Genomic DNA, 72089 nt, shown 5'->3' with positions numbered 1-72089 from the left:
TCAGACAAAAAATAATTATAGCAAAAAAACTGCATTCAGCATTATTGGTAAAAAAAAATAATACACACAAACAAGACAAAACTCGCATTACAACTCCGACCTAAATTACGTGTCATATGTAGTTTATTACATTAAGATAAACGATGTAGGTTAAGAAAAATAAATAAAAAAATCTTTAATTCTATAATTTATTTAAAGTTGTACATTTATACACAGTAAAAACTGACACTATATATATATATATATATATATATATATATATATACACACATACATATATATACACATTTCTCAGTCCATGCGACATTCATTTTTATTAAATCAATTATTATAGTTCGTTTTAAGAGTGAAAAAAATACAACTAATTCATAGAGATCACGATACAAAAGTTCATGAGGGTAACACACTAGAGGACCAGAGATGTTGATGCTATAAACCTATCTTTACAAAATTTATAATGTTTTATCAAGTAAAATTTCGTGTAACCTGTACACCCCACTTCTCACACAGAAATTTTACACGGTCAAGATTTCTTCTGCAGCCATGATTTTCATGGATGCGTGTACTTCGTAGTCGTTCAAAACGTTTACCACAGTAGCGATACTGATACAGATATTCATCACAATTACCATCGCTTCCCCGCTGTAAAACTTGCAAATGAACTTTGCTTTTAAAGTGTCTCATCAAATTACTTTTTTTTTGTGAAATTTACACCACATGGGTAACACGGAAATGTCACACGAATGGTTTTTCTTCTACAGACATGATTTTCATGTCTTCTTGCGTGTTGACGGTATTTAAAACTTTTGTCACAGTACGTACACAGATGTCTCGTCGTTAGACCTTGAGTCACCGAAGGCTCGGAAAGTATATTACTTTCATAGGTATATTAAAATCCTTAAATTATATTTTATTATTATATAATAAATAATAGTATAGATTAATATAGTTAAATATACTAATTAAATTCTAATTATATATCATCAAAACTGGATATGTATTATGAATTAATAATTATTATAAATAAATCATACCGTCACTTTTTCATAAATGAAAAAAAATATGAAAAAGTGAGGGTATAGTTATGGGATCCTATCACATTATATTCATATATTAGATTGCATTATAATATCTATAATCTAATTAACCCTTATTATATTAGAAGTTATTACTAAGGGCGATTTTTTTAAAAAGATAGTGGAAAAACAATGTATTTTTGGACACTGCTGTTGTAGGCGACGAAGTCCCGTATGTTGCATGAGCTGGAGACTTCCCAGTCGACATTGAGAGATCATCTGTACTGGATGTCAAAGTTTCTGAAGTATAGATGCCTGATGCATAAGGTGGGAATTGCTCACAAAATGTTTTATTTACCAAATACTGCGTAGTTGCAGGTATCGGAGTCTCCTCTGCTGTCGATAATGCACACATTGAAGTCTCTTGGAGTGAAGAGACAGTAGATACAGCCATCATCGGGATCTCTGGAGATGGTAGCCTCGTTACCATCGGAATCTCTGAAGCTGGCCTCATCGTTGTCATAGGGATCTGCTTCGTCATCATCGCCTCCGTCGTCAGGGACCCCGGTGAATACGCGAGACCCTCCGCCAAGATTTCTGCAGCCGTTGAGCCCGCCACCATTGGGATTTGTTGCAAAGTCGACGTTGCTACCATTAGCTACACATACTCAGTGCTGGATGCAAGTAATTCTAAGGTCATTTTCCATCACTGACACACATATTACATCATAGACACGTGATTCCACACTCATGTTCCATCATTAATATGCAATCTAATGCAAATTAACCATCATTGATAATCAATTCGGCACTAATTATCCATCATTGACACTCAATTCGGCTTTCATTTTCCATCGTCGACACTCATTTTCCATCATCGTCACTAAATTCGACACTCATTTTCCATCATCGACACTCATTTTCCATCATCGACACTCATTTCCCATCATCGAATCTCAATTCAACACACATTTTCCATCATCGACACTCAATTCGACACTCATTTTCCGTCTTCGACATTCAATTCAACACTCATTTTCCGTCATCGACACTCATTTCTAAATATTATTACCAACTTCGACACTCATTTTACATCTTCTACATACAATAAAATGGAAACTTTCCATTATCCACACACACTCCTATATATTAAAATATTCACACTCAACTCAATTCTTTGAAGTAGCAAACGCATGAACTTTATTAGGGAATGAATAACGACACATTTATAACTTTAATTTTTAAAATTAAATTTGTATCAAAAATACAAAAGTACAAAAATTCATCAGTTCATACACATTACTAACTTATTCTATATACCCTGAAATTCTAAGTTCATCAAGAATAGTCCACGTTTCTTTGATAACTGATAAAATTTCGTCATCTTGCGAAACAAGTAAAAGTCGCAACCTGTTCGCCAACACGTTCGGGTCTTTCCACGATATATAATCAATTTCACTTGATGCCACCATCTTCTTCGAGTGTTTGCTGAACATATTCTGCAAATCGTTGTAATAATGATTATGATAATTTGCATCATCATCGGTGCTGTCCACATATTTATTAAACAAACTGACATCTTCATCTTGCTTATCCCAGGATTTCGAATTTTTTGACATTGGAGTACCATTATTGCCGTCAAGCTTACTTGCTAATTTTCCCATAAAATATTCCAAAGTCCGTAGAAGACTACTATAAGACGACTTGTCCCTTTTTCTGGAGATGTTACTTTCATTATCTTCTACCTTACTTATATCTTCAACACCATTTAAGCTATTTCCTTTCTCAAGACCTGGAGAGATTTTAACACAATCGCTTTTAAGGCTAGGTAGATCAATTCCATTGTAAGACATACTGCCCCCGAGCATAGTGTCTCCATCTATGTACTTTATCTCCTGCGCGAGCTTGGCTTTACAAGTTTTATCGTCTTTTTTAATTCTCTCGTCGTGTCAACCGCCTACCACACTTGCCACAACTTAGTATTTGGCGGAATGGGCTTTTAACACAATCTATCTTTTCATGTACACGAGCATTATAACTTTTATCAAAATATTTGCCACAGTATGTAGCCTACAATGTCCTTCAGTTCGAGATTGATATTTGAGTATCTTACCTTCACTAGACTGTACATACTCCATTTTGGTTGAATAGCGACCAAAGTATTTTTTAGGAACTTCGTATTTTTATGTATGAGCATTCGACAATTATTTTTTAGGAACTTCGTATTTTTATGAACGAGCATTCGACAATTATTTTCGACAAATTTTTTTTTTTTCATTTTGAAAAAAAAATCATGCCATAAGTAGTTGTACTACCCACCTTCATATTTCCTCATGCGATGTGTTGTAAAAGCAACCGATGTTGGTCGTAGGTTGCAGAATACTCACTCACGAACTGTTCAAAAGGTGTGCTTCCCTAGATCTCAAGAGGAAGAACATTGACCTTATTTAAAAATTAGTGAATAATATCATGGCCTAGCGAGAATCACAAGATAATCTATTCGTATACTAGCAACCGTCATGTATCAGTTGTCTGTATAAGCAGTTTCTGTTGTCTGTATAAACAGTCAATGTTTTGTGTGGGATGCGGGATGCTCCTTAACGATCGCAACAGAAGGAGTGCTTCGATAGAATTCAAGGGGAAGGGAAAATCTTCGTGTGTGATAGTGTTTCTCAGTTGTTTTAAGACTTAGTGATCGTCTGATTAACGAGCTTTTGTTTTTGTCTAATTTACACCTGATGATTTTTTTTAAATTGTTTATTTGATAACATGAATTCGGAAATTTATAGGAAACTCTGAATAAAATTACCTGTCTCAGTCATCAAGAAGAAGGAAGTTTGTCTTGCATGTTAACCCCCCCCCCCCCCCCCCACTATGGTTACAAATATAGTCAATGCGGCAATAAATGTAGCCAATTTTCTCCATCCGACTACAAATGTAATCCCTATAGCCTATGTATTTCAATACTCAACTCACTTCGTTTCAGAGTATGATGGATGTATTCATGCTGTTTACAAAGCTATGTTATTATGTAGCATGCAGGATGTATACTTGTGTCCGCAAGAGAAGGAAGGATTCGATAGGTCTGAAAGGGAAAGAAAACCAAATTTGTGTTATACAAGTAAGATGCTAGCATTTCTTAAATGTAACAAATTCGAATTGCAGAGCGAAAGGTTAAAATATATAATGAAACTGCTCCGATAAAAGAGAAAAAATACTTCTTAATATATTAAACCCCGGGTTTGGACCTGATTTTCGGGAAGGAATTTTATTGAAATACTTTTCATCTTGTTAAATTTTATTAAAGAGTTAATACTATTAAGTTTTCCATTGTCTTTTTGATCATTGGTTTGCACTATCTGCCACAGATGGCAGCACCGTGGTTATACATTTCCGTTCCATGTGACTTCCACTCCTTTCACGAAATTACTCCCACCAAAAGCCATACACCGAGAGCTTAGATGTTTACACTTCAAAAATATTTTTAACTCAACCGGGCTGCGATGATTCCTCCCATCCCCTTTTTTTCTTTCCTTGTTTAGACGGCACTGTGTCTTCACACGTAGTAAGTTATATATAATGGTGTTTTGGATGTATATATTTATGTATACACACAAAACCACCATTTTTTCAAGCCATTAGAAAAATTATGTCTCGTCTCCATTCAAATAACTTGTTATGGTTTTTTTTTTCTATTTCTTGTAAATTAAATTTATTTAATGTCTCCTTTACCAAGTCTGAAAACGGTTAATATCTTTCAAGGCTTCGAAGAGAATTTGATTTGCTCGGTTTATATACGAGTTACCGAAATTGCACGAACGAGTGGCGATTTTTAGAGAGCGTCCGTATTGTTCGGGCGTGACTCCGATCCTTGTGAACTGTAGCTTCCCAACCTGAAGCACAAACTGATTATTCACATGTACCCCCAAAGTTCTTAAGTACGCCGGTCCAAGTAATATCACACTACCAACATTGACTGTTCAAATGTACCTCAATAAATGATGGAGGTCCCCTCTTTACACTCGACTTTTGACTTGGTTTGGCGATCATGACAGAAGGACGACATGAGAACCTTTATTTACACTGAAATGTGTATTATCCTTGAGTTGATGAGAATATGTACAGTGGCGTAGCGTGCCATCTCGGCGCCTGGGGCGGGAGACCCATTTTGCCGCCCCCATTCTATAGGTGCTTAGTTAAAATTAAATTTCACATGCAATGAGGTACCTTTTATTGAAGTTAAAATAGGATGAGTGGTTTTACAAGCGGATTCTACGGGCCTTATGAGCAGCGAAGTCAGAAATAACTTTGTCAAAATCAATATTAGCAGCCAATTCTTGTTCAATCGACAATATAGCCAAGTTTATAGTCTAGCGGAGCTCATAGTAGATCTGAGGTAATTGTGCCACTGCCCCATTGACCCTTTAGACCCCTGGTGCGAAACTATAATTTGTGGATTTTTGGGATTTAAATTAACGGACTAATAAAACTGAAACTGGGATTTTACGTTCAGCGTGTTTCACCCAATCCCTGCCAGACCTAGAAGAAAAAAGGCGTCGACCGTTAGAAAATGATTTAACTGAGAAGGGCTTGTAAACCCATAATTTGTAATTTGCTAAATTTTTGGTATATTTATTTGCATGTTAAGGTGTGTCAATTTTTTGCTAGATTTCGCCTATGTTAATTAGTATTTACAGCGGTGATACGCCCGGTGCGTATCTATATTTGTATTTGTATTTGTATTAATATGTTCTTATATATTTTTAATGCCTTTTTGGTAATTATATTTAATTTTTGGAGCTCCGAAGTATATGATCAAATTATAATTTTTTCGGGGAATTGTTAAAGTATTTTTTTAGTATTATTATATAGCTATTTTTTATAAGTAGTAATAGGGTAGGTATTTTATGATGGATGCGCCGATTTGTGATGAAACGATTTTATGATATATATATATATTTATTAAATGTTGTCATATAAATTTTGCGTCTTTTTAACTTGCTGCCTCCTCTCACTGTTCGCAACCTTATTAGTATTTTTTAAGCCTGCTATTAGTTTGGGTTTTAATATTTTTTTGGGTTTACCTGCGCTCGCGGTACGGGGCAATATAGGAGTTTTACTGTGTCCCGGTTCGCGGAAGTTGTTTGGTTTGCCCTGGGTTAAGGTCAAACTTTACAGTACAATGCGTAGTACTAAATTCAATGAGTGCGAAAGAGAGGCATCGACACGGGCCGACGCGTGAAACAAAAGATTTTGTATGAGTAATTAACATAATAAGGAGTGCCGCTCAACTCGGCTCGCGCGCGCCGGGCGGCGCGGCGTGATGCGATGTTGCCGTTCGTATGTAAACAAACAAACGTTATAAAGAGCTCTGTCAGTGATTTCGCAGTTTTTCTTTTAAATAAATATTAAAAAATAGTTGGTACGCAAAATTTTAGATAAAAATGTAACATTATAGTGTGTCTGACACATGTAATGAATGAATCATAGATCAGATCTCAACCCGCTTCACCGGCGACCCGCCTCCGCGGGCTGCCGCCCGGGGCGGGCCGCCCCCTCCGCCCCACCCACGCTACGCCACTGAATATGTATTAAATTTAAAACCACTTTTTTTTTGTGACTTGAGTACCATTTAAAAATCACCCATCAGTCGGTAACAACACACGTCTACGAGGTCAGTTAAGATAACGAACAACCACTTCACATTGTTTTTATCAGTACAGTATATAGTTTAGAGATGATAATAATAAGAACTTTTATCAATTTACATTGGTTCCATGGTGTAATGGTTAGCACTCTGGACTTTGAATCCAGCGATCCGAGTTCAAATCTCGGTGGAACCTGTAATTTTTTCTATTTCGGTATTATTATAATTATTATTATTATCATCATTTGTTTAAACTAACCGAAATTCTCAGCAAATAACCAGTCACATGTAGAAATAATCTGACTATGGTGGATTATTACCTCAGAATTCTCTGATAACTACTATGTGAAAATCAATTTGAATTCTAAATAAGGTCACAGAGCCACTAGTTCTAAGAGTGTAACTTATGTAGGGGCTCCAATCTATGAACTAAAAAAATTCAGATTGACAGAAAAGGCAATAAAAATATTTTTTTGTAAAGCATTAATACTTAAAGGAAAATACAAATTACACAAAGAATTATAAAATAAAAAAATATAACAAACAATTTGATAAAATTATTACTTGTGTTTGAACTCTAACATTGCTTCAAAAAAGTTAAGTTCACAAGTTATTAATTTTATCAAATTGTTTGTTGTAATATTTTACTTTAATAAAAAAAAATAACAATAATTTCTAACTACATGTGCTAGAACTCTATCCTTGCTTCAGCAAGGAGAAGTTCACAAGCTTTCAGAAATTATTGTTATTAATTGTGATTGAATTGAGTATCGAAATACAAGGGCTATAGGGATTACATTTGTAGTCGGATGGAGAAAATTGGCTACATTTGTATCCGAATTGATTATATTTGTAACCATATGGGGGAATTTAACATGCAAGACAAACTACCTTCTTCTTGATGACTAAGACAGGTAATTTTATTCAGAGTTTCGTATAAATTTACGAATTCATGTTATCAAATCATCACTTTAAAAAAATGTTATCAGGTGTAAATTAGACAAAACCAAATTTCGTTAATCAGACGATCACTAAGTCTAGAAACAACTGAGAAACTATCACACACGAAGATATACCCTTCCCTTTGAATTCTAGCGAAGCGCTCTTTCTGTTGCGATCGTTAGGGAGCATCCCGCATCCCACACAAAACATTGACTGCTTATACAGACAACAGAGACTACTTATACAGACAACTGATACATGATGTTTGCTAATATGCAAATAGATTATCTTGTGATTCTCGCTAGGCCATGATATTATTCACTAATTTTTAAATAAGGTCAATGTTCTTCCTCTTGAGATCTAGGGAAGCACACCTTTTCAACAGTTCGTGAGTGAGTATTCTGCAACCTACGACCAACATCGGTTGCTTTTACAACACATCGCACGAGGAAATATGAAGGTGGGTAGTAAAACTACTTGGCGCATGATTTTTTCAAAATAAATAAAAAATCTTTTCTCGAAAATAATTGTTAAATGCTCATACATAAAAAACGAAGAACCTAAAAAATATTTTAGTCGCTATTCAACCATTATGGAGTACGTACAGTCTAGTGAAGGTAAGATACTCAAATATCAATCTCGATCTGAATTACATTGTACATACTGTAGCAAACACTTTGATAAAAAGCTATAATGCTCGTAGATATGAAAATAACGATTGTGTTAAAGGCCCATTCCGCCAAATACTAAGTTGTGGCAAGTGTGGTAGGCGGTTGACACGACGAGAGAATTAAAAAAGACGATAAAACTTGTAAAGCCAAGCTCGCGCAGGAGATAAAGTACATAGATGGAGACACTATGCTCGGGGGCAGTCTGTCTTACAATGGAATTGATCTACCTAGCCTTAAAAGCGATTGTGTTAAAATCTCTCCAGGTCTTGAGAAAGGAAATAGCTTAAATGGTGTTGAAGATATAAGTAAGGTAGAAGATAATGAAAGTAACATCTCCAGAAAAAGGGACAAGTCGTCTTATAGTAGTCTTCTACGGACTTTGGAATATTTTATGGGAAAATTAGCAAGTAAGCTTGACGGCAATGATGGTACTCCAATGTCAAAAAATTCGAAATCCTGGGATAAGCAAGATGAAGATGTCAGTTTGTTTAATAAATATGTGGACAGCACCGATGATGATGCAAATTATCATAATCATTATTACAACGATTTGCAGAATATGTTCAGCAAACACTCGAAGAAGATGGTGGCATCAAGTGAAATTGATTATATATCGTGGAAAGACCCGAACGTGTTGGCGAACAGGTTGCGACTTTTACTTGTTTCGCAAGATGACGAAATTTTATCAGTTATCAAAGAAACGTGGACTATTCTTGATGAACTTAGAATTTCAGGGTATATAGAATAAGTTAGTAATGTGTATGAACTGGTGAATTTTTATACTTTTGTATTTTTGATATAAATTTAATTTTAAAAATTGATATTAAAAAGTGTCGTTATTCATTCCCTAATAAAGTTCATGTGTTTTTGTTATTTTAAAGAATTGATTTGAGTATGAATATTTTAATATACATCTGTGTTTGTGTGTGGATGATGGAAAGTTTCCATTTTATTGTATGTCGATTATGGAAAATGAGTGTTGAATTGAGTGTCAATGATGGAAAATGAGTGTCGAATTGAGTGACGATGATGATGAATTTGCATTTGATTGAATGTCGATGATGAAAAATGAGTAATGAATTGAGTGCCAATGTTGGAAAATGAGTGCCGAATTGAGTGTCGATGATGGTTAATTTGCATTAGATTGTATGTTAATGATGGAACATGAGTGTGGAATCACGTATCTATGATGTAATATGAGTGTCAGTGATGCAAAATGAGCTTGTAATTACTTGCATCCAGCACTGTGTATATGTAGCTAGGTTCTTAAGGTTCAATGGACTCCTGGTCCTATATAAATGTAAACTTTGCTAATATGTTTACTGTCGGGCTTATTTAACTAGCCGTCGGTATGCAGTTGAATATTCGAATGTAAAGAAATAATAGGTTGTTAATTGACTTATTTTAGTATTTGTGTGCTGAGTGAAGCCAAGTAGACTGATGAAAGTAAGTTCGGAGCTTAATGTAGAATAAACTTGTGTTGATGGATATGTTGGTGGCCTACTGTATGAGCATAAATCGAATGCTATTGGTCTGATAATATTTTTGGTTATTTACGAAGATATTTAACAATGTGTGCTATGACAAGCATACAAATTTCTAGTAAACTCATTGAGTGGGTCTCTTGTTTCGGAGTCTTTGGTCATAAGGCTTAACAAGGATCGGCTCTGAAGGCTTAGGATTTTGTAGATGCGTGGTACTGAGCATGTCTTGGCTGTAGCTATATGAACACTGAAGGTCCCCTGAACTGTAGATGAGAGTTACAAAAAATAATTGACTTTGGACCTAGCCTGGTATCGGATAAAATATTGTAGTCATGTGTTGTAGTCATTTGGAGTCAGTTGGAGGTTATGTGTAGCTGTGCATTATAAAAATTTATATTTGAGTAGTTTAAATTATGTTTGGATTCTGAAACTTCCATTGTTCAAAGACTCTTGGTCCTCTAGTAAGTTTAAATGAACCGTGTATGTTCGATGTGCGATTAGTTTTTTGAATATATAATTTAAAATTGTATTCCCTGAAATTCCTATTTTTTTTAAAGTAATAACAATTGATGGTGTGTTGACTTGCGTATTATTCAAGCAGACGCTGTTATTTAAGCGAATCTCAGACAACAGGACCCTCAGTACACCTCATGCAGTGGTACAGTGCAGATCTGATGGATTGACTTGTCTGCATATAAGTCTGATATATGAATATTCACGTGTATCCGAACTCAATGGTAGCAACGTCGACATCGGTACAAATCCCAATGGTGGCGGGTTCAACGACTGCAGAGATCTTGACGGAGGGTCTCGCGTCTTCACCGGGGTCCCTGACGACGGAAGCGACGATGACGAAGCAGATCCCGGTGACAACGATGAGGGCAGCTCCATAGATTCCGATGGTAACGAGGCTACCATCTCTAGAGATCCCGATGATGGCTGTATCTACTGTCTCTTCACTCCAAGAGACTTCAATGTGTGCATTATCGACAGCAGAGGAGACTCCGATACCTGCAACTACACCGCATTTGGTAAATAAAACATTTTGTGAGCAATTCCCAGCTTCTGTATCAGGCATGTATACTTCAGATTCTTTGACATCCAGTACAGATGATCTCTCAATGTCGACTGGGAAGTCTCCAGCTCATGCAACATACGGGACTTCGTCGCCTACAACAGCAGTGTCCAAAAATACATTGTTATTCCACTATCTTTTTAAAAAAAATTACTCTTAGTAATAACTTCTAATATAATAAGGGTTTATTAGATTATAGATATTATAATGCAATCTAATATATGAATATAATGTGATAGGATCCCATAACTATACCCTCACTTTTTCATATTTTTTTCATTTATGAAAAAGTGACGGTATATTTTATTTATAATAATTATTAATTCATAATACATATCCAGTTTTGATGATATATAATTAGAATGTAATTAGTATATTTAACTATATTAATCTATACTATTATTTATTATATAATAATAAAATATAATTTAAGGATTTTAATTTACCTATGAAAGTAGTATACTTTCCGAGCCTTCGGTGACTCAAGGTCTAACGACGAGACATCTGTGTACGTACTGTGACAAAAGTTTTAAATACCGTCAACACGCAAGAAGACATGAAAATCATGTCTGTAGAAAAAAAACGCTATCGTGTGACATTTCCGTGTGACCCATGTGGTACTATCAGACATTAAGTTGAAACATAAAATGTTATGTGTCGGATGTGGTCTCTCTCGTGAAGATAAGGGAACATCTAATACTGTACAAATGTGAATCTTTATTTTTGTTTGTAGCATAATATTCTCGTGAACTTTTAAAGCTGCCTTTTGTTTTTTCATTAAAAATTTTAGGGGGGTTGTGGATATATACACAAACATTTAAAATATCTGCTTCCGTGCAGCTCTTTAAAAGCGTGTACGCAAACGTGTTCCTACTTAGAAGAGATACTTATTTACTTGTGGGTTCGGACTCTGAAAAATTTCTGGTTCCTGTGATGACTATGAAGTAGTAAGTAATTAAATTTTATGGGAAAAAAGTTATTAAGTAGCCAATTATAACTATAACCATTGCATCCGCAACGCTGAAACTTTGTTGTATATAGTTTCCGTTTTTTTGATGTATAGTGTCGGTTTTTTGTATATATTTTCCGTTTTTGTATATAGTTTCCGTTTAGTTTATATAGTTTCATTTCTTTTCTTGAGGATTTTATGTCGTGAAAAGCCTGGTTTTATTTCAATAAATATGATTTTACCTACAAATTGTTTATTATTTTAACATAATACCTGCATTCTATTTCAATTTTTCTCTGAGAAATGAAAATATATACGCGAACATTAAAATATCTGCTTCCATGCAGCTTTTTAAACACATGTACGCAAACATGGGCTTGTTTTGAAAAGTAAAATGAAATTATATGCAAACATTTAAGAATATCTGCTTCCATGCAGCTTTTTAAACACTAGTAGGTACACAAACATGTTACTGCTTAGAAGATACATCAATAAAAATATTACTTACGTATGAGAACTCTGAATAATCTGGTCCTGAATGGTGTAGGATTGGGTAAATAAATTAATATAACTAAATATATTTAAAAAAAAAATATCATTACTATAACCATCGCATCCGCAATGATGAGACGATTCTTTTGATATATAATAACATATATCACAGACTATACATATAAACATCATAAATGACTAGGTATGTCTTTAACAAAATATGGCGGTCTTAAAAGAAATGACTGTGTTTTTTTTTAAATTTGTTTGTCAATAAGGCTCATAACAACTCTGTTGGGAAATATAAACACACCCCTACATACATTGTATGTCTTTAAGAATAAATGGTGGTCACAACAACAAAAATGACTGTGGATTTTGTGATTTATTTTAACAAAATTTGTGAATTTTTTGGTATATTAGGGTCATTAAAACACTGGTAGGAAATATAAACTCGACCTTACATACACTAACATACTTTAGAAACCTACACCCGATGACGACATCCATCAGATGAAATCAAGATGTCAGTCTCCACTAAATAAGATGGCTGCCTCCAGCAGACTATAATGCATGGGTAGGAGTGGGGAGCTTGATGATGATGGCATCGTAACGAAAAGTGAAACGCACAGGAGTGAGGAGCTCGATAACGAAGTCATTAGTTTTTAAATTAAAATTTTATGAATATGTTTTATAAATTTTTTCCCGACTTTCTAAGTTAATAATTATGATTTCAAAGATGGTGGTTGTGTTGTAATAATTCGGTGGAATGTTCTAGAAAACAAAATGGCTGAATGTTCTAGAAAAACAAAATGGTCACTGGGGTCAACGGTCAAGGTCAAATCCAATATGGCCGCAGGAAGTGACGTAATTCAAGATGGCCGCCGGAAGTGACATTATCCAAGATGGCCGCTGGAAGTGACAAAATCCAAGATCGCCACCGGAAGTGACGTAATCAAAGATGGCCGCCGGAAATGACGTCATTCAAGATGGCCTCCTCGAAACCATTGATCCCCCTCCAACCTCCGGTGCCACAGGACCTTCCAAATTTACCTACTTTCGTGCTCAGGACAAATGCCTTTCCGCAGTATTTACAGTGGTGTCCTTTTGATATAGCTGCAGGCAACGAACCAGGGTTCATTTTAGTTTCTGATGCGTACTGAGAGTTTTAAATTAGAAAAATTACAAAAATAATTTTTTTTTAAATATTTTATCAGTGTGAGTTTATCTCTCTCATACAAGAATTTTGTCGCAAGTAGTTACTATACCTGGAAACAGATGTCGCCACAAGTTGTGTTGAGGTAAATATTATTTATTTTTAATAATGTTAGCAGGCTTTCGCGGCCGTTGTCTGAAGTAGCTTGGCTTCTGGGTTGTAGCCGCGTCCTTGGCGAATAATTCATCGTCGTTTCGGTCGACATTGCAGTCCCATCATCAGTAGGTAACTGCTCCCTGATGATGGCGACTGCAATGTCGACCTAAACGTCGGTGAATTATTCGCCAAGGACGCGGCTACAACCCAGAAGCCAAGCTACTTCATTTTTTATTTTTAATATGGTAGGCGGGATGCTCACTTACGATCGCAAGAGGAGGAGGAGGGCTTCACTAGACATAGAGTTTCTATTTCTATTTTGTTGGTAGCTTTTTTTCGAGACTTAATGAGTGGTTTAGCGGGCAGCTTCAACCTATTAATTTTGTGTTACAGTGATGCGCGCGCATCTTAAAATTTCACTCTCATCATTTTTTCATAACACTCCTAAAGAAGTATAACTTCAAAATTACATGCAGGGATATTTTTCTCAGGAATAACCAGAAACACTCGGAAAACGTCAACAGAAGTCTCGTCACGAATAATCAGGAGCACACGGAGAAGAACCCATGCACGTTTTGCTAAATCAATATAAGTGTATCACAAAAAAATATATTTGAAAAATAAAATAAAAAATTACAAAAGAAAAGTTAGCTTGTGCTGTAACTCTATCTTTGCTGAAAAAAGAAGTTCACAAGGTGGCAGCAGACCAAAATTTTAAACAATATAATCTAACGGCTCCGATAAAATTCGAAAAAAAATAAAGACTTCAAAAAGTACTAAACGCCGGCTTTGGGCCTAGTTATTGACAAGTAATTTTATTAAAATACTGCCCGTCATATTAAAAAATTCATTTAATAGTTAACACTGCAAAGTTTACTTTTTTGTCTTTGTGAACTTTGGTTCGCGCCATTCACCACAGATGGCAGCACCGACCGTGGTTTGTTACACATTTCCGTTCCTTGTCTTCCTGTCGCATTCACGAAGTTACTCCTACGAAATGCCGTACACAGAGGGATAAGATGTCGCACATAAAGAAATGGACGCTGATATTATTCGGGCGTGTGACTGGGGTCAGGGTCGTAGCCAGGGAGGGTTTTTTTAGGGGTTCAACCCCCCCCCCCCCTTCCCCCCTTAGCTACAAATCTTTAATTTCTTATTCATCACTCAAACAAATTGCATATTAAAATTAATAAAAATTTTACCATTACAATATTTAAATTTAAGAACCGAAAACTGCTAAAATATCACTATTTTACACCTTAAAATCCAAATTTTACCGGGGGAGGACCCCCGGACCACCCGCTTTAAAACGGGGGGGGGGGGGGGGGGGGGGGTAGCATGCTTCTTATCACCCCTCATGCACAAATCCTGGCTACGCCACTGAGGAATGGAAGGCTCGACCTTATGTACGCGAGGGTCGGGCAGCTGGTGGCCCCGTCGTGACGGGATGAATCAGCGGCGGCGCTTATCTTATCAGGCGGCTGATAGGGCCAAGAACAGCTCGCAGAGCGCGCCACGTCAGCGGGAGATGGCGGCCGATAGCTGCTGGGCTACGCAGAACACACATCTCTCTGCATTCCTCAGCGAATGACAGCCACGATGTACGGGGCGCATTTCCAAAAGATGGGATGACATTCCGAACACCTTTACTGCCAGAACCACCTGTCGACAGTTGGTCGTACTAATGTGCGCTCAGCCATTTTTAGTAGTGACATCCACGAATGTTCAGCGAAACGGAAATAACGACCAAATTTTAAAATTCCAAGTTATGTATTTTGGATGTTATTAATGTTAGCGATCAGATAATGGGCGTTAAATACCACCTGCAAGTTTGAAGTTCGCCTATTAAAAATTGTACTATCGTTTTTATTCGTTCTTCATTTGAGTTATCTTTTGCTCTTATTACGATATAACAAATCTTCGACAGAAAAATCTGAAGTAAGATTATATGCAAATAAAATAGAGCACGAATCCGGAGCTAATGTACGCAGGGACACATCAGTGGATGCGAGTGTCGGATCGCTGGAAACCTCGAGCTCAGTGGACGCATGTAGGGATGCACAAGCATCTCTTGCGAGAATCGGGAAGCAACGCAAAAATGACCGCGTCCACTACGATGCACTTTTAGCAGATCCCTGGGTTTAAGGGATCCGTTAGGTTAGCATTCGGGTGCACCCGTAAAGTGCTGTAACAAAAGTTCGGTTTTCTCCGATCCTAATTATCACAGGTTGAGCACTAATTGCTGACAAATTTGGAGTTCTAAATTGCAATGGGTGGACGCCTACGTGATGTCAAGCTAGCAACAGACATGTAATATTCTCTAGTTGTTTTGTTTACGTAGCATGAATTTCGAAACTTTGTCTGCGAACAGCGCCAACTGAGCACTAATTCGTGACGCGTGGAAATGATTCTCGAAAATTGCAAGTGAAACTTCTTGCTTATTATATTATTCGGTATAGGGACCATAAATTCCCTTTTGCTGAGGTCTCAGATTAAAAAAAAATTACATGCAAATGCGAGCGCTAAATACTGCTATCGCGCAAGTATGCAAGTGTGAAAGCATGCAAATAAGCACGTTTACAAATATGTAAGTGTGCAAGTATTCTGCGTCATTTCTACGTCTTCATTGCCGTCTTCTCATCCATCGGTTCCCCCACCACGTACCTAACTATTCCCCTCATACGATCAAAATTTTCGTAAAGATCGACAATTGTATTCCCCTCAACAAAGAAGTTTCACTTCTAAATTATAAAACTTATTTCATGCAAAAAGGTTGAATTAACTTAAAATACTGGCAGTGTCATTAAGAACATAACATGTAGCCTACTGGGCAAATGAGCGTGCGAGTATTATAGCTGGAGTGCAGTTCCAAGGATGCAGTTCCAACAGTACCGCATCTGGAGACACTGTCAAACATTTATCTTTCACACCTTCCGATAATATTTTTGCAGGGTCATGAAGAGCAAGAGTGCAAGAACGTAAGACGCAAAATGTACAGCAACCACATTGTAGAGTACCGGTTTATAAAGTGCGCAAGACGCAAAAACGCAACGCAAGTATTCTTAGACTTTCAACTTTCTTGTTTTCCGAAGGTCATATTCGAAGCTAAATGTTCCCAAATCTTGAAAAGACGCAAACGTCACGTGCATAGAAGGCCACGGTGTTCTTTTTACTTTATGCATAATGTTTACAATTGTAAGTTTTTTCCACAGAGAAAGAAAATAACACTGTTAAATTAAAATATAGACAGGTTTTTTTTTTGTTTCCATGATAAAAATGAGGAGTATAATTATTATTTTTTTTTACTGATTTACAGTTTTAAGTTACAAGGTTGTTGACGTCTGACGACTTGCATGTTTTTGTGAACGACTGTGCGTTGTTACGTTCCTTGCGTAGTTTATAAAACCGGCCCAAGTCACCAGCGTGCGTTTTCATCCCAACGAATCTTTAAAACAGCGGAGAACATGGGAAATTGAGAAGGTTATAAAGGTAAAATAACTAAAATAATACTAATATGAACGTCATATGTAAACAGTGGTGAAAGTAAGGGGTGGACAGGAGGGATATCCCTCCCTCCGAAGTAATGAAAAAAATGAGCAAACTATCATTTAAGACAGGATGTTACTGCGTGAGAAGCCACGCTTCATACGGATATGCCAGTGCGTTATTATCAATAGTAACGTAAGACTTTTGACGTGACAACGTCTAATGAATCGATGAACGCCGGCTTCACGCACGAAAAAGTGTCCCGTAACGCACATTGTCCCACTACAATGTGTCCCGTTACGCTAATTGTACGCTTGCGCCGCATCTCTCTTCCACTCGTTTGGAACAACTATCGATTTGACTTTTCAATCATGTTTTCGTCGTTTGAATTATTAATATGATGTAATTTAACGATCGTCCATCGATTTTCAGCACAATCGGTACGGTTATTTAAAAGTAATGTTGAATTTTCATATACCTTTTTGTACGAACAATGGTGTTTTACAGTTACACATAATATTTCAAATTACACCCGGGATCTTTTGCACAATGTTTTAAAAAATATTGTAACACATTATAAATAAGTTTGGTGTATTTGGGATGCGTATTTGTTATAAAATCGTATTATAAAAACGAAATAATATTATTCCCCTATGGTGCTGTCATCTACGGTGACGGACGCGAACCGAACGAATCGCGCTATCTAATCGCTTCCGCGGCAACCAGGTACTCGTTAATACATATTTTCCTTTGTTTATCGCGAGGGGCGTTATTATTAACGAATTATAAATAAAATTTCGGGCCCGGGGCCACAATTGCACTGGAAGACATAACAACGTAAAATATTCTCGACGAATTTTAATCTCAGCCCCAGACCACCACGAGCGTCTGGGTCTGAGATTAAAGCCGAAATTCTTTCTTAAACTTACTAATACTTATTTTATTAACTGCAAGAGCATTTTTTATTCTACGTTTAGTTACACAACGAACAAACTTCGTCGTTAAATGTGTAATTGCGAAAAAGCGTAAAACATTCTCGACGATCTTGAAGTTAAATAGCAAACATGTATAAAAGTTATCGTTAAAATAATCTCTTCGTTAAAGTAATAAACATATTTGAATTAATGAGTGCAAATAAAAGTATATTTATCAATTAAATTGTAGATTTCATTTCACTCCTTCTTTGTATCTATAGAAAATAGTGATAATTCAATAAAAATGATTAAATTTTTTTTATTCATAAAAGTATGCAATCATTTCATCAATGTTTTGTTATGACGTTGTCACGTTAAACTATCGTCCGTAAACCGACTTTAAAGACAACCAATTTTTTTCGAAAACACGTTTTAACATTTAAAAAAAACTATATATATTTTACAATCGCAACTGTATATGAAGTAAATTATCTGTAAATAAAAATTATTTAAATATAATTCTTTTTAAAAATCGCAGAAAAATCATGTTTTCGTCGCTGTGTTTGTCCATAATACTTTTGTTTTGTTTCATCGTTGGTTCTGTTTAACTGACATATCAGCTGATTCAGTCTTGTTATCTGTGAATTTTTAATCTTCACATTATTTATTTTTTTATTTCCGGAATTTTTTCATGACCAACAGCGCAAAACTGCAATGGTGTATGTCCAAAAAAATGCATTCAATAAAAATTCCCCATTGCATGAATAATTTAAAAAAAACAAAACACAAATTTTATCATTTGTATGTACACTTTCGATAAAGAGGGATATACTTTAAAATTTCCAACGTTTGTGCTTTTATGAAGGAGATACCGCGTTTTTATTTTAATAAAGCGAGGACAAATTTGACATATTTTTTCACCCGTGCTGAATTCAATTTAACTTTCATAGCATTCTGTGTTTTCCTGAGCCTTTAACTCCATCTCTCTAACGTAATTTACTAACATTACTTACGTGAAAACTGTGATAACCGCCCAAGAGTAAACGCATAGCAAATAAGACACAGCCTTGTGTTTATTGAGAAAAAAAAGAATAAAAAAGACATAAAACGATGTTTTTGAACAGTCGTGTCGAGGACGAGTCGAGAAGGCGGTAGTGCAACCGCCAGACCGAGGGTATAGCTGGCCGAGGTTTTGGCGGACGGACGAATTGAAAAACAAGGGCCCTGTGATTGGGCGGAGGTCACGTGATTGACAGGCGGGACGTATCATTGCGAGGCCAGTTTCAGCGTGAACCTTAATACAAGCTGCGTTCTTTGAATGTTTCTTGCACTGTGGAAGATTGGTTTTAGATGGGTTCTTTTTTTTTTTTTTGAGCACATACGCCATTGCTCTTTACACCGTGTGTCATAAGAAACCTTAATAACGGACAAAAAAAGATGAATGTGCAAACACACAGAGCAAAACAAGAGCCAAAATCAACCGATTTCAAGAGTTAAAAAACATAGACAGCACATAAAAGGAACTAGTCAGAAAGATATTTACAACACAGACGGACGCAGTGGACTAACAACGAGGAGACGTTGTAACAAAAAAGTAAATAAAGACAAAAAACGACCTTGAACAACACAGCGACGAACAGACGAACCGAACGATGATTCTAAACCAGTGGCGCAACAACAGGGGAGGGGTGCAAGGGTATATTGCCCCCCCCCCCCCCCTCCCTCTGAAACCTTAAAGTGGGGACAAACGAGGGCAAAGAAAGTGCTGTGTAATCAATTTTTAGATAGTAAAACTGCTTAAATAGCACCATTATCCACCTTGAAATACAAATTTTCCCGGGGGAATCGATGATTCTTTATAAAAAAGTATATAGCCCCCTTCCCCCCCTTTGGAAATTTGTTGTTGCGCCCCTGTTCTAAACAGACAATCTGCACAAAACAACGACAACATACAGACGCACAGGTAAGCTCAGCGATGTGACAAAACGTATACTCTGGACGCCACAACGTCGAAAGCACAGGCCCGTTGTACATAAAAAAAAAAGGGGCCACTTCACTTTCTTAAGAAGAGGTAGATTATCAAGGTAATAAAATAGAAGCGGTACGTACACACTCACCATTTGTGTGGTACGTAGGGACTCGAGAACTTATCCGTAAGTGACGTTTGCTCTCGTCCGTCGTAAAACTTGGGCGGATAAAAGGACGCTGAGAGTAGCTTTCGGTCAGTGCTTTCCAATCAGCTTCGGGAATGATGAGCAACCACGATAGTTTCTGCTCATTAGACTGTCAGAGTGTCAAGTGTGAGGGGAGGAAACAGCAGGAAGAAAAGGAAAGAACTGACCTCAAAAAGACTTCTCTTAAGAAAACCAGCGGGTTGATTACGAACTCTCACGCAGACATGCGGTGTCCTCCACGCGCTATCGTAAACACGTACCTAACCGTATTTGGTGATTATGAACCAACATGCTGCGTGTGTTTCGTTGTAATCCGCGTGACATGCGAGCCACGGTAAAATTAAGTGACGTCGAAAGCAAGCGACCACTTAAAATTTCTATGTGTAAGTTTAATAAACTATTTTTGAAGTGAAAACTTATTTAGCCGCGTTGAGCGATTTTTGGTAGGGGCAAAACTTATGGGTTCGCGTCACTGACATGCTAGTGACGTGTTGCCCCAGACTGGCGAATTGCAGCGGCCTGTGTACATGTATACGCATATATACACTAATACATTGTATATATGTACTCGACTGTATCATGAGCGTGTTGTACTCTTTTTTGGATGGGTAAAATCTTGTGAGTTCGCATCACCGACATGCTGTAGTAACAGTAAGTGTAGTTAATTTGACCACGTGAATACATGACCTAGGTCTGACATCACTGGTAAGTCATAGCTAGGTAATGAATTTTTACGTATTTTTTTACGTACCACTGACATCTGTTGTGACTAAAAATGAGGTAAGGATAAATGATATCATGCTGACGTCGTACTGATATAATACAAAAATCATTTCCTTACGTACATTTGACGTAGAAATAATGTCATATTACACATTTAAAAACAAAGTTTTAAGTTATCACTTATCTTGACATTCCCCATGACTGGCTATTTTTTTTTGTTTCAGCAGTATATAAATATTTATTTTTGTTTCAAGCATTCAAAATCATCGGTGATTTGTTCAATAATTATTTCATTTAATCATGGATTTAAATAAATTTGTGTCGTCAATGTTGAAAATTTGACTGCTTTCTTGAGTTACGCCGATCAAACCATTGCTGGTATAACGATACAATTATGTTAGCTTTGTCACGTGGTACACCCATGTGTTCTAAATATTCTATGTTATATATGTATTTTGCAAGAGAACGTAATTTTCCGATTTTAATCCTGTGTTTCTGTAATTATCTTTGTCATCTTAACAACCAGCTTTAGTTGAATAAATTTGAATCTGAATTTCAGGGACGAAAATAAATTAGTTGGAACTTGACGTTAATTTAGGTATAAATTTTTTTTTCTATTTGTGATTCTTGAAAGAAAAGTTGCTCTGTTAAAAATCTTTTATCTACCAGCACAAAGCAGGGTGTCACAGCTGGTATTTTATCTCCGAACTCGGAACTGGCGTCCTGGTGCGCGAGATAAACTGGCTTCCCCATCGCATTCCTTTTGAGGTTTCGTGTGACCTTTGAATATATATACTGTATAGAAGTCGCCAGCCCAGGTTAAAATTTCTAATACGGTTTTGAGGTAGTTGGTTAATTCACCGCCGCAATCGCCACCATCTCTAGGGCATCGACTTGTGGTGGTCCCTAGCGGACAAGTGTCGAACTCTTCAAACACCCCTTCTCCCCCTCCTGTTGAAAGGACCGTGAGCTGCAGTGAATGATAGGTGGGGGGTACAAGGGGAATGACAGCGGGCGACAGCGCTGCGCTCTAACGTGTAAATAACAACTAAGACGATACAGGGCGTTACGGCAGCGCACTGCAGCGGTGAAGTTCCCAAGCTGCTCATCATACGCTTCTGAAAAACGTAGAGTAAATCCTATCCACTCGCGACTTCTATACAGTATATATATTCAAAGGTGTGACAGAGGAGAGGCCACGTGATTACGAATCCTTGCTGGCTCAGGAATCCCAGCCGAGTTGCGACATCTTCGCCAGCAGGCCATTTCGAGCCATTACACGAGGGGGTTGTCTCGTGAGACCGTGACGTATACCTTACCTCACCCTTGCAGTCTCACGAAGTACGGAGCCAGTTGCAGCGGTAACCGACACCCCCCCCCCCCCCCCCCCCCCCCCCGTAGCGCAGACGCATGCACGCGCGCCAAGGGTTCTACATTCGAGTCCCGGATAAGGCACGGCGTGTGAATGTGTTTAGTCTAAATCTTTGAATATATATACTGTATAGAAGTCGCGAGTGGATAGGATTTACTCTACGTTTTTCAGAAGCGTATGATGAGCAGCTTGGGAACTTCACCGCTGCAGTGCGCTGCCGTAACGCCCTGTATCGTCTTAGTTGTTATTTACACGTTAGAGGGCAGCACTGTCGCCCGCTGTCATTCCCCGCACCACCCATCTATCATTCACTGCAGCTCAAGGTCGTTCAAGAGGAGGGGGAAGGGGTGTTTGAAGAGTTCGACACTTGTCCGCTAGGGACCACTGCAAGTCGATGCCCTAGAGATGGTGGCGATTGCGGCGGTGAATTAACCAACTACCTCAAAACCGTATTAGAAATTTTAACCTGGGCTGGCGACTTCTATACAGTATATATATTCAAAGGTCTAAATTGAATACATATAAAGACATAAATAATATTTAACGAAACTGCTCTTCGTTCAACCCTCCAACAGTCCAACTTTCAACCGTCATACGGTCCAACTATCCAAGGGAAGCCTAAGATGTACATCAAGTTCTGTCCCTGCCCGAACACGTCCGAATATTCACCTTCGGCCAACCTCGGGTTTATTTATATATATTTATATTTCTCTGTTTATTTTAACGTAGCTATACTAACCTGACTAACCGTCCATAGTGTTTTAAAGTGTTTTAATGTAGCTAACCTAACCGACCACTTTTAATATTTGAATTCATTTTTCCTGCGCAAAAATAAAACAAATCCCGAGGTTGGCCGAAGGTGAATATTCGGGCGTGTTCGGGCAGGGACAGAACTTGATGGACATCTTAGGCTTCTCACGATCCAACGTAAAACGGTCGTGTGCAGTAAAATTTGGTATAGGTACTTATTTACTGGGGCAGGTATAGAAGGGCCCGTTTGTACCTCGAAAATATATTCTCGAAATTAATTTTTAATTTTTTTATTCACCCTCGAATCTTATTTATTAATTGACTAAATGGCGAAGTGTAAGGCTTGTAGAATACTCTTGCAGTTAACCACTGTAACACACTATTACACAAAAAAATCATACTTCATAAACTTACTAAACTAACCTAAGGCAATAGTTTAGGAACTCAAATACAGACATTTTGCACAGCTAAATAACATAATTAAACATAAGTAAAATACATTAAAAATTAAAAGAACTCAAAAACAAGAATACAGCAGATACCTATGTGGTTACAAACATTACACACACACAACCAAATACACACATAAGAGGTTTGGGTTGTGGAATCATTGGGGACATTGAACGGTGTATTTCGCAACCTCACGTGTAAATTCCGAGAGTGTACTTGAGCCTCGAAACTCTTCAGGGAGCCTGTACCAGTCGCGGGCTGCAGAAACAGTGGAGTTGGAACAGTGCTGTCTCTTAGGGGCGGGAATGCGAAGTTTTAAGGTACGATTTCCAGCGCGTGTTAATACTGTTGGTATCGCTCTTCGAGATCAGTCTGTTGTACAAATAATCTTTCTGTGATCATCTTTGTCGTCGTACTGACACTGTATTGGTTAGATTAGATAAATGCGAATTTAAAGACCATAAAAAAATATATTATATATATGTGTGTTGGTTTATATTTCTTCCGATTTATCTTAGTTATATTGATCTTTTTAATGGGTTAATACAGTATTTATATTGAGTTTTTTTTGTTCGAGGGGTGGCAGTGGCATAACCTCGAAGTGAAACATATCTAATGAGCTTGTGGACTTACGTAGAGAAGCGTGGTTGCGTCTGCTACTTGCCAATAAAGGGTTAATAATATAGAGACACGAATTAAAAAAAACAACGGAAAGACAATGGCGTCACTTTCCAAAGGCTCCCAGTTCAGATCGCAGCGTGGCAATTGTTATCCGTTTTTCCTTTTTTCTAATTTTTTTTTTTTTTTTAAGTGTGTTTCCGAAATCACTCCAAGTCATGGCCGTTTGACATCCCAATACCTCTGGTCTGTGCCATTGTGTTACCGCCTGTACTGACAAGTGGTAGATAGAGGATGTTTTTCCAGGGGGGGGGGGGGGAGGGAAATAAAAAAAAAAACAGAATAAATAAAAAACTTACATTACTATTGGCACTAACACATCGACATATTCAGGGCCGGCGCGTCCATATAGCCGAACTAGGCAACCGTCTAGGGCGCCAAGTAGCTGGGGGCGGCGTAGCACGACACATAACAGCTCATACAATATGTTTAACGATTATTGAAACTAGATGAAAATTGATTTTTGTAACAGTTTGGAATGTTTATATTGATATAAGTAATTATTTAAAATCCACGGTGACCTATTTATAATTTGTAATAAGTAAGAAAAGTAAAAAAAAAAGGCCTGCTTACATTTGATTGTTGACAAAATCTTAGGCTTACATGATGTATTTTGAGGCAAGGAAATTTTTTTTTCGTGTGTCCGGCGGGTGGGGGGGGGGGGGGGGGGGGAGGGATTAAAGTTTTTCGCCTAGGGCGCCAATTTACCTTGCACCGGCCCTGGACATATTAACCTACAGTAGTAGCTGCATGTGAGGTGGCTTCCCACACAGTAACATACTGTCTTCACATATATTTTGCAAACATTTTTTGACGTGATAACGTCTTGTAAATCGATGAACGCCGGCTGCACGCACCAAAAAAGCATGACTCAGTGTCACGTTCCGCCTGAGCCGAGCTTGCAAAAAACCGGCCAACCACCGTGCGAGAAAATGTTCTATAATATCAAACAGGTTAAGGCGGGCTTTTTAAAAGCAGGAATTTAAAAAAAATGATATGACGATATCACGTAAAATTATCGTCCGTAAACCGACTTTACAGACAACCCGCTTTTTTTTCATTACTTCGGGAAGGTATACTTCCTCCCTATCCCCTCCCCTTCCATGCATCCACCTCTGGCACTGACCTAGCTGTCGATGTTACGGTAAACCCAAAACATCATTTCAAGAAAGGAACAGAAATAAAAACATGGTTGTCGCAACCAGATGATTCCAGAGCTTTGGGCAAAAGAAATCTTGAGATGTATCGCGAGTAAATATTTTATCACGCGTACAGGTCAGCTAAAGCAAATAGCCCGCGGCGATAACACACCAGTTTCCAGGAGTGATAAGCTCGAAGTGATAAAGGTAGAGGATCCGTTGCGTTAAGAGGTTAGTGGTGCTTCTTCGGGCGTATCAGTTTACAAACGGTTAAGATAACGTAGCGAAAGACTCATCCAAGATGTTCGGAACGCAAGCTATGCCAAGGTGAGGCTTGGCCCCTGAGTTGCGCAATGTTTACTTACGCATCAAACCTTTGTTATCCAAACAAATAAAAAAAAGGCACTCTCACATTATCATGTTAATTATAAATACGTTAGATTTTCTGTCTGCTTACCAAACAGTATTTTCACATTCAATGCTACGAACTGACCTCCGTGGCTTATTTGGCTGGATAATTTAACTGATGAAGATATATCTTTAATTTTTTTAAATAAGGTCTGGATCTTTTTCTGAGGCAATGTTATGCTTTATATTGCATTTACATTAATCGTTCTTTTTAACTTTAAACTTTATAAAAACTAATGTAAGATTTCTTAAGTTGTCTTTTATTGATTTATTTTTTGATTGTTCCAATTAAAAAAAAATTGAAGTAACTAGATGCACTCATGCTTAAGCTAAAATTTCCCGTTTAATTCAGTGAATTATTGACAAAGTCGAGAAAAATGTAAAAAAAAAATCATCTAGGAAGACACATAGCTGTGTGAAGTTTTTTGGTCGTAAAGGAATGCTAATCTAAGCTTTGTCGACTGCCTTTTGGTCGCCCTGCTGTGACGTACAAGCGGGACGCGGGAGTGTTTGTAACACGCAATCTACTGACGACGCGCTTTACGTGGTTTGTCACACAATGGAACCATTCCGCCGCGTGTTAAGCTGGGTTTACGATTGATTTCCTTAAGAATTATAACTTAACATCGAGCACACGATTAAGTCAAAACTACATTTTCCAGTTTATGATTGACATAGAAGTCGTTAATTCTGACCAATCTCAGCACAAAACACATGGTCGGCCATTGTTCGAAACGGAGAAGCAGGTATGAAATAGGTTATTGACAAATGGAATATCTATTTTTCGAAATGGATGATGATTACAAATGACAAATATACGAATTCTAACCCAAAATACTGCCTCGCTCGGTCCAATAATAAGACATAAACTTCCGGTTGAAAGGTTCCGGTTTGTTGTGATTGGTCGCTTCCCTTAAGTCTTAACGAAAAATATAATATATAACCATTTCTGTTAAGTCTTAAGTCATCATATGGTTCGCACACGACCCGTCAAAATTCACACACGACAATCATAAACCATTCCACTAGTTTACATGGAGTCATATGGTAAGTACACGACTAAGTCTTAAGTCTTAATTCTTAATTTTCAATCGTAAACCCACCTTTAGCCTACATTTTCTGCACGAAACATGCAGCCATGTAACACTTGGCCTCGTAATCTCGCACGCTACGTGACCGCAGGCGCCCGAATCCCTGACTCCTCGGCGCCCGAATCCCTGACTCCTCGACTTTTCCGCCTCCGGGAGACCTCCGCGGCTGATGACAAAGCCACACACCTGCCGAGGATCTACAAGGCGTGACTCCTCCGTAGACTGCAGTCAGACCCCCGACTCCAGACCTCTGGGCAGATCATCGTTAGCCGCTATGAAGGAGTATCTTCAGTTTTAAGTGTTCCTATCTTATAGTTCACCTAAACTGAAAAGTCAGCTAGTGTAATTATGTAAATTATTAAATGTACTTAATAATTCCAGTTTTTCTAGCCTTCCTCTATCAGTTTTAAGAATTGTTTCTAGAAGTTTGTGTCTGAGAATCAAAATTACAGTGTGTCAAAAGTATGTTAAATGCTAATTTCGTGGCTAGACCTGGTAATGACGTGTAAACAAATTCCCATGTAATATTTATATTTGCGTGTAAGGTTTTGTGCAGACGATGACAATATACTTCGACAAACACAATATTACAATTTATTTAAATATCTTAACTAAAATAGTTTATGTTAAAATATAGATGGAATTTGTTATGATTCTCGACTTCAAAGATTCTACCAATTCTTTCATTAGAGTAATTTATCTTTAGGTTAAAATGTTAATCGTTTATGTATTATTTATTTTTAAAAACTAGCTTCAGTCCGCAGAGCGTGGACTACTGGGTACGTAACTTGCAGTACCCGTCAAACAAAATAGCAACATGTTCTTTCAATAGCAAGTTCCATCTATACTGTCTTATGTTATTAGGTTCGGGATCGCGATTCCGTAATTTAAATGATAAATCTAAAGATGAACAAGTACACGGTCTTTCTATACAAAGGGTACGTTTGATAACTAAAAAAATTCTAGTTCGGTGAAAATGTTCGTCTTGTTCAAATCGTCGTTAGTGAGGATACTTGTTTAATCAGCGAGTCTTCGGGTGATGGGATAAGGGATCAAACCTTGCTGCAGAATACCCACGAGACGTGTAGGTTCTCGGAGGATCCTTGGTTCGCCTCAGTCAGGACTGCGAACTTGGTGTCGCTCCTCCGGTCTCTAGCGGGAGGCAGGAATACGCGCCGTCACGACTCCATCCTTCGGGCTGTGGGCTGCAACTGGGCTGTACTGCACGACGGTCATCCTTCCCGGGCTCGAACTGCGACTTTTCATTATTCAACTGAATTCTTCTTTCTTCAGGACGATCAACGACATCTATTCTTCGTAATTTCAATACAATTTATATTCATTTGACGCTCTCTTGAAATCTGGATATTCGTCGCTCTCTCTTATTAAATAATGGTTTGAATTCTTGACGTTTGAGTTTTATCTTCGTTGATTCAAATTAGTAATTCCCTCGAAATCTGATTCAATATTAGCATTAATAAGCATTTTCAATTCTTCTAGGAATAGTCAAATTATCAATTAAGGTCGAAATCGTTGCGTTTTTAGATGTTGCCTTCATCGAGTCTCAATTTGTTCTCTAGAATCTTTTTTCCCGTTACTAATAAACGACTCTCTTAAAGCTGTTGATAAAACAAAAACTATTAAATTTACTACCAATTACTGTCGTTGTTCATCTTTAAATTAGTATTATTTTCAAAAAAATACTGCTATACTAGCTTTGACAATTATTTAAAATAAAATTTAACATAGAGTAATACATGTACAAAACGATAACCAAAGAACTTTAAATCTGAATTACTCATAGATGACAAAATGTAAACATGCGGAATAAATTGTAATTAAACAAAATACTTACTAAGGAAATTAAATATTTACTTTCTATAAAGGGTAAATATTGCCTTTATAGCTACCATTTCTTTTACAAATCCGGGCTTATTTACCATCAGTTTTAATCCAGCACATTACGCAACTAAACACAAGGTTTTTTTTTCAAACACTTAGGCCTTTTTGTCTTTATTTCATTTTTATATTTAATAAATGATTGTTGCAGCTGTTATAACAACCGTAATAGAATATGAATTATGGTATACTCCATATCGTTAATAATTAACCGTAAGTAAAGTATTTAAGTTGTATTTTTTAAGTATTACTGTAGGTGAAAAAAACATATTATTCATGTCCCTTACATTTTTGGCCTTTTTTTTAAAGCACTAATTCACCCGCCCCTCGAAACCTGGCGCTCTGAGCAAACGCTCGGTGGGCCCGTTTGTAAATCGGGGCCAGATTGCGGGGCGCATTTCAATAACTCTTACTCCCTCTTTCCAACTCCTTCTTTCCAACTCCACTTACCAACTCCCCCTTTCCAACTCCCCCTTTCCAACTCCCCCTTTCCAACTCCCCCTTACCAACTCCCCCTTTCCAACTCCCCCTTTCCAACTCCCCCTTTCCAACTCCCCCTTTCCAACTCCCCCTTTCCAACTCCCCCTTTCCAACTCCCCCTTTCCAACTCCCTCTTTCCAACTCCCCCTTACCAACTCCCTCTTTCCAACTCCCCCTTTCCAACTCCCTCTTTCCAACTCCCCCTTTCCAACTCCCTCTTTCCAACTCCCCCTTTCCAACTCCCTCTTTCCAACTCCCCCTTACCAACTCCTTCTTTCCAACTCCACTTACCAACTCCCCCTTTCCAACTCCCTCTTTCCAACTCCCCCTTACCAACTCCCCCTTACCAACTCCCCCTTTCCAACTCCCCCTTTCCAACTCCCTCTTTCAAACTCCCCCTTTCCACTCCCCCTTTCCAACTCCCCCTTTCCAACTCCCCCTTTCCAACTCCCCCTTTCCAACTCCCTCTTTCCAACTCCCCCTTTCCAACTCCCTCTTTCCAACTCCCTCTTTCCAACTCCCCCTTACCAACTCCCCCTTTCCAACTCACTCTTTCCAACTCCCCCTTACCAACTCCCCCTTTCCAACTCCCTTTTCCAACTTCCCCTTTCCAACTCACTCTTTCCAACTCCCCCTTTCCAACTCCTTCTTTCCAACTCACTCTTGAAAACTCCCCCTTTCCAACTCCCCCTTACCAACTCCCCCTTTCCAACTCCCCCTTTCCAACTCCCCCTTTCCAACTCCCCCTTTCCAACTCCCTCTTTCCAGCTCCCTCTTTCCAATTCACTCTTTCCAACTCACTCTTTCCAACTCCCTCTTTCCAACTTTCCCTTTCCAACTCACACTTTCCAACTCACACTTTCCAACTCACTCTTTCCAACTCACTTTTTCAAACTCCCTCTTTCCAACGCACGATGTCTGATGTTAGCGCTGTCCTGGTTTTCACATATACCCAGAGAGATCACGTTTAGACACATTTTTTTAATGTATTGAATAATTTTAACATTTTTAAAAGGAACAGTTTGGAAATAAAATTTATTTTTGTATATCATCAAGAGTATCATCTGATAATATTCAGTTCTCACTTTTATGTAAACGAAGCCAATCTTGGTTTCAACTTTTTTTTGCCACCAAAATCTTTACATCATATAGTACTAATATGTTGGCTGTGTTGACCATAGTAAACTATCAATGGCCTGTGGTGTTATTAATAGTGACCGACTGCTACAAATAGTTTCTCCTATAAAATAATAATTCATGTTGAGAATTGACAATTTTTTCTTTCAGAATATATACACCTGTAATAATACTGCCAAAGGAAACTGTTTTGATCTTGGAGTAATAAACAAGGGGTATAATAAAAAAAATAATTAAAATTTTATTAAAATCAACGATCATATACTAAATAAGAATATTCCAATTTTTGGTGATTCAAAGTGAGCTGTTACAACGCATGGAACTACAAACTACAAAGGAAGTAACACATGTTAAGAATATTGTTACGATCGCGGGAGGCAAGGCAGCGAGTCGCGCGCCAGGTACTGAGGCGGCCTGGCGACACGCATACCTTCGGGGATTAGAGCGGCCCAGCCTCGCCAACCCTCTGCCCCCTGCGTCCTCCTTCCTCGGCGCTGTCATCCATCCCTTAGCGGCCTTGTAATTCCGCTGGTTTCTGAGGCTGCCGCGCGGAGTGGCGTGGATGAAGAGCTGCTGTTCCGGATGCTTCGAGCGTCGGGTCGGCCCGGGATGACGCGACACGTCAATAAAACTCCAGTTCGTTCCAGAAAGACGGCCAACGGGTATAAAAGCGGCGCCTCCCGGTGGGTTCCAACAGGTGAGCTGAGTGAAGTGCGAGTTCGGCGAGTGGCGCGGAGCGTGTGTGACCGAGTGGCGCGAGACTGTGTGTGTGGACAGGCGCGCGGTAAGGAGCGAACCACTGTCGAGCCTGGCTCCAGTGAGGAGTGCGAACTGCGGACTAGACAAGACACTTAGTTATTTGTGAATAGACATTAAGTGTGGTGATTTAATTAGTAATGTGAATATTAGTAGCAAATAAAAACTGTATAAAATTTATTGGGCTATCCTTGTCAACCAGTTTTCCCCTCTCGTACCTATATCAATGTCACCGTACAATCCTGTGGCAGCCTCCTTTGTAAACTAAAGTTTTTGGAATGTACAATTTTTTTCATATTCCGTACGTAAATAATTCCTGTATCCACCACTTTAAATACATGGAAATGGGGAGTGAGTGGGTGTATTATCAATGAAATGAAAAATATCTATAATTGAATATGTAGATATGTTGGCAAATATTTCAAATTAAATTTGCAGCAATAAATTTTATGTAGAAATATTTAATGCACCACTCTTTATAGTAACTGAATAAATTATACATGCGAAAACATAATTATATTGCACTGCTCGGTTTACTTAGTAAACACAAAGTATACAGAGTTAGGTTGCATTATTAGGCTATTGGTCAAAAAACTCAAATTTAAATTTTATTTTTTAGTTTATTCAACGATAAAAACTGTTTTTTTTTAACTATAAGATTATTTAATTTAATTGGGAACCAGCCTTTTACTTGCAGTGTTAGTGTTTTATTTTGCCGCGTTCGCCACTTGACATTCGAGTGTCAGCCTAGACTAACGCCATCCATCCCGTAATAAAGCTCGCGTTAAAATGCAAATCGCGTGTTCGTAGAGAACGTCGCATGTCTCATCAAGTGTTCGTCGTCAGTCCACGAATTAAACTGTCACCCAGGAGGCCGGACACGATTGTCCGCAGGCTCAGATCAGGTGCTCGATGAAGCAGACCCCAGGCGGCCGTTTCTGACCAACTCGGTGTTGGTCTGACCTTTGAATATATATACTGTATAGAAGTCGCGAGAGGATAGGATTTACTCTACGTGTTTCAGAAGCGTATGATGAGCAAGTAGTATATAATAGTATTTCCGAGATCAGGCCTCAGGCGGTGGATTGAAGATTGTCGACCGCCATCTTGGATTTGTGACGTCACGGCGGCAAAAATTCCTCAAAATTCCTCAAAATTGACTCAAAATGACTCAAAATTCCCCGTTTTAAGAAAAAATTTCCCGTTTTCGAGGGAAAAATTCCCGTTTCGAGGGAAAATTTCCCGTTTTAGTCCTTAAAAATCCCAGCGGCTAGAAATGTCCTGATAGAGGCTTAAGCATCCTTAACTCAAGCCTCAGTTAAGCCTCTATCAGGATGTGACCTTGACCTTTGACCTTGACCCCGACGGCCATCTTGGATCCACCATCTTTTCGTTGTCGGTGCTTTCCAAATGTGCTGCCTTTTCGTTGATGGTCCTTCTATTTTTAATGTTGTTTTGACTCTAGTATTATTGTAAATGGTTCTTGATTTGACTAGCGTATTGTTCCATTCGGTGCATGTATATATAAGCGAGCTCTAGACAACAGGATGCTTAGTTTGTTACTGACGTCGTCGGTGTAAGGATCACCTAGTTTGTTTCTTCTGGTGCATTAATCACGTAATTACCTGTTCTTGCGAACTCGATGGCATCTTTACCGACTTTAACGACGAACTCGATGGAGGTTGTACCATCGACTGCGGGAACCATGACGTCAGCGTCGACGATGGTGGAGCAGATCCCGTTGGCAACGTCGATGTCAACACTGGAGGAGACTTCAACAGACGTGGTACCGCCAGCAGAAGAGACTTTAATGCCGCTAGTGCTTGCTGCACAGGAAAACTCGGCGAACGGTGGTTCGCCATCAATGGAGACTTCAATGGATGCCGAATCGACAACAACTAACGAACATCGGTGCTGTTACTGCGACAAGATTTTCTCAAACAACAGCAATGCTCGGCGACACGAGAGGAGCGAATGTGCCAAGAACCTATATCGTAACATGTTTGTTTGTGAGAAATGTCATAAGCAGTTTGCCAGAAAAGATAATATGAAAACGCACATGAAGGCATGCAAAGGTCCTGCTGTTCGGCAGAAAGTAAAGGTTTCGGCGCAACAACGATGCATTGATGTTCATAAGAGTATGCCTGGAGATGGTGCAACTGCGGCAACGTCAGTATCTGGATCGCGTCTGAAAGGTTCGTCTTCATCACCACGGTATCCTTGCAGCTACTGTGATACGTCGTTCGCATTTGCTCATGATGCACGAAGACATGAGCGGAGCAAATGCACGAAGAATCCATCTCGCATGAAGTTTCGATGTGATGAGTGTCATGAATGGTTTACTAGAATTGATAATTTGCGACGACATGCGAAAAACTGTAAAGGTGAAGTCCGTGTGCCTACTGCTGAACTACCTGCAGAAATTTCGACTCCTCGGTTTAGGTTGAAGGCTCGTGAGCGTACAAGCAAGAAAACCGATGTGCAGCAACCGATTGGTATGACGTCTGAACAGGAAAATAAACCTAAGACTGTGTTCGGCGCATTACAAGTGAACGATAATGGCTTCTACTTGGCGCAGTCTGCATTTCGTGGAACATTGAAGGACTACTATTATTTAAATACGTTAGGTGAGTCGAAAGACATTTGTAATTTTCTTGATGATATCAGAGAGGACATAATCAATCAGCTTACTGATGATGTAGCAACAAACGGACCTTTGAAATATAACTTGTGGTTGGACTGTATATATGGAAAGCCATATCCGTTCGATGACAAAGTGAAGAAGTGTGCATTCAAGACATCGGCTGCAGTAATTTACAGTTCTAACGATGTGAAGCAAACTGTTAAAAACGGTATCCAGAAACTCTGTCAAGAAGAGGTGGACTATGTCTGTAAAGGTTCTGGCTGGACTCTGTCTAGTATAAACCGATTGGAGCTAAGAATTAGTCATTTCACACCGCTGCGGAACTAAATGATTATAAGATTGCTGGCTTTCGCAAATGATCCTGTAGTAGAATAGAAATTATGTAATAAATATTATGTTTGTAAAAGAACTTGTGGTGTTTTATTCCTCGAACCTGTTACTATTATGTTAAATTGATGTTATATTTACTTTTTTTGCATCGTCCTAGATCGTACCAAGGACCTTAGTCGACCTAATCAATCAGTATATAGATTACAAATTTATTTAATGAATTTTGGAATTTTTCCCGAATTTCTAGCTAAATAATTACGGATTTTCAAGATGGCGGCCAAATGACAAGATGTCGGGTGTCACAGCAATAATAAATGATTACTGCACTCTAGCGGATAAGAATTAAACTAACATGGCGTCAGCGCACTCTCGCCGACGATACACTGATGATGGCTTCCAGCAGACGAGGACAAGATGGCGGACATGACGACATACTACCTGACGATATATATGCTTTGAAAAAAAAGTGGTGGGAGTCAGTATGCCTGCAGCCACCGCGGGGGGAAGGATCGGATGCCATTTTTATTTTTTTTGCACTCGTCGGGTTTGAACCGAGGACTCCGAGCTCCGTGTCGTAAATGTTTGTTTTTTAAATATTTTATTAAATTTTTTATTATTTAATTTTTTTATAATTTTTAAATTTTTTTCATTAAAATCGGATAATAAATTTAAAGATGGCGTCCGTAACGAAAATTGCAACGATGACGTCATAATTCAAAATGGCGGATAACACAATGCCGGAATGTTCGAGAAAACGAAATGACGTCATCCAAGATGGTGGATCCAAGATGGCCGTCGGGGTCAAGGTCAAAGGTCAAGGTCACATCCTGATAGAGGCTTAACTGAGGCTTGAGTTAAGGATGCTTAAGCCTCTATCAGGACATTTCTAGCCGCTGGGATTTTTAAGGACTAAAACGGGAAATTTTCCCTCGAAACGGGAATTTTTCCCTCGAAAACGGGAAATTTTTTCTTAAAACGGGGAATTTTGAGTCATTTTGAGTCAATTTTGAGGAATTTTGAGGAATTTTTGCCGCCGTGACGTCACAAATCCAAGATGGCGGTCGACAATCTTCAATCCACCGCCTGAGGCCTGATCTCGGAAATACTATTATATACTACTTGAGCAGCTTGGGAACTTCACCGCTGCAGTGCGCTGCCGTAACGCCCTGTATCGTCTTAGTTGTTATTTACACGTTAGAGCACAGCACTGTCGCCCACTGTCATTCCCCCGCACCCCCCATCCATCATTCACTGCAGCTCAAGGTCGTTCAAGAGGAGGGGGAAGGGGTGTTTGAAGAGTTCGACACTTGTCCGCTAGGGACCACCACAAGTCGATGCCCTAGAGATGGTGGCGATTGCGGCGGTGAATTAACCAACTACCTCAAAACCGTATTAGAAATTTTAACCTGGGCTGGCGACTTCTATACAGTATATATAGTCCATCCACGGTAACCTCCTACTTTTCTGAAGCCCTGCTTTTCACCGGATCTACTTTAATGTCACTATGTATCCTTCCGCCGTATGTAAACAAAAACATTGCCATGTGACAAATGTCAAATGGTTTGTTTACAATCACCAGCTGTCAAAACAATGTGTGTATGTATGTATGTATGTATGTATGTATATATATATATATAAGTAATTTGAATATTATCTAAGTATACATGCATATGTTCATAACATTATTTATGATACCCAATGGTAAAAATATTAAAAAATAAGTTTGTTAGCTAAAGAAATAACATATAATTTAAAGTAAATTTTTAGGAGAATATATAAATTTACAACATTTATGTAAGCAATAAATATCATCCTTTAGTACAGTTCAACACAGTTTTCTGCATCTGAAAAAAAAGTATTGTAAATTATACATATGGCTGTCCATCTAAGCAATCTGGAAAAGACTAAGGATTGAAGGTTTAATAAAATTAACAAATTCAGATGAAAACATTTAAAAATGAATTTTCTTCTTTTATTTAATAAACCCCTACCATTTTGCCGGTTAAGGCCACAAATAAAAATATGGTTATATACATTTTCCTGAGTATACTTATTAGACAAAATCATAATTTTATGAACAGTAAAATTGTGGTGAAGAATTGACAGTAATTTCTATACCACTTATATGCATTATTTATTTGTGGCCCTGGATGGGGACTGGCTTTTTGTTTTCCAAGTAAGTTCACTGAAAAATGAAGACACACAACAAAATAAAATGTTTCACATACACCTATACGAATCCAGAAATGAAATTTAATATTCATTTCATAATACGTGTAATATAAAGTTAATACATAAAGTTCCAGTAATCAACATACTTAATGGGAATGCATAAAAGAAAAAAAAATGTTTCAAACCCCAACACTTACAGTTGCCCAGGTGTTTATTACATACAGACCTCAATAAGAACACCCGGGTAAATCATCAAGAGGAACTGCCAGTACTTCACTGTCTCCATCTACTTGCTGTGTCGTAACCTAAAATTCTTCTTTGTCACTGTCTTCACTTGAACTATCCTCGCCGAGGTGGATGATGAGTGGAGGAATGGTGCCGCTGTCTATGTGGACTTCTCTCTCCCAGTCTGCTTGAATTAGCTTCTCCACGTGATCCACACACCTCGCCCATCTAAAAAAATTAATGTATACAGTAAAACCTCTATATAAATGACCTGTTTATAGCAAAAACCACTCTATAACAAAATATGTTTGTTTCTGTCAAAACGGCATAGTAAACAATGCATGGCATGCTCTTTATTACATACAATTTTGAACTCACTCCACAAGAAAGTATTTTTAAACACAACAAAACTCATTTAATGTGTTTTCCTCAACTATCAAAGCTATTATTTAATACTTGAAGTAACATGTTTTGTTTTATGTTATCTGAAAAAAAAAATTATAGTGGTTTATTCAAGATATAATAAAGCTGTAAATATTATATATGTTATCAATAAAGGCTTAGAATGCATATGATAAAATATTTATTTCATAAGTTTTGTGTTTGTTTTTGGTTAAAATTTGTCCCAGACAAAAACAGTGAGATATAGCGAAAATTTAATTTTTTGAATAGTTTTGATGATTTACTGTATATGTATTTCACTATAATAACATAACTTTTGAAAATACTAATGTGCAAGAACTACATGTGTAAATACCTATTCAAGTTCGCTAGATGAAAATATTCAAAATTCTCTACGTTGAAATTTTATCTGAATATTGAAATCTGCCTACAGCACTGAACCCACCATAACTTTAAAGTCATTGACACAAGATTAAGCATAACAGAAAGTAATATCACAATTACTAATAAATACAAAACTATTTATGGAAATGAAACAATTGCAAATGGACTGCAATTACAAAAAAAAAAAACTTGCAAATAAGTCACCACTGTTAGATCTAGAAACTACACAGATATGTATGAATCACATGGGAATAAAATTACAAACACAAACACAAACACGAACACAAACACATACATGCAACACATTTTCAAAACGACAACTACACAAATTCAAACCACTTATTTTTACCAATTGTTTTAAAACTGTATTACTGGTATATGAATATACACAAAATGATAATCACACTATACACACACTAGCACACAAAGTTATCAAAAGGAATGGTAGGACCAGGCTGCTAGGCAACAATACTTACGTATTATGTAAAAATGTATGGTAAGGGTTTTGCTGAAGCTTGAGGAATGTTCTACAGGAAAATAAAACAATTTCTACTTCAAAAGGAATACCCCATTGGTCATGCAACATGAAAATACCTCTCTGGTGTGGAAGCATCAAGAGCCTCTTTCCAGATGGCTGCAACTGCATCATTGTCAAATCTCTTGGCCCGCCCCACGTTACTATTGTAATGGTGTTTACATTGAGCCCAAACTAGTTCGATTGCATTATAGTGGCAGTGATAGGGTGGGAGTCGTAGAATTTCGTGGCCATAGTTACGAGCCAACTCGTCTACCTCATATCTGAAAAGTGTGTTAGAACAAGGTGTATACGTAATTTTTTGCAACTATCTCACTTTTAAAGAAATGCTGTAAAAAAAACGAAATAATATACCGTATTCGGGGCTTGTTTTGTTTAGCTATTCTCAGCAGCTCCACTTTCAACAAATTATTTTCATGTTTTATCCCATTCTTCTCCAGCCACGCGATCAGTGCAGCCTTGATCCAGTTCGTTGTAGGTGTTTTCTCAACCTACGTTATGCCAACATTTAACTAAATACTCAAGTAGCTGATAAGAATTCATGACAGTAGAACCCTGTTACAATTTTACTGCTTATAAAGTTTTCCTGCCTATAATGTATTATTTTTCAAGTCCAATATTTTCCCTATAAGGACAATGTATTTAATTCCTGGATATAATGTTTCACAAATTATGCGTTTCGTGCTTGTAATGTTCACTTCATAAAATTTTAGAAGACGAAAAAAATTAAAAGCCTTTGTCTATACTGTCTATGTATATGTGTATGTTAGCAGTTAACTGCCTGTTGACACCCTTGGAAAACAAATAAATTCATAAATTTTTAGCCATTCTGTGTGTTTTCAAATGTATTCACTTAAATCACATGTTCAAGTGGCAAAAGAACTGGACTTAAGCATTTCCACTGTAAACACTGTCGTGAATTATGACAATTATACAGAAATGAGACAATTTTACAGCAATGAGACAATGTGTAAGTAAAGACAAAGCAGATAGAAGCTGGAAGCACCATGATGTTAAAGAAAAATTGTTTTTGGCTTGCTACAAGCAAATTGGAGCATCAAATATATCTTTATGCAGCTTGTTGAGTCCATTGGCAATAAATCCACACTAAAAAGTACTAAATTGAATTTCCTGCTTATGTTTTTTTTTCTTGTAGCCCCTTAAAAACAAATTATAACAGGGTTCTACTGTACTTATGCAAAGCAAACATGTGTTTTGGCATATTGTCGTAATGAATTTCTAAATTTAACAAAGCATGTTAGTTTAGTGACTAGAAATTTTTTTGAAAATATTATTTTAATTTATTAAGTAGGGCAACAGAGCATTCATAAAGTGGGTCCTTTTACCAAACAAGTAATTATGTCATTTTCAAATGCTGTTTGCAATAAAAAAATTTTATTTGGTATTTCAAACCCTCTACTAAATTAGATTGCACTACAATGTAATTCAATTACATTATATATATATATATATATATCTGTGTGTGTGTGTGTGTGTGTAATCAATTTCAGCTCAAACATTATAGTTTATAAAAATGTAGTGTAGGCATACTATTAAGATAACAATTATTGCTGGCAAAATGTATTAGTCTCGAATATTCGTACTTATACACAATAATAAACACATGTAAATTTTTCACATTACAATTTGAGCAATAAAAAGACACTGCTTTACCATTGCACATACCTGGGTGCTGTGATATGAAGCATTGTCCATTATGATGACACTGGGTTCCTCAAGATGCACCAACATGTCTTCAAACCACATCAAGAAAGTTTCCCCATTCATCTCGCCATGGTAGTCTGCAGTCTTCTGACCTGAAACAAAAAGTAATCCTGCTCCTGGCACAAAGCCAGTGCGCCCTCCAGCATTAACAACAATAAACCTTTTACCATCTCCAACAGTACGTCTCTTCGCAGATTGTAGACTCTTGTCCTGCCATGACTTTGATACAGTTCCTGAAAAATATATGAAATGGAAATGAAATACTTTGTATTGGACCACAGAACAAATTTTCAAATAAATTAATGCCTTGCCTCTCTGGAAAATCCATGTTTCATCAACAAATATGAAATTGGCACCTCTTTCTTTTTCTTCTTTATACTTTCTCAAGAAATCTATTCGCTGCAATACTATGTTTTCATTCTCTATCAAAGCTTTTCGTCCATCAACAGTTTTCCATGAAAATCCCATCTTCTTTAACAATTTATGAAGACTTGATCTTCCACCATAATAATCTATTTGTCTTTCCCTGATTTCTTTCAAAATGGTGTCGACTGTAACATTCAAACCTGTAAATTTATTGCATACATTAACAATACATGAAATAACAGAGGTACACAAAACTAAGCGAAACCACAACCCCGTAGAAGATAATTTAAGTGCACAATTTACATTTATTAAATAGTTTTAATAAACTTACATTTCAAAAATACTTTTAAATTAATGGTAAATATTTACTTGGGCGGTATTTCCGAAAAAATTTTTTAAAAATCCGAAAATACCTTTATTTTATGCTCTTCAACTTCCTCTTTTCATTAAAATCGGCGGAGATTAGAAATTCCAAATACTTTAGGAGATATCGAATTTTTAAATTTCAGCACAAAACCAGCGCATTCCTGTGGCGTGCGTGCACCATTGTTTCTTGTTTACGTACGAGTATCTATTTTTTTTATTGGATAATGATGTCACGTTTTTGTTCGTGATAGGCCAGAATTCAAATGAACTAATACGTGATTATTTAGTTCAATTATTGTTTAAAACGGTGTTTAATTACCGCCTCCAACTTAGGTGAGTTTTTAACGTTTCTAATTTTAAAGTCTTATTTGTTATTTTGATATTGTTGCGCAAGTAATAAGTAACAAAAAAATTTACGTGAGTTGTTACTGTACATCCTTTGTTACGGGTTTGTTAGGTAAGGTCAGTTACATTATAAATAATTTAAAACTAAAGAATAATTAAAATTAATTCACATTATTTTTAATATCACCTTAGTTTGAAAGTATTTTTAATGTAACTGACCTGACTTAATCGACCATTTTAGTTTTAAAATATTAAATTAAAAAATTTGATATCTCCTAAAGTATTTGGAATTTCTTATCTCCGCCGCTTTTAATGAAAAGAGGAAGTTGAAGAGCATATGATAAAGGTATTTTCGGATTTTTAACATTTATTTTCGCAAATACCGCTCAACTACATATGATGAAATTTAAAAATTCGATATCTTCTAAAGTATTTGGAATTTCTTACCTCCGCCACTTTTAATGAAAAGAGGAAGTTGAAGAGCATAAAATAAAGGTATTTTCGGATTTTTAACATTTTTTTTCGGAAATACCGCCCAAGTAAATATTTACCCATTAGTATTTCAGCATTCAATTTAGCAATCAATAAGTTACAAGCTCTACACTGTGTTGTAGGTAAATGTTTTGTATCGTGTATCCCATGTGATCCCTAGATCTTTATGCATGAACCTGTACATCCTATTGATCGTGTGGTGCATGTTTTTTTTCATTTATTCAGATCAAAGATCCTGAACATAATCAAATATTGTGGTATAGCAAGAATAATTATCATAAGTTTAATAAAACATATATATTTTCATTATTATTCAACTTTAAATCATAACTCATTACTACATCACAGGTTTTTAGTTTTGGTTTTGTACAGGATTTTTAAACGTAATAAATTAGAAAAGCAAGCATCATCAATCACAGGATCAATATTTGCAGGATCATGCGATCAGGATCAATGTATCGAATCGGATACGCGATACTAAACTTTTACTGTTTTATAACCTTCTGTTACTTCATACACTAACACACAGTTTGTCTGGCTAAGTTGTGTTTTCATATGATACAGTAAACTCCCGGTATATCGCGCCCCGATTGATCGCGGAATCGGGTATATCGCGGGTCAAACCATGTCCCCCAGTCAGAAATGAATAATAATGGAATAAATGGTTGATAGCCGATTAGGATAATTTTGCGTTGTAACTAACAAACTAAGCATCGGGCAGAAAAAAGCCTAGGCGTAGAAAATGTCCGCAGTGAAATTCTAAACAAGATATCTCCGTACATTATTCCTCTATCTTGTAGTGTTTTCAAATTATGGTCCAATCCAGCCCAGTGATATTTTCTGAAAGACTAGTTCTTAATGTCGCTTTATCTCACAAATGAAGCATCGGACAGGGGACCTGATAAAGCCCACCGTCCAGCGACATTATCCAGCGTGACTCGGCTGGGGATTGATGTTGGATAGGCTTGGTTGTCGGCAAGCGCTGGGTAGGGAGAGGCGAGCCGAGAATATGGAGAGAGGTAGAGATTAGAGCGGGCAGAAACATGGAGAGGGGGAGTGGGGGAGGGAATGTGTTCACGCAGCACACAGGCAGAGCATGAGTCACTTGACTGAGCAGCGTCCCTGCGTACAAGGCAAAATCAGGTAGTCCGGTGTTTAAAATTCCACTCCAGAATCATAATTGGTACATCTGTATATAAATGTTTTGTTACAACTTAAACCTACAGACGTTATATTATTGGGTAATTCATTGTATTATACACGTTCATCTTTTTACTTTGGTATAATGTTTTAACATTAAATGGTAAAGTAAATCAGCTAGCGTATTTTTAATCTTTGCCCAGGAATTCCCAGTGGTCCAATACTTACGTGAACCATACTGTACCACTTTTGCCGTGAGGTAGTAAACAATTCCCGGAAATGTTCATGTGTAGCGGTCTCCCGACCTTTAACCAGAGGCTGGGGAATATAACACTTGCCGATCCGAGAAACACACACTCAGCAACTCGACACAGTGTTTGGTGAAATAAGTAAAGACATAGTTTAACACGGTTTTTAATACGGCGTCACTGATTGCGCTAAAATTAAATTGGCGCAATTTTTGTTTCCCACACGTGACCATTTATAATTTACTGTAAGCATGGATAATAAAGTTTAACGACTTGACACGATAGACGATTCTTTATTTTTTATTGTACGAATGCTAGAATAGTTTTTTTCCTGTATCTGCGGCCTACTTCTGCAAAAGACAAGCTATCTGTAAGTAAATATAGAATTTTTATTTTGTTAATCAAACTCGGTACTTTGCGATTCATATTCGGTTTGAAGTATCACTACGGCCTTTCTTTTTAGAAGACTTCGACCACAGAATCGTGTGTAACCGCACACACTGCACTTACTTTGTTACGGACACTGACGAAGCAGATACTGTGGCTGACACCACGAGACTGGCAGCAGCTTGTGTGCCGCACGTGTGTATGGCGGCGTGTGGCGCGCTCGTAGGCCGTGCGACAAACTGTGCGCGGCATGCGGAAAAATAAAAACAATTCAACATTTAATATTTATCTTTAAAATTTATTATTTTTATTTTTTCACCCGCGTTTAGTGAAAACTGCGGATGCAAAGTCCGCACAACGGCGGGCCGTCTATACTGTGCGTGCTTGCCGACCTATTAGAACACAGGCGGTGTTTTATGCCTTTTGACCTTGGTCACATCGAAACATCGCGGTTATGCAACAACGCGGGTAAAAGTTATGTCCCCCGACAACCGCGTTAAATAGGGAGTGTACTGTACTTCATTACAATGAAGTAGGACTATTGTTTATAAAATAACAATACCCCTATATTTTCTAAAGGGTTAGGCGGGGCATGACACTATTTTGCAATAGAATATATATTGTACTGGACCCTGCCACACAGTACAATTTAGCCAATTAAGTATCCCAATTTTTTTTTAATAACCATGCTTGCTTAGACCACAACTCACTAATTTGTAACCAATTACTGCTAAAGCGCACAACTGGATATTATTGATACTGGAAATAGTCATTATTTAACCTTCTGATACATCATAAAATTTGAGGTTATTTAATATGTATACTGTGTATAACGATATAAACATTACTTGTAGTTTTAGAATGTAACAATTTTCTTTCTATCTTTAACCTAACCTTAAAAGGACGTGTACGTATTTCATATGTTGCACAATATTCTATATATCAATACCATATCAATAAAGAAACCTAACAAACCACCCAAAAATGTTAAGTATTTTTAAAGGACAGATGATATCGGGAAAAAAACTGAACCGGTCAATCTGCATATGGATATATGAAATGAATACAATTAAGTAGGGCCTACCCCAGTGATATCGAAACTACTCTTCAGTATCAAATTTTTACCTTCAGCGTACATCCTGTAAATTGCATTCCTGATTGCATTTACTGTGAAATCGTCGACTGTGTCAAGTGACTTTCCTTCCTGTGGCCTTTTTTTCCTCTTTTTTCCTGGTGTTGAAACTTCTTCAATGTCTTTCTTGTAGTACCTAACCAAAAAAAAAAAAAACATTTGTCATAACACTTTTCCGGGGACCCGTTCACAATACGCAGTTAGGCAGTGTTCCAAATATGGCATTTTGTCACAAATATTTGCTTTGTGGTCACTAAATGGAAACATGACAGACTTTGTCCACGAAATTAATGAAGTGTTTTTTTATTTATTTTGTGATCTCCCAAACAGATGAAAAACTAATTAAATGCAAATTATAAAATCACTCCCTTATGTTATAGTTAAACCTATCATAAAGTTTATAAACATCGTTATAAACAAACGTGTATCACACCCATAAAAATACTTGAAAGTGCCTATATTGTTATTGTTAGGACCTGAGTAGGCCTAATATGATTTTAGGTTAAGTTTTCAACAGAGACGCCACATGGCGGTGTTGTCTCACACCAAAAAATATAAATTGGAAATAAAACACAAAAAACCTCGTGAGTTAAAACACAGGCCGACAATACTTAGGACACAGTCGATATTTTTTTTACGTGCATGAAAACGAAAAAAGCCTACTTACTTGAGAACAGTTGACTTTGCGATGTTGAGAAGAAACGCGGTCGTCTGCGTAACGTCACATTTCTTCAAGTCGCCTTTCCTAATTAAAAGATATAAGTTCTGAGCGACGTTAATGATGTCCATCTGACGCTGCGACGAAGTAGCTTTCCCCATCCCGGAACCAATTACCATTACAGCAATCACAAGAACCACACAAAATATCAAAACGATAACAAATTCCATCATTACAATAGTAGATAATAAATAATATAACAAAGTTAAAATACACAATATTAACACAAAATCCTGAAACACAAACTGTAGGTACGTTATTTCACGGTCAGTAATATATTAAAACACACTGCAATATGGCGTACAGACTGCAGACTGCTTATAGAGCTGCTGAAAGCGGCTGAAAGAGAAAACAAACAAGTGACTATTAACATTATTAATGCGCGACCACGGTTTCGGCACGTAATATTTTTTTACCGTTAACATAACGTTTTTATTTCACCAGAGATTTAAAAAAATGTTCAAACTTAACAAATACCCACACAAATTCTTAAATACACGCGGAAAGTCAAAAAATATATATTTTGGCTATGGAACTATTTCGTTCTAATCATTGCCAACACACCACTTCTCTCACTGTTTCATTTACACACATGCGAGATCATTAATATTAATAATATTGTACATAGATAGTTACTTTTTTTGTAAAATTTTATTTAACATCATTATACGGTAATTTAGTGTTAATGCATGTTTAATATGCATATGATGGAAAGTATTTTTGCAAACGAACCAAACATGCTGCATCCTGGTGTGTTTTTTCAAAGGTTCGTTTAAAAAAGTAGGAGGTTACCGTGGATGGACTATATATTCAAAGGTCTGACCGACCAACAGGGGGTGTTGTCACAGCCGTGGCGGACACAAGGGCCGAGTGCTTCACTCTAGCATAATGCCACAAATATAACCGATTTATCTACATTCGAAAAAAACAATCAAACAAGTTCTGTTAGAACATCCTTCCTACTCTCTGATAGAATTCTTTGACCTAATAACAGATCAGAAAACTTAGCTCTGGTAAATTTGATTCAAATCCATCACAAAGCGAGGAGAAAAATATTGAGTTTTGTAAGCTAACTCTTCGCTCTGAGCTTTAGACTTCAGTTTATACTATTTCTTATGTACCCATGTTTTTTTTTTCATCTCTCTTTCTTACTTTTGAAATGTAAAAGTACTCTGTAATATTTAGTTTTTGTGGTTGTACAGTTTGTTTGTATATATGTATATATTTGTATTAATTGACTTGTTCTATATCCCGGAGTCCTTACCTCCATATGGGATCTACAGAACAAAAATTGAATAAATAAATAAATAAATAAATAAAAAATAAAAAATAGAACTCCGGAGCCAGCCTGGGGCGCCAGGTCGCGTATCGCGGTCAATAACCTCCAGGTGTGATCCTTGGCTCTTCGGATTCATGTTGGATCAGGCAGAAATGACTTGTAAAATGAGCTGCGAAGCCTATGTGATATATATTTTTATTTAACTCGCAACGTTGTAGGGGTAGGGTTTACAGTCCCTGGATAGAGGGGGGAGGACCACACATAACTTAAAAAAAAAAAAAAAAAAACACACACACACACAACTTAGAACAGTCATAACTTATAAACCTCGAAAAAAATCCACGTAACTTTGAATTGTCATAGTTAGAACGATCATAACTCAGAAACACACAACGCAAAACCACACAACTTACGAACGTCGTAACGTAAAAAGTCATAACTTAGAACTATCACAACTTAGAACTGTCATAACTTAGAAACACGCAAGTTCGACCCGCATAACTTAAAACTATCATAACTTAAAAACACACAACGGAGGTTTTTTTTTTTCAAACCTAACATGTGGCCTGTGGCCTAAGCGGTTCAGAGTGTAGGTCTGTTATTAATATTAACTGGGTGAAGCTAGGTAATGTTTGGTGACTAGACAGTATAATAATTTTATTTTGTTAATGTAAGGCTGGATATTTTTAACTATTGTGTGGATCTAGGTTTGGTTTTAAGTCTCGAGATTCCTAAACCGTGGGCCACTGATAACTTCCCTTTTTTCCGGGAGTAGGTAGTGTCAGCATGTTGAAGGCTCTCGGAGACGTAAAGGCGAGACAGTTCGTCTGACTACCTGGGAGGGGGTGGCAGGGGGGTGGCTACCTGGAGGCATTGCTGGCGGGGACCTTCTGTCGAGCCTCTAGACAGCGAACACGAGTTGCCACTCCCGCGTGGACGACCCAGTCTCCGGGATTCTCAGACCACCCCGTGCACGAGCCATCGCAGGGGACGCACCACAACGCCGAAATACCACAACACCGAACATACAATAACGCCGAATGCCAAATTGACTACAACGCCGACAGCTAGAAAACTGCTGTGTACCACAACGCCGAACTACCACAACGCCGAAATACATTAACGCCGAAATACATTAACGCCGAATAATGTCATTGCAGGACTGCCACAAAGGTTAGGTTAGGTAAGGTAAGGTTAGGTAAGGTTAGGTTAGGTTAGGTTAGGTTAGGCTAGGTTAGGCTAGGTTAGGTTGTGGTATTTCGGGGTTAAGATACATTTAAGAAACACACACATTCATTCAGTTGTTTTTCATTTTGTTCCTGTGGCCCCCACTCCCCGCAGCAACATTTTTCGGCGTTACTGTATTTCGGCGTTGTGGTACACTGCAGTTTTCTAGCTTTCGGCGTTGCGGTCAATTTGGCATTCGGCGTTAATGGTATTCGGCGTTATTGTACGTTCGGCGTTGTGGTATTTCGGCGTTGTGGTAACGACCCGCCATCGCACAGCCGCGTGACGTCATAGTCGGCGGTCCGCACATCCGGCGTGACGTCATAGTCGGCGGTCCGCACATCCGGCATTCAGTGGCTCGGCACGTTCTGTAATCCGGCACCAATTGAGCCGCTCGCGTTCGGTTTCCGGTTGTTTGAACTTGGCCGCCAGGTCGCTGCCGGCGTTTGATAGTTCGCTCAGAGTTTACCGTCACTTTCATTTCAGTTCAGTGTTCCCTGTTTTCTAGCGGGTTACATTTGACATGTTACCGGTAAATTTCCGTGTTTTTTTTTGAAGACCAACACTTACATGAATTTTTTGATGTGTAATATCTTAGCTCTCTGTACAATCCATTTGATAGGAGTAATATTGTGAATGGAACGTTAGTCAAGGAACAGAAAGGTGTAACCACAGTGCTGCCATCTGTGGCGGATGCCGCGAATAAAAGTTCACAAAGCCAAAGAGAAACTTTATGTTATCAATTAACTGTTTAATTAATTTTAACAAAATGGAATGTATTTTAATAAAATTCCTTGTCGAAAATCAGGTCCAAAGCCGGGGGCTTAATTTTTTTTTCCAGATAGTTTCGCTTTTATCGAAGCCGTATCATTATATAGTTTAACATGATTCTACTGTCGACGTAGCTGCTCCGGCAGCGAATTCTAGCGGCGGGTGTGGAAACTACGTTTGATTCGCGTCCAGAAATGTAGTTGAAAATATAATTTGCGTTTATTTTTCTCTCTCGGAATTGTTTTTAAGCATTCTACGTTACATTTCATGCGAGAATTTCGTGTTGCAATCGTATTTACAACACGAAAAAAAATATGATTTTGCTTTGTACTGTAGTTAGAGGTTATTTTTTACTGAAAGATTCACTCAAAATGTTTTCTTTCTTTCTGTATAACAGATGGTTCCCGTTAAAACTATATTGACTTTAGATAATCCGACAAAATCTTTAAATCGGTTTGGTCATGGTACCCAAATTGCCGGTTTAAAAACCTTTCTTTGTTGTAGGATAGCGGGAACAGGGAAGAATTACGCTGTTTTTTTTTTAGATCCTATTACACTCTAACTATCGCTTTTAAAACCTTCCAAAAATTGTTGATACAATTATGTATTAAACTGGTGTGAAGACACTGAAAATGTCCCAAACGCAGCAGTATTTTTTTGAAAAGTTTGTGGTTTGAGTTTTCATAAAATACATTATATATAGGACTGGTTCTTAAGTACGTTGGATGTATAACGGAATCAGCCAATCAGAATCGTTACTTGAGGAAACGGAAATAGAATGTGTTTCCTTGTCAACGAATTGAAGATTTAAGATATTATAAAGGTTAAATAGTGAAATTAATGTTAATATTAGTGTCATATGGAAAGATGTTTAACTGCAAAAAGTTAATGATGTCTACAACTTTAAATACATTTATGCATTAATTTTACTAGGGAAGTAGTGTTCATGAGGTTTAATTTATATTTTTTAATGTTATGAAATACATAAAAAATTATTACTGACAGGTTAGAATTTTCCATCCAGCACTGGATGCATTAATAAAATTTAAAAATAAGATTAAAATTGAAAATTTATAGCTGGTTCAGACTAATAATACTCTTTAATGATGTGACTGTAAAATATATATTTAGATTATCTGTCCAGCTTTATTTGATGGAGGATTTGGAAACCAGATTTCGTCCAGTATTACCCTTCAAATTTTATTGTCAAATATAGTCGGAGAATAATATTTGACAGTGTAACAGGTCTTGTATGCCTTGATTTTTTTATGTAATAGATGCATATTTACTGGCATTTAAACTTCGTGTTCTTATACAAAAACACTTTAAATAAATGTCGCTACGAACGTCTACTAAGATACTGTTCTTTTAAGGCAGAAGATAATTTCATAAATATTAGTTATTGGCCGAGGAATAAATTTCTTATTATATTTCTCAATTTATTATTTGAGTATCTAAAATCATGGGTGCTTCCAATTCAGTTGAAATCTTATCTAAAAAAAACATACTTATAACTGAAATTCAAATACATAATTTGTTTAGATATCCACAAGTTTACTTTCTATGTTGACTTTGTTATTTTTCTGTGTGGCATATTGGTAAAACATCTAGAGACTTTAAGACCTATATTAGATAACTTACAATGGAACGCAATGAACATATTGCATTTAAAATGTACTTACAAACAGGTTTTTTTTTTTTCAGTTGAGCATACACAATTGAAAAAAAAATATTAACTCTTAAAATGAATTGGATTTACATGGTTATTCAACTGTTTGAAATGACGAATATAAAATAAGTCATCGCTCTTCTATGCGCAGTGTTGCTACAACTCCGTGTTAATTTATTTCAAGGAAAGCTGATAGCGCGAACTTCACTCAGTTTCCTTACCAAACTGTTCATCTATATTTTTTCCATTATGTGTAAAAAAACGTATTATCTTTCGGAAAGAGATATTAATGATAACTTTCTTTATTTCTGTGTACTCGTTCTGCACACACACATACACCTTCACACACACACACGCACGTGTTAAAAAAATATATTATGTATATAATGACAACGAAATATGTTGTGATCTTTGAACAAAGGCGTCTGTGGTCTCATCGGTAATATTTTAATGCAAATATATATTTAACCTGTGTTAAAGGTTCATTAAGTCACCCTTTGACTTCAACAAAAACGTTTTTATTTCCAGTATCTTAGTCTAACCACAATTTAGAAAACCGGTACTGTACTTGAATGCAATTGTAGATACGGTGAATTTTTTTTTGCACAAGTAAATATCTGTATTCTTTAAACAAACGATATTATTTTTATTAAAGAGATGCCAGATTTATATACCCTACTTTGAATTTTCAGTAAACTATAAAATAACTTTTGAAAATATAACCTTTGCATATTAGGCCATAGTTTTTTTGAAATAAAAGAATGTATGTTCACATTAACGATATTTGCAAAGGGAGATCAGTCATCTCCGTTTTGCAATTTCAAATATTTTGATACCGCTTGTAATAAAAGATACCGGGCTTAATTTTTTTTTCACGTGACAACGTCTAATAAATCGATGAACGCCGGCTTCACGCACGAAAAACTGTTCCGTTACTCACATTGTTCCGTTACGCTGTGTTCCGTTACGCTGTCGGCGAGTGCAGTAATAATAGGTTATGTTACAATTGACTAAAAAATTATGGTGATTCATTTAATTGATTATAGATATTTGATTACAGTTTATTTATATAAAAACTTGTTCATAATTATATTTAAACTTTATAGATAAACGCCAGTTTTTAAAATTAATTACAAGTCATCTAGACGTGAACTGTTTCGTCGAATGTTTATAAAGTGAAGTGAAAAGTTAATGGGGTTTTCATTGCTTATTACAACTACAATTTCAGCAATAGATGTTAACTATTCTTGCATTTTAAAAATCTGATTACTGGTATAATTTCGAGTATTTATTCTTTTATTATTAAAATAAAAATCATTCAATTTTATTCATAAAAGTATGCAATCATTTCATCAATGTTTTGTTATGACGTTGTCACGTTAAACTATCGTCCGTAATCCGACTTTACAGACATCCAATTTTTTTTTGGTTTCACGTGGCACAGGACTTGGCTTTGACTACTTGTTGAAGTCAACACTTGTGAACTGGTGTGGTTATCATGATAGTTGTAGTCGCTCACGTGAAGTTATACGTTATTTCCTCGTGGCACTTACATACGAGAGCCTGTTAGTAAACATGTGGTTGTGACAAGGTAGAGAAGGTCTGGGATATATGATTTATGCCTTGACATGCCGAAACATTTGGATTAATAGTTCAAAATTATAATTTGTAGCAAAAAAATGAAGGAAAAAAAATCCAAGATGGCGGGGCTTAACTTCCTCCCCCCCCCTCCCCCTAAGTCACATATTTCCATGTCATCGCAAAGCATTCTCATGCATACTCAGCTCCATATCACTATGGAAACTTATTTTGTGTGTTTGTAACTGCTTACTCATCGTAAGCTAAGCATAAAGTCAATTTTATCGATTTTCGACCTTTATAGGGTCTAACGTTGATGTATCTTAAGGAACCCTAAATATTCTTTAAATCGAAAATTGCTTACGTAAATATCTGGGGGGAAATGTAGCTTAATAACAGTGACAATAATTTTCGAAATAGGTCCAGTAGTTTTGTAGCTTATACCGCTTCAAACAATCAAACAAACAAACTTACGTTCTTTTCATTATATATTTAATTTCAGATGATACATTTTGTTTGATCTATGACCGTACATGAAACATTTTTGTCGAAAATTAAGTATGAATATTATTACACGTTTTATTTTCGCTGTTCTAGCAAACGACGTTACCCGACCAGGAAAGTGAAATATGGCGTGTTTTCCCCCCCTTAATTTTCTTTACATTTCTTCCACCCTCGTTTTCTGCAGCAGTAAAACTTGGCCGTAATTTAAACCGATGAAATTTTTAAGTGGGTGTTGATGGAAGACAGCGAGCATTTCATGTAATTGCGATGCCAGCGTAATTGCAAAACTACGTTACAGCCAGAAAATATGACAAAAACTTGGATTCGTATAATCAACAAGTCTGATAGCTTTACAAGTTATCCCGACGTTTTCACGAAAAAATCTACGGTGCGGGCCCGAACTGCGCTGTTTTTTTTAGTTTATTTTTATTTAACGTCCTTGAAGTTTCTCGTGAGTTTCATTCGGCTGAAGGTAAGTAGGTACTGGTAAATTTAAGAAGATCGTCTGGTTATTTGTAGAGACCGGAAAAATTCGCGGATTCATTTCACGACAGCCTAAAATTCATATAGTTATACCTCAGTGCTGTCTCTGCTACTGGCTCACAACTCACCCGGATGACTCTGGGCCAGTAAGACACACTCAACCGAAGCTGTGTCGAATCACAGGCTGCTACATTGGGACACCTTCGCAAGACAGCCATTGGGAGGGTGACATTTGACCGAGTGTACGAAGGACTATAAAGTTCATCCTAGAGGTCATTGAACCCGCGAATTTTTCCTGTGTCTAGTTATTTGTAATCAATGTTCTTACTAAAATTCACGTGGAAATATTTAACAGCGTGTAAATGATCACCGACTCGTACGATGGTAGACTTATGACATACATAAATGTTCATCAGATTAACGTGTAACAATAACCGAATAAGAATTATTTGTTTAATTTAATTCTAATTTTTGACGTACGGGATCTTTCACTGGCTCAAGCTTGAGGTACAAGGTTTTCGTGAAATACCTACAAAACTTACTATTTCAAACGTCTGCATTACAGTCGTTATAATGCACAAAACTGTGATTCAAAATAATATAAATATTTCAAAGTATTAATATCTGTTTACAACAATTTTAATAAGTACTATGTTTTTTTAAAAAAGTACATGTTTTTATCAGTTTGATATAGGCTACAGTTTCTGATGTAATGTAGGATGCTATAGTTTAATTTGTAAGTTATAGTTTTGTTATTTGTTTTTTTAGTTAGCATAAAGTGTTTTTCAGTAATAAATTAGTACCTACTAGAATTCAAGAGCCTACAGCAAAAAAAAACTTTTATTTTTACACGCTTTATATTAGCTTTACCTGTATGTTTGTATGTTTATTTGTTTGTTTTTATGTTTGTATGTTTGTAACCGACTCCTTTGGGTGCGATTTAGACCCACTTTAAAACGACACTTTTAAGTTTGGGATATCTTGAGCAGTAAAGTTCTCTGACACAATATAAATTTTGTTATTTTTGCCGTCTGGCAAATGTAAATGTTTTATTCATAAACGGTGTACTATTTTATTCGCGACAGCACAACATTTATGATGCTAGACGTCTCCGTGCAAGTTTTACGCCCTTTGGGTTTTGCATGAAATTCCACAGAACACGAGGAATGTTCTAAAGACACGCTTTATAACGCAAGCTCTACATTTTTTTCCCCCTTCTTCTTTGTTGTTTACTCAGCAAGAGGCGAATAGCTAATGATTTTTTTTTTTGATAGAGAGACTTCTTTACAACCGGCGGGGTAGGTCGAGATGATGACGTCATCACAGAGCGACGAAGAGGCTTAGAGGCTTAACGAAAACAAGTGTAACACTCAAACTGAACCTAGTAGAGATCGAAAAACGAAAGAATTTACGTATGTTTTGTAGCCACACAGAAAAAAAAAATGTGCGTTAAGTCCATGCGTGACACAAGTGAAACTTCTTCTTGCTTATCTTTTTAAATATATATATATCTTTATATATATCTTTATATATATTTCTTGTGTGCGTGTGTATGTCACTGAACTCCTCCTAGACGGCTGGACCGATTTTGATGAAATTTTTTGTGTGAGTTCACGGGGATTCGAGGATGGTTTAGATTCACAATTTGGTCCACTGGAAAATGTTTATTTAATTAATTTTTTATTTATAAATAGTTGTTGATCTTTGAATGGTTTAGGTTTACAGTATATATATATATGTGTGTGTTGTGTATTTATTTATGTGTTGTTGTTAATCTTTGGATGGTTTTTATGAATTGTTGTTATTACATTAAAATAGAATTGGTTATTGAGATTATTATATTATTATTTATTGAAATAACATTTGAAAGTGTAATTAAAAATATAGGTGCAAATTTGTGAGGTGCAGTATTGAAGTGAGTATTTTACATGATTTTTCGTGATTTTAATTATGTATAGACGTGAATTCAATACCAATCAACTTAACCTCCAAATTTAAATGGTCAGTTCTCATTTTTTCTACATATTAAAATGTAATAAAAAATATACATTGTGCAAAATATGTAAGGTGCAGTATCAAAGTGAGTATTTAACACGATTTTTCATTACTTTTAATTATGTATAGACGTGCATTCAATAACAATCAACTTAACCTACAATTTTAAATTGTTAGTTCTCATTTTATTCTATGCAACTTATGACGTATTGATGTCTCTTTGAAAATAAAAATATAAGTTTGTAAAATAAATTATAACATTATAACATTTATAGTATCTTATAGTAATTATAGTAATTTCAGTTCGACCCGGCAGATGACGCTGCGATTAGATTCAGGGAAATTTCCTGTAAATTTTCGAATTTAAAACGTTTGAACAGAACAACGTCGGTTGGGTCCGCTAGTATATATATAAAATTCTTCTGTGCGTGCGTGTGTCACTGAACTCCTCCTAAACTGCTGGACCGATTTTAATGAAATTTTTTGTCTGTCTTCAGGTGGATTCGAGAATGGTTTAGATTTACAATTCAGTCCACTGCAAAATGTTTATTTTATTAATTTTTTATTTATAAATTGTTGTTGATCTTTGGATGGTTTAGGTTCACAGTATAACTTATATGTGTGTGTGTGTGTGTGTGTTGTGTATTTATTTGTGTTGTTGTTCATATTTGGATGAATTATATGAATAGTTGTGATTACAGTAAAAATAAAATAGAACTGCTTATTGAGAATATTATATTATTATTTATTGAAATAACATTTTAAAGTGTAATTCTAAATATACATTGTGCAAATTTGTGAGGTGCAGTATTGAAATGAGTATTTTTCACGATTTTTCGTTATTTTAATGATGTATACACGTGGATTCAATAACAATCAACTTAACCTACAATTTTAAATTGTCAGTTCTCGTTTTATTCTATGCAACTTATGACGTATTGATCGCCTCTTTGAAAATAAAAATATAAGTTTGTATATAACATTTATAAAATAAAAATGACTTATAGTAATTATAGTTTAAGGTATATTTAAAATTGACGTTTTATATTTTTAATTTATAGTTTGAAAAAAATATAATTTTTGGATTTACAACGTTTGAATAGGACAACGTCTGTCGGGTCCACTTTAAAGTGTATTTCAGGTGGATTCAAGAATAGTTTAGATTCACAATTCAATCCGATAAATAATATTTTTAAATTAATTAATTAAATTAAATAATAATTTAACTTTGGATGTTTTACATTGGATACGGTAGGAAGCGCTGTGATCGCGTTATCGAATATTCAAAAATATTTTATTTTTATTTCAGTTCAACCCGGCAGATGGTGCTGCGATTATATTCAGGGAAATTTCCTGTAAATTTTCGAGTTTAAAACATTTGAACAGAACAACGTATGTTGGGTCCACTAGTTAGGTACTATATATATATATATATATATATATATATATATATATATATATATAAATTATTAGTATTTTTTATAAAAGACGAGTTAATAATTGAGAATAGTTACGATGCGGGTATGATCTCAAAATTAAATTACTCTTTTCCAAATGAATAAACAAATTGTACCAAAAAATTTTTCTCGTGCGTTTAAAACTTGTGCAAAGTACAACTAAAATTAATTTATTATAATTCTTAAACTTGAAGCTTGCCGATAATTAGGTGTATTATGCAGTTTAACCAATTTTCCAAATGGACGTGTGTAGTCTGGACAGTTATCTGGCACGTGACAGTGACAGCATGGCATACGAACCGGATCTAGCTCAGAGCTACTTTGTTGAGCCACAGTTGCCGACAGCTACACTCTTATCGAGAACTATTCATGCTTATTAGTTGGACTTAACTGATCTGAACGCTTCTGGGCTCGTAACCATAACACAGTGTGTGGTTCAGTTAAACAGAAGTGTCGGAGGGTGCTCCGTTCTTACTACAAATATTGCGCCTAGTTTGTGTGTTAAAAAGATCATTAATACTTTTATTCTTGTTTTCTCATCGTATACAATGTCAGAAGAGTGTGGTAAATGTCTAATGGGTCTGGAAGCGAAAAATATGAAAGAGATTGTTAAATGCTCTGGAGTTGGTGAAAAGTCCGTTCACGTTCAGCGCACTTCGTTGAGAAGTGCTGAAAAACCTTCGAAAACTTGTAATAAAGAAAGGGACTTGGAAATGTGAGAAATGCAAAGCCCTTAGGGGGCCCCGTCAGGGGTGTATCTATGTTAGCGAGGCGGGATGATAAGCGCGACGCTCGCTGGCATTTCTAGCGCGATGTCGCCTCTAAGCGCAAAGCTCTGAACTGGCGCGCAGTTTTATCGTCGTCACAGGATAACTGTGTAAATTGAGCGGTGACCGTAACGTTATATGGCCGAGAAATGAAGATAAAGGTGTAATGCAAGTCCCTTAAGTGCTTTCAAGGATCTGTACCGGTTTTTTACGCCTAAAAATTACTCTGAAAACACGCGTTTTAGCAATTTTAATTCTTTAAAAAATACAGTTTAAAAACTTAAACCGTAATCAAAAGTACGTTTCGGCCCTCGGCGAACTCTTAAATGCTTTTCGTAAGAAGACCCCACCCGGATATATTGAGTAGTTTTGAAATCGCGTGGTTTTTTCTGGAGCTCTCCGCACTGTATGTGTGCCCGGGTAGGTGGAACCAGTGGTTTTGATGTGAAACTGTTAATGGAACAAGTGGCTAGAGTTCATCACCGGTTAATCGGCGCTGCAAAAAGTGTCGCAGAAAAATAGAATCCTTGGAAAACAGCGTCAAGTTTATTTCCGAACAGTTTGAGGATATTCGTGCCACCACAAAAAAAAAAAAAAATAATAATTCAGGAAAGTAATGAGAAACTGGAGAAATAAAATGTGATTTTAAAAAATTCGGTCGAAGAAAGCTGGAAGAAAGAGTAAACAAACTTGAACAGTACCGCCAAAACATGGACATTAAAATTGCTGGAATGACTGAGACAAGAGGCGAAAGTAAGTGAAATCGCTAAGCTGTTGGTACAGTCGTGGACGGGGCAGCTGAATTGTTGCCCGTTGGATGGGCAGCCCTTCAGAATTTTTCTGGCAATGGTTTGTTTGTACAGCGACTGGAAGGGCAGCCCATCCAATTTCTGTAAACATGTTTCTTTATATGTTTAAATAATCCTGAAAACTTGCCCCTTGGAAGGGCAGCACTTCAGGATTTTTCTGACAGTGGTTAGTTTAGGTTAAGTTAGGTTAGGTTAGGTTAGGTTAAGTTAGGTTAGGTTAAGTTAGGTTAGGTTAGTTTAGGTCACTTTACAAACTAACCACTGTCAGAAAAATCCTGAAGGGCTGCCCATCCAAGGGGCAACAATTAAGACAACCTTTCAAAAACACCAGTGTCAGAAAAATCCTGATGGCTGCCCTTCCAAAGGGGCAACAATTCAGACAACCTTTCAAAAACACCACTGTTAAAGATATCCTGATATGCTGCCCTTAGAAGGGGCAACAATTCAGGATTATAAAATTACGAAAATAGACACATTTTAAGATACTGGAAGGTCTGCCCTTCCAGTCGCTTTACAAACTAACCACTGTCAGAAAAATCCTGAAGGGCTGCCCATCCAAGGGGCAACAATTCAGGCAACCTTTCAAAAACACTACTGTCAGAAAAATCCTGATGGGCTGCCCTTCCAAGGGGCAAGTTTTCTGGATTATTTAAACACTTAAAGAAACATGTTTTCAGAAATTGGATGGGCTGCCCTTCCAGTCGCTGTACAAACAAACCATTGCCAGAAAAATCCTGAAGGGCTGCCCTTCCAAGGGGCAGCATTTCAGTCGCCCCTCGTGGTTGGTAAGGACGTACAAGTTGCTCGCCGACCACCCAGCAGCCGGAGAGACCAGCCCGGGCCGACTCTTGCAAGAATGCTCTCCCGAATGATGAGAGATCCGTGGTCACAGAAATTTAAAGAAAACAAGATGCTGTTGGCCTCAGAAGTGAATTAAAGATTTCCTGCAATTAGTATTTTTTTTTACAAACGAACATCTCACGCACTACAATAAATCTCTTCTCTGGGGAACAAAACAAAAAAGTGGCAAGAGAAAACAAATTTAAGTTTGTGTGGGTACGCGACGCGAAAATATTTTTCGCAAGAAAAGGAAGAGGCGAAACCAGCCACAAGAATCAGACGTATACGTCACATCTTGAAAATATGGTGCCTTCAAGAATTTCTAGTTAAATCTGTAAATTTTCAAATTTTCTTATGAATGAATTTTTACAATCGTTAGATGCAGACATTTTCTACACGGGTCTGTCTTGACTGTTCTGAATGAGATAGAACATTTGCTGATAATGGCTTCAGTGTCCTGCATTTATATATTAGAAGTATAAGAAAAAAATTTGAACAGTTCTTGGTGTTATTGTCAGATATTAATGTCAAATTTGATATTATAGTTCTAACTGAAACCTGGCTAAGCGGGCAGAGTTCGCAGTACTCGATTGCGGACTACGGCGCTTACTTTAGCGAAACAGCGGTTCATAAAAGTGATGAAGTAGCGGTGTTCGTCAGGAGCGGGCAGTCTGCTGGCGTGGAGCAGAGTGTCCACTCTGGAGCAGTCTGCTGGCGTGTCAGCACTGGCTGCCCTCAATTACAGCGATGCCGCTGTTTCAAACCATGCTTCTATTTTAGCCGTCTACATGCCTTCTTCTGGATGTCTTGTCGACTTCCTAAATTCAATACAGTTCATAACACCACACGGTTAATGGAGACAAAAATATGTACGACCGTTTACGGTAAATATACAAGGAAAAAAAAATTGATAATATTTACTAAACATAACGCATAACACATTTCTGACAAACAGTACAGACCATGCGTTTGCAAAAAAAAAAATATTAAAAAAAAATTGGTTGTTTGTAAAGTTGGTTTACGGACGATAGTTTAACGTGACAACGTCATAACAAAACATTGATGAAATGATTGCATACTTTTATAAATAAAAATGAATCATTTTTATTTTAATAATAAAAGAATAAATACTTGAAATTATACTAGTAATCAGATTTTTGAATGCAAGAATAATTAACCTTTATTGCCGAAATTGTTGTAATAAGCAATGAAAACCTCATTAACTTTTCACTTCACTTTATAAACAGTCGAGTGGAAGAGAGATATATGCGGCGCAAGCGTACAATGAGCGTAACGGGACACAGCGTAACGGAACAATGTGCGTAACGGGACATAGCGTAACGGAACAATGTGCGTAACGGGACACTTTTTCGTGCGTGCAGCCGGCGTTCATCGATTTATTAGACGTTGTCACGTCAATAAAAAATACAAATGATGTTTATGCTGAAGTGTTACACAGTAATATTACTGATAATTTTGCTACTGTACTCACCAGAGATGTGTAAAATCTAATCTCGGAGAAAAAACATGTGTTCTCATGTTGCAAATACACTTATGATATCATACTCGGACACGAAATTTAACGTAGATTTTTTTTTTTAAATAATGCCGAGTGTGTTAAATATACGCAAATTGTGTTTTAAACTATATTTTTTGACGCAAAACACGCTTAGTTTCCGCACCTGCCGCTAGAATTCGCTGCCGCTGCAGCTACGTCGACTATTGAATCTGATTAGCAGACCTAAGATGAACTATATAATGAAACGGCCCCGATAAAAGCGGGAAAAACTGAAATAAAAATTACTAAACCCCGGCTATGGACCTGATTTTCGAATATGAATTTTTATTAAAATACTGCAAATCTTGTTAAAAATTAATTAAACAATTAATTATATGAAGTTTTCCTTTGGCTTTGTGAACTTCGGTTCGTGCAATCCGCAACAGATTGCAGCACCGTGGTTAAACTTTTTTGTTCCATGCGACTTCCGTTCCATTCACGAAATTACTCCCACCAAATGCCGTGTATCGAGAACTGAGATGTTGCACATCAATAAATATTTAAATGACCTCGCTGCGACATACACCAGAACTGTTCTCAATGTATCTGAAGTTCGCCCCTCGCTTGTGCGACTTCACGGTCAGAATAAAAAAAAAACACTATTTGGGGAGAGGAGAGTAGAATCTTTTTACGATATTAGAATCATTTTTTAATGTCGCTGACAACAACCCAACCAATTATACTTAAACCTATACCTACCTATTGAAATATATGCCTTTACCTAACCTATACCTATATTTAACTATCCTGAGAAGGGGTGGAAGAACGAAGAAAGATTTTTTGCGAAAATTTCGCATATGTAACAAGACTCAGAGAATCTTAGCCTGAATAAAAAAAAAATGTTACCGCACATGCACTGTGCGTTACGACAAAGAGAGACAGAGATGAACAAAGAGAGACAGATAGAGGCCGAATGAGCGAGTACAGAGAGAGACAGAGATATAATGAAAGAGACAGAGAGCGACAGAGATAGTGAGAGAGACAGAAGTATAGAGAGACAAGGAGAAAATTAGCGAGGACACAGAGAGACAGAGAGAGTTAGAGAGAGAAAGAGATACAGAGAGAGCGAGACAGAGAGAGAGAGAGAGACCGAGACAAAGAGAGAGAGAGACAGACGAGAGAGCCGAGTAATGCAAGCCCCGTTTGACACGAGCACTGCAGGGCTATTGACCTAATGAAGCCCCATTAGCCCGCGCTGCAGCTGCAGTAGGCTGGCTCGCCAGGCTTCTGTCTGGCTGTAATCAATCCCGTGATGGACGGGAATAAAATTTAATAATCCCCCCTTTTATTCACGCGTTCGCTTTCCCGTTTCCTCGAACGCCGCCCTTTCAAACTGCATCGGTACAAAAATAATGAGACTTTTATTATTTGTGGTGCGGCGTATTTGCAAACGCTGCGGTTTGTAAACACTAAAACCTAGTAGTTAAGATTTAATACGCTTTCTTGGACATACACCATTGCAGTTTTGCACTGTCATGAAAAAAAATTATTCGAGAACGCAAATTAAGAATTAAAAATGAAAAAAACATAAACCCACATAGAACAAGCCTGCCATTGGCTGTGCTAGGTGAGGAGGCCGAACATATACTATATAAACCCCCAGGTTTTCCAGTGTTCGTTATCAGTCTTGTTTGTGCCGGATGCCAGTTCCCGAAACGTCGCAACTGTTTTGTCATAGGAAAACTACTGTGTTCGTTGGTGTTGTCCTCTTTGTGTTGTCCATAATGTCTGTTTATCTTCATCGTTGTGTTCGTATATTTTTTGTGTTTTCCAATTTTTGTTATCTGCCAGCATTTACTGTTATTGTTGGAACTGCTCTTCGTTGTTAGCCCAATATGTTCGTCAGAACAGTTTTTTTTTTCATGACTAATTTCCTTCCACGTATTTCTTGTGCTGTCTGATATTGTTTGAATATGTTCGTGTGTGCTGACGTCGTTGTGTCGTCCATAATAGTACCTGTTTAGGATGATCGTTTCACATAAGCTGATTTATGCTTCTTCTCTGTGGATTTGTTTTATCATTTTTGATTCTCAATTTGTGTTCTTGAATTTTTTCCATGACAAGCATGTGCAAAACTGCATTGGTGTATACGTCAAAGAAATTGTATGAAATAAATATTCCCCATTTCATGAGTAATTAAAAAAAAAAATAGTAGTTAGGATGCGCAGCGCTTGTCATTCATTTCACTGCAGTCCGCCGTGCACGCATGGTTGCCAACCCTGTTTCTTTCTCCCCAGGTCACTGTCACAGTTTCAATCTGCTTGTTATATGGTGCGGACCTGTAAAGTTAAGTAAGTTGTTGAAAGTAAGTAACTTTTATGTTGAATGTTTTGTTTACGAAATAAAATTGAGGCCTTGTATTTGGAATATCAAATGCTGGGTGGGCCCATAACAACCAGCAAAAAAAGGAATAGAGTTTTATATCCAAAGTTTAAGGTTAATGATGTTAATTTATGTACTTAATTACTAAATGCTTAGTAACAGTGATTTAGAACTGAACGAAAAACACTCAATGCTGTTTTGTAATAAACCAACTGTCGTGTTCTATATAAATGAGTAGGAGATGTTTAAAAAATGTCTGGTACGCCACACCACAAATTTTTGTGGCTACCAAAATAGAGCGAACTAATTTCACTAGTTTGTTCACCTGATAATAGCTCTTGCATTACTTCCCACTGTCAGTTTAGCTATGCTAGCAATATGTTATGAAAGCTACTGTCTAGCGGGCGGGTCCATAACTACTTCAATAAACCAGGTCTCCGCCTGGGCAATTATAGTTTCTCCCCCATGGCCCAACCCTCGCATGGTAGACTCTTTTCTGCTCCCACCTACTCTTTATCCAGACCACCCTCTGTCTCGTGTATTCTACTGCGATATTAATGCATGCCCATTGCTCCCTGCATGTATGTGCCCAGGGTTTTCTCTGTCTCTATGCAGGATTTACCTGGGCCCAACTTAACTTAGTTTTAATCTAGATGTAAGACAAGGGAGTAGCCATGATGTCATTCGCTGCCGTGGCTGGGCAATCCTCATACAAACACCCGATGCATGCGACCCTCTCCCTGCATGGCTAATCCTCAGCATGACTAGGCGTATAGGCTTCGGCCTGAGACGCACTTAGGTCCCTCACTAACCCGGACACCTCCTATATAATACACTTAGTTTATGTGATGTTAGGGAAAAAAATACTACTTTGCGAGAATTATTAATTTTACGATTATAGAGTACTTTTCAATGTCGTCGATATAACCAACAAAACATTAATTTCAATAACGACTAATTAAATCTTAACTATTTTGGGGAAGGGGAAAATTAAAACAAGTATGATGATGGCATGATTGCAAAAATTAATGTATTCTTTAAAATCATAGCAAACGTATGTATGTGAATAAATGTCATTTTATTTTGTCCTAATTTACAGACAATTTGTAGTACCTGCTGTTATTTCACACACTTTTACAAAAGTTTAATAAACATCCCAAATCACACTGTGTTTAGTGCTTACAATAAATAAGTTTTCTCCGGTTAAGAATTAATTTTGAACGTGTTTTTTTTTTGTTTGTCTACTTATTCCATTGGCATTTTTTTAAAACCTAGAATTATGTCAATTCAAGCTAGAGCCTGCAGTGTTATAGTGCAAAAATTGTTTCATACGTGTGTCTAAAACTGAAAGATTATTGAAACTTTTCAGATTTTTCAAATGTTTTGAAACACATTCGGCATAGTAATATTCAATTTCAACTACGGAGAAGCCTTACATATAAGAATATGTAGTAGGACATCATTGACAACACTTTTATACATCTAGATCTAGCAATGCACCTATCAGGGTGACCCTATGAAGACATTCTGGGAGGCTGTCGTAAAAGTAAGGATTGATACTTGAAAAAGATCACATCATTTATTTCCGAGATTGGCCTTGGAATACTTACAAAAAAATATGGTCTCAGATACTGAACTTCAGCATTCTTGTACTATTTTTGATGGAAGAAATTTTTAAAACATGGATTTTAGTATTTAAGTAAGCACAACTACACCCTAAAAATAATTAAGGGTGAAATTTGGGCTCTGGAGAAGCTATGGCTTCTACTCTTTTTTAGAGACGCACTTGGTACCAATGAAACAGTTTCGCACTGATGCATGGCTATGCGGGTCATTAGGCTCATTTCAATACTATTTAGGTAGAGAGGCAAAAATATACTTACTGAAAGTTGATCTTAAGTATGTCTCCCGGAAATGTTAAACCAAGCATGAACCAGTTGTGGAACAAGTTTCACGTCTTGGAATAATGCCATACTAGCGTGTGTCTACTCTGACTTACTAGGGCTGGGACGAAGTGGATTTCATTTGTGAGCATCGATAGGTATTATTTTAAAGTTGGCCCGCTAGTAAACTATATAGGATTCTATCAAGCATACAATGTTTCAGGAACACGTTTATTTACTGAAACTTTATAATACACTAGCAGAAGCTGGCAGAACTTATCCTGTTTATTTATTTACTTCTGTATTCCTAAAATGGATGAATATTTATCGGACAGCGCGGCTTTTTAGAACGGAAAGAAAAAAATTCGGAAAACATTGTTTTCGCACACTACACATGTCCTTAAATTTACTCCGAAAGGATGGTTTTGTAAATTCAACTAGTTTGTAAAAAAAAATTAAATTTTTATACCTTGCATTACAATACCTGTGTTTTTACACTGCCACCGCCATTAATTTTTCACCCGCGATAAATAAGAACATATGTTTTCCATATACTTGAATCAATCCAGAATTAACCCTGAAAGGAAGGTTTCTCAATTCCTACTGGTTTGTGAGCAAATAACAGTTTACAGCCTATGTACTCACGCAATCGCCGACATTCATTGTTAACGCATGAGGTTTTTTTTTTTTTAATTTTTTTTTGGAGAACTTAAGTCAATTTAGGTGTTATAAGAATTAAATTCGTTTAAATAATGACTGTATTGCAATTGTAAGGTATTTTTAATACTTATATCTCATGTTTTCAATTTTATTAGAATAAGTAGTTTTATTACAAAATTTTTGTTTTGTTACATTGCATTTAAAGAACATATGCACTAATTTGAGTCACGTTGTAACGGACGAGTGTAATGTGAGGCAAAAATTTGAATATAATTGTTAACGTCTTTCATTTTCTGTGAGTAAAACGTGCTGTGCACTGAAATAGCTGACACATTCAATTTTGCAGTCTTTACAAGGAATTCTTTAATCACAGCCGTCGTATATTCTGTGTTTGATATGACCCTTGGTTCATATATCCCAGTATATCCCTGGATCCTGAAGGCTTGATCAGGATGGCATGATCTGTTGGCATGATATTGTGGTACATGATCATGATGCTTGCTGTTTTAATTCATTACGTCGAAAGATCCTGATGGCATGATCATGTTAGCTTTTTCCTGTGGTACATGATGCTTGCTGTTTTAATTCAGTATTTTGGAAGATAACGCACATGAAAAAAATGTTCACAAAAGAAAGAATTATGATAGTAAGTTTAAAAAATACATTTGTTCGACTTACGATCATAATTTATTAATCGTTTGAATGGTTTAGAAGTTAATGTGCTGCAGCGTCATCTAGTGGTGAGTTACAAAAAATGGTTAGCATAAAAATCTTCTCCATGAAAAAAAAAACATTTTGATGTGCCAACTTTCATGGCGATCAGTCAAACGGTGTCGGAGTTTATCGAAGACATACATACATACCAACATCCTATATATATATATATGTATATATAATTTTTGCAGTTTTTCAGAAATATGTCTGAAACCTTTGTACTGAAATATGTATTACAAAACTGCTCAAACGTTTACATTTACAGTATAATTACATTATATTTACCACGGACGTGCCTCTGGTTGGCCAAACAGCCCAGCAAATCATAAGAGAAGAGACCACTGATTTGCCTGCACCCCCAGCCAATCACAGAAGCCCAACTCCGATTGGCTAAACCAACAGGCCAAATAGATGAAAGGAAGGCTGTGATTGGCCCACAGATGCAGACAATCGGGAAACACTCCTCTCAGGCGAGAGTATTAAACTTGTAATAAATTCAGTAGGTAACTTTACCCTGATGATGGTGACTGCAATGTCGACCGAAACGTTGGTGCTATATTCGCCTTGGACGCGGCTACAACACAGAAGCCAAGCTACTTCGGTGTAGGTTTTCTAGATCCCAAAACTATTATTAACTCAAAAGTTTGAATGCACATATTTTAACATAATTTTTGTAACTTCGATATGTCCTGTAAATCTGCACAAATTACTTCCAGTTCCATACATATAATATAAAGATAAAATAACTCGGTCAAGTTCTTTAAATAACAAATCTGACCATATGGGCAGAAATGTCACCACAATTTCTTTAATAAGAAAAACAACTCATCCATTTAAACTTATTATATCCTCTAATAATAGTACCAAAACTTTTATTATAAGGCTTTTTGATAGTATCATCAGATAAAGGATTCAAATTAGTGTTAAATGAAGTCTGGCCCAGGTTTCAGGCTGTAGGGACATGGTGCTGAGTGTCAACTTGGATTTTGGCATCTCGAACGCCAAAAACAACTCAAAAATACTCAAAATGACAAAACATGTTCCTGTTTCGGGGGAAAGTTTCCAATTCTTATGGAAAACTGACCACTTTTTCACTCAGAAGATGCCGGAGAGGCCCCAACTCAGGTCATGATCTTGACCCTGAACTTGAAAATCGTTAATTTTTGACCAAAATATTCTTAAAAAATTCCAAATAATATTTTTTTAAAAATTATCTTCCAATACATAATTACTTAATCGTTTTCGGTCCCCGGTTCTTATCCCGGTGGATGCAATTGTAAAAAAAACTGCTACGGGTACTTCCCCATTTATGTCCTCATTCAGATTAACCCCCAACTCTACTACCAAAACATAGTCTATATGACTTCCATCGGTGTGATGTCAATGCAGCCATCTTAGATCCACTATCTTTTCATTTGCTAGAGTGTTCCGCTGTCACAATGGATTGTGTTTTTACCCGCCAGAGTGCATTAGTGGTAATCATGGTCACGGGTCATACACATGTAGACAGGCCTGGCAACTTACCTTCATTCTCCGTCGGCTCAGTGAAGCTCGCGGCGGCCTGCGAACTAACGGCGCTAGTAGTAGTTGAACCCATCATTAACATTGTGTTAAATGATATTTTCGTGTAAAATATGATAATATTCGTAATTCTGTCTCAATTGTTGATTCCCCCCCCCCCCCCAATTTTCTATTTCTTTCAATCGTGAGGTAAATGCCTAATCTGTACCAATGCCTTAAAATATTTCCACATTTTTTTCAGTTAAGTTAGTGGTGAGAGAGAATGCCTCACTCTTGTATTCCGCCTGGTTGTAATGAAGGTTTCAGCTTAAAGCCATCTAAGTATTTTCGGATTTTATACCTACCTAACGACACGGTTAAAAGAAAAAAAATAACAAACTGCAACACCAGGAAAATTAAGGGTTGAAATCTTACTTGGATAAAAATGATAACTGGGTATAAAATCACACTTGAAAGAATGCCACAAGAAGATTAAAATGTATAGCAAACGAGTATTCTTTATTTAAATACGCACTCAACATTTCAAATATGATTTCTTGTGGGAGATCTCAGTTTTGTTTGGTTTCCGCATTCTCAACACTCGAACTTCTGACATTTGCGGTGAAGTTATTGCTATTCATTTAACCTCTAAAAGCTCACAAATAAATTTAAAAAATCCTAAATTGTCACCGAAGTTTAAAATGAAAATGAGTTTTTAAAAAAATATTCCCATTTTTATACGGAACTCCCATTTAACACAATGATGATAATGGGTTAAACTACTACTAGCGCCGTTAGTTCGCAGGCAGCCGCGAGCTTCAATAGGTCGACGAGAACCGCCAAGGCAAAGGATAGGAAGTTGCCAGACCTGTCTATATGACCGTGGTGGTAATCACCTGATCATAGCGTCCGCAATCTTGTCAGCCATATTGGCAGCCATATTGAAAATCCTTAATTATAAACCTAAATATCAGGAAATATTCCCAAAATCTAAAAAAAAAATACTTATCTATTTATCAATTGATTATATCGATTACCGTCCGTGGTTATATTCTTAGACGATGCAAAAATGTTAATTCAGCTTAAAAAATAACTTATTAAAATTAATAATCATCACTACTAACAAGAACTCTGAACAAGACGACTGTCAGTCTAAAAAGAAACAAAATGTGTTACTGTTACTACTATCATTACGCCTGCCATGGAGACTGTATTGTGTGCATCTTGTAACTACTAGAGTGCCAACTACAAGCATGTAGACCAAGCGTGTTCCAGACCACGACACTATCTTCGTCGATAAATGGTGTGCCTTTCGACCAAGTCATGACCGAGTTCGGACATGTAGCCCAAGAGTCCGCGAACCACTGACTGCTTCGCCGAGCGTGCGTGACAGAAATAAAAAATATATTCATTTCGCTCCCGTGACACCGACCGTAATACGCGTGAGTTATGAATCAGTAGAGTCTTGAGAACATGGCGGCCAAATCTGGTGAACAAAATGTTCTATGTTACTGTTGCTTTTATCGATCGTGAATCCGTCTTCAGAAGTGATATGAAACATAAATTTACGAGTCTAATAATGATAACACTCCGTATTAAAATAACACGCAATAGCGGGCTAAAAATAACACACTTACGTGCGTACGTACGTATTTACGAGTGTGCGTGTTCACATCGTCGTTTCCAGCATGACGATAAATCCACCACTGTAGAGTCGCTTCACCAATGTTTGATCGAGAGTGAAGAGTAGGGTGCTCAATATTACACCCTCACCCCCCCCCCCCCCAATCGATCGCTGAGCGTTGCACTTTTCGTTACAATCTGATGGAGTACCTACCTAAGGACTGCAAAGCTGTAAAGAAGAAGTTTTAACTTCAGTGTTCAGTGATTGTTCGTTGTGACATTTGGACAGTGACTTACAGCACAGCCCTGGTTACGTAAAAGCTCGCGGGGATAAATGTTTACAGATGATACTGTGGGCGGGAACGGAAATGTTTACAATCGCGTGGGTGTTGGGCGCGTGATTCGCACGTCTCCCCGTGTGCGGCGCTCACAACAAGCGAGAAACTCAAAAGGAAGGGCCTTCGTGGAAGAAGAAAGTGTTTCCAAGAAATCTGCCCCGAGACAAGACCAATAATTCAACGACATCGTTAAGTACGTTAGAGTTTAGGAGTTGGGGGGAGGAAAAGTGAGAAACCTCTTGAGTAATGACCTGGATCGCAAATTGAACTACTTCAAATAGTTCGGTGTTTCTGCACATGATTTTAAACAATCTCATAATGTACCACTATTTAATTGTTTAAAAAAGTCTTTCTCCACTAAACAAGACCGTATTTAATGTTTTTTTTTTTTTTTAGTTTATATGTAACATCTTGGTTCTCGGTTTACGGCATTTGGTAGGATTAAAGTCGCGAACGCAACGGAAGTCGAATGGAACGGAAATCGGAAATATGTAACCACGGTGCTGCCATCTGTGGCGAATGGCGAGAACCAAAGTTCACAAAGACAAAGAGAATCTTTATAGTATTAACTGTTTGATAAATTTTAACGAGATAAGCATAATTTTAATAAAAATCATTAAAATGTATATGGACGAAAGTTTTGGGACAGATTGTCGAATAGGAATTTTATTATAGCGCCAAGATGATTCCATAAATTGTTGGTGATGTTCACGAATACTTTCTTTTCAAGATCTTCTATTGATGATTGAAATTGACAGAAGTTTAGTTGCGTTTTATACAAAAATATTTAATGTTTATTGACAGATAAGACATCCGAATATAGTTTAGTTGCGTGAGATACAAATGTCCTTTGGCCACAAATAAAATAATAATAGTTATTCAAAGCAGCAGTACACGGCGTTGCACGGACTGAACACAGGGTGATAGCGCTACATGACAGTGTGGTGGACATAGAGAAATGACACACAATTACTGCTTGTATGTCTATTACCTATGATTTTCCGTTTACCCATGGAGACCGGTTGAACGATTTAGAAGTTGATGTGCTGCAGCGTCATCTAGCGAAGAGTTACAACAAAATGGACATCGCGAAAATATTCTCGGTGTTAAAATATTTATGTATACCAATTTTTATGGCGATCGGTTGAACGATGTAGAAGTTTATATACAGCAGCGAGATTTAGCGGCGCGTTACAGAAAAAAAATTGGATAGTTTAAAAACCTTGTTCATAAAAAAAACTTTAATGGCGATTGGTGAAACGGTGTTGGAGTTTATAGACGTAATAAATACATACATACGTACATACCTACATTATTCAATTCTATTTAAAAAATTTCATTAATTTGAGTTTTATTTTTACAATAAACTTGTATTACGACAGTAAAAATACAGTTTTTGAGAGAAAAGTAAGTTAATTTTTTCTCTAAGTAAATTCGGTAACCGAGATTTTTTTTTAAATACGATGGTAATACTCTACATAGCCTACGTGCCATGGCGTTGCCGGGGGGGGGGGGTAGGGGGGGCAGTTGCCCCCCCCCCCCCCCTAGAGCCCTAGAGATTCAAAAAAATGTAGCCAAATGCAAAAAATACATACTTTTCCTACAACTTGCCACCCCCTTCCCCAGGCCATCGGCTGGCGACGCCCTTGCTTCGTGCTGTCATATTTTCATTAAACAAAAATGGTAGATTTGTCACAATAAAATCATGAAGCTATTGAAAATGAGTCTCCAGTGTATTTGCCTTTTTAACTTCTCACCCCTGGGTTCTATCGATCTTGCACTCTCGTATAATCCGTCTCATGCTTGGATTGCAGTACATCCTGGCCCCCACATGGGTGGGGCTGGGTAGACCTCTGGGACCAGGGCCCGGGTTCAGCGCTGTTTATTTTTAAATGTTTAACAATTATAATTTTTTACAAATTACTAAAAAACATATTGTATATGTGTGGCGCTATAGACGCTGCATGACTAGGGGGGGGGGACTACGAGACGTGACGTCACCGCGAGACCCTCATAAGGAAGCCAGCTGTGCGGTGGACTGCAGTAGGTAGCAGTTGTGTGAGGTGGTATAGGTGTGTGTGTGTGTGTGTTTCGCCTTCGCAGTGTTCTTCAAGGACGACTCTGGCAAGCGGGCAGACGTAAGTGGAAAATTACTCATGTTCAGGGCCGTTTTTACGGCCGCAGAAGTGCTGGAGAATAAGGGGGAAAAAAAAAAGAACGAATAATATCTGAGGAGAGACATTCTAAATATCAATTCATCGTTGGTAAAATCTTTGTTATATTTACCGCCGTTGTGATGAACGTTCCAAAGCATATCACAATTTGCAGTTGCCCTCAAAATATTTTACTAAGACCGTAAAATTCCTAATTATATTTCCGTGCACCGTAACGCATTCGCGATAACACGAGCACGTAACACATGTCGAAGCTACATTCATACACGCAAGGAAGCGATTGGGTACATTCCAACTATTTATTCCATCTTCATTTTCTTCTGTATAATTCTTCGGTTTCAAAAGTTTGAATTTTAGTCATTTATTTAGCTTTCAATTTTGCTGTTTTGGTTTTTTTAACGACCATAAACGACGAACTATAAAACATTGCCTTGCAAATAAATAAACTCGTTCGAATAATGTTTCAGCCCTTAACTTTGGGATGCACACGTCAAAACACTCACTAGCTACTCTATGCCGCTGACGTGGCGTATGCTGATCGGCCAGAAACAGAAATCGGCGCACAGCATACAGAAAAGTTTTAAGTTCTACAACTTCCTGTGCGCTTTGCGAGTGCTATTTTCGAATTGATGTTTCCGAATACCTCTTTAAAGGACTCTTTAGCATTAAAGATCCCTGAAAAGTAAATATTAAAAGGAAGTCAGCCATTTTTGTTGATCTTCCGCGGGTGGCCACATCGTAGAATATAGTGAGAGAGCTTTCTTTCATTTGCTGAACCGTATAAAAACCTTCCAGAGCTGTGGGATCTGAACACTGCTTATTACAATAATAAGATCCTAAAGCCCGCATCTAAAATGGCATAAAAAAATATAGCTTCCAAGATGGCGAAAGGTTCTATAATCCATTATAGCAGCTGATGTCATAACCCAAGATGGCGGAATTAAAGATGGTGAAAATCAAGATGGAGGAAGGTTCTAAAATACATTATGGCAACTTTGGAGTCGTAATCCAAGATGGCGGAATTAGAAATGGCGGCCGATATCAAGGATATTCGTCGGTTCAGCCTTTCGTGAAATTACGAGTCGCGAGTCCTTGCGGCCTTGGAGAGGTTTGTGGCTCCCACATCGTGCGCTGCAGCCTTCTTGAACACAATTAATTTTTTTTTCATGCCCATTCGCCATGTCTTGTCATAGAGAAATCACAAGAATTAACAAGAAATATGAAAATCACAAACACGCAAAAAAAATTGTTGTTTGTGAAGTCGGTTTACGGACGGTAGTTTAAC

The 72089-nt window shown here is 37.1% G+C and overlaps 1 protein-coding gene and 1 non-coding gene across 7 annotated transcripts; one reads left to right on the top strand and one right to left on the bottom strand.

Annotated features, from left to right (window-relative positions):
* The first annotated feature begins 6787 nt into the window (after positions 1–6787).
* On the top strand, positions 6788–6859 carry Trnaq-uug (transfer RNA glutamine (anticodon UUG)). Its single transcript has one exon. It is a non-coding gene; the product is annotated as a tRNA-Gln (tRNA).
* Positions 6860–35839: 28980 nt separating this feature from the next.
* On the bottom strand, positions 35840–44916 carry LOC134538391 (uncharacterized). Of its 6 annotated transcripts, XM_063379682.1 has the most exons (8): positions 44603–44914; positions 43929–44071; positions 39771–40025; positions 39627–39692; positions 39421–39551; positions 38089–38225; positions 37794–37997; positions 36363–36641 (listed from the first exon to the last, which is right to left on the bottom strand). In XM_063379682.1, exons 1-8 carry the CDS (start codon positions 44824–44826, stop codon positions 36494–36496), a joined length of 1308 nt encoding a protein of 435 aa, XP_063235752.1. In that variant the 5' UTR covers positions 44827–44914; the 3' UTR covers positions 36363–36493. The 6 variants fall into 6 exon arrangements, with proteins under 6 accessions (XP_063235750.1, XP_063235751.1, XP_063235747.1 ...); XM_063379680.1 differs by having other exon boundaries at positions 35840–36641; positions 39627–40025; positions 44603–44915; XM_063379681.1 differs by having other exon boundaries at positions 35840–36641; positions 39421–39692; positions 44603–44915.
* Positions 44917–72089: the final 27173 nt, after the last annotated feature.

The sequence above is a fragment of the Bacillus rossius genome, chromosome 13 (genome assembly GCF_032445375.1).
Source record: "Bacillus rossius redtenbacheri isolate Brsri chromosome 13, Brsri_v3, whole genome shotgun sequence".
Lineage (NCBI taxonomy): Eukaryota > Metazoa > Arthropoda > Insecta > Phasmatodea > Bacillidae > Bacillus > Bacillus rossius.
This window is presented reverse-complemented; position numbering and strand designations above follow the sequence as displayed.

What these genes read in the sequence shown, in the direction of transcription:
- LOC134538391 (XM_063379677.1), bottom strand. Translation starts at nt 44,826, where the DNA reads ATGATGGAATTTGTTATCGTTTTGATATTTTGTGTGGTTCTTGTGATT. An exon ending in CTTCATATCACAGCACCCAG is followed by an intron (nt 38,226 to 39,420) that starts GTATGTGCAATG and finishes GGCATAACGTAG; the next exon opens with GTTGAGAAAACACCTACAAC. An exon ending in CAAAACAAGCCCCGAATACG is followed by an intron (nt 37,998 to 38,088) that starts GTATATTATTTC and finishes CACACTTTTCAG; the next exon opens with ATATGAGGTAGACGAGTTGG.